At 38.6% G+C, this 72089-nt stretch overlaps 3 protein-coding genes across 3 annotated transcripts in view; all 3 read left to right on the plus strand.

Moving 5' to 3' along the window:
* Positions 1–20036: 20036 nt before the first annotated feature.
* Positions 20037–21796, plus strand: foxd3 (forkhead box D3). The gene has a single exon (XM_077584450.1). It carries the CDS (start codon positions 20294–20296, stop codon positions 21458–21460), a length of 1167 nt encoding a protein of 388 aa, XP_077440576.1. The 5' UTR covers positions 20037–20293; the 3' UTR covers positions 21461–21796.
* Positions 21797–30127: 8331 nt separating this feature from the next.
* alg6 (ALG6 alpha-1,3-glucosyltransferase) lies at positions 30128–47782 on the plus strand. Its single transcript, XM_077585101.1, has 14 exons — positions 30128–30297; positions 30526–30610; positions 31020–31109; positions 31254–31342; positions 31524–31606; positions 32606–32670; positions 32909–33094; positions 33647–33782; positions 35595–35680; positions 37328–37412; positions 37627–37697; positions 38468–38536; positions 40736–40928; positions 46659–47782. Exons 1-14 carry the CDS (start codon positions 30216–30218, stop codon positions 46854–46856), a joined length of 1518 nt encoding a protein of 505 aa, XP_077441227.1. The 5' UTR covers positions 30128–30215; the 3' UTR covers positions 46857–47782.
* Positions 47783–65966: 18184 nt separating this feature from the next.
* efcab7 (EF-hand calcium binding domain 7) overlaps positions 65967–72089 on the plus strand; it is a 15531-nt gene continuing 9408 nt past the window's right edge. Inside the window, exons 1-5 of the mRNA XM_077584689.1 lie at positions 65967–66299; positions 66512–66723; positions 66901–66987; positions 67977–68172; positions 69809–69897. Of these exons, the coding sequence (XP_077440815.1) occupies positions 66170–66299; positions 66512–66723; positions 66901–66987; positions 67977–68172; positions 69809–69897 (714 nt within the window). The 5' untranslated portion in view covers positions 65967–66169. The remainder of the gene's footprint in view (positions 66300–66511; positions 66724–66900; positions 66988–67976; positions 68173–69808; positions 69898–72089) is intronic.

Here is a 72089-nt window from a genome sequence, read left to right on the forward strand (position 1 = left end):
GTCTAGCATACAGACTACCCTTACGCAGGCACTGTTATGCCTTCGCTATCACTCTGACGCCACCTGCAAAGGTGGAATATTCATCAATGCCTTCTTTGCAGCTGTCCTTTTGTATTTATGCACACATCAATATTGACTGGTAATTCCATAGAAAGAGAGCAAGACACACTGAGCTTTAAAGTACTGGAATATCAAATTAACAACTTTTTTTTTTATATACTACCTAATTTATTGTCTATCTGATCATGTCATGTTATTGCAAAACTTGTGCAAAACTTGTGAGTTACATGTTGTCATGCTATGATCAAACCATATAGATCAATGGTCAACCTGCATGGCTGACGCAACTATCATCATCATTTTAATTACCAAAGACAACTCCACTTTACTGACTGAGGCCTTCCAAAATCCTGCCAGCATAATGCAACAATCGTTATTTTACTCAATTGCCATTGCAATTTTACCCAATTGAAAACAAGGTAAGAGTTGCAGCCATTTTTTAATCAAGACAAATAGCAACCACGGATAAAGATTTTATATATAGTGTTTTACTCTGATGAGGTGTTCAGCCACACACCTTACTTGTATTTAAGTACATGTCACTGAGTCATTAACATACAAATGACCTGCAGTTATCCTGTGACCGGAGCCTCCTAAATGCCACCAAATGCTAAGGAACAACCATTTACAGATAAGTAACGCAGCGAGCTCGGGTAAGAAATTCCTCACTGTGCCATTTTGTCTAAAATCAAAGAATGTAATTGGCTATTAAAAGTAGACAATTACAGTTAGTGGTAGGCTAATGGCAGAGTGAAAGATGAGGGTGAGGAAAGAGTCGGCACACATATCGCAATAGTGCTTAAGACAAAACAGAGCTCACTCTGTTGTAAATGGTATGATGAGTCATGAACAGATGATTAACCTCGCCATCACTGTCACATGTTTCTGACTGTTTGACGAAAAGGAAACATCATGCTGCACACGTTTGTTGTTTTCATTGGTATTAACGTTTCCCGCAAATACGTTAGAATATATTTAAATACGTTTAAGTTTGTTTGCAAATACGTTTCAACGTATTTTCAATTACGTTAAACATATTTGCAAGTACGTTTAAAGCTGCTCTCTGTAACAATTTGGTCAAAAATATCATTACAATAAGCCTTTTTATTTGACTGTTTTTGACTGAAACATCTTCTAAGTAGTAGATAGTAGACGAACAGTAAATTGAAACTTCCTCGTGTTTACTAGTTGTATTTGGAATGTTATAATTTTATTGTTGCTGGAGATGTGTTCTGTTTGGGGAAAAAATTACAAGAATAAAGTCTGTTAAGAATAAATGGTATTTCTCATTTGTGTGTTATTATCTTTTTCTTTTCTTGAGTACGATCAAACCAAATATTGAATTAAATTGTATGAAAGATATATATAACGGTGCATACACCAGAAACAATATTTTACATGTTTTGTTAAAAAAAAAAAATGCAGACCTAAGGTAAGCAGGACTCACCTACCCTTACTCTTAGTATGGGCATATTTCTAAGACAATGCATGCTATATTTTTGTCCATGTATGGTGTATGTTACATTTTATCTAAGATTTTAAATTGAAGTTGCACATTAATGTGCTGCATCAATTGTGCAAGTGTCCCTGAGCGGTATAGTTAATTGGTGTCACGGTTCATAATGCAGAGCGACTAACCAGCTGTGAAATGATATACAGACAAGCTGCTGTTGATACGAAATCAGGGTTTCGAGAAATATCACAAATCATATTTTGCCTTTTGTTTATTATCTCCTATGATATTTATAGGAGACATGCTTCACCAAAGCACAGCTGGATCAATTTAAATTTGGTGAACTAACCCCTCTAATTGCTCTGGAGTATTACATCTCTGCCGAGTAGTGCCCCCTAAATTTGAGTGCAGCAAAGACTTTTACGAACTCCTCGACTAAAATTAAAAATCAACTACAAGTCATTTCACTCTCTGCCCCATTTTGATGACACCATCCTTACAATCAGGTTATTTGGGTGATTTGTTATTTCATAAACAATATTGTACTTGATGTTTATCGCCAAAGGATGCAACTTCAACTGTGTATCTGACAAAATACTGGACTATGAAATTATCTCTCAAAATGTGAATAATTAGAAACACACTGCTAAAAAAATATATAGGAACACTTTTTTACTGGGCCTGGCACAAGATCAATTAAAGTTATCTGATAGCAGAGGTCATTGTTAATCACTTTTAGCTGTATTGGTGTTGATGAAATTAACAAGTGCACTAGAGTGGCAACAATGAGAAAACCCCTAAAACAAGACTGGTTTTACATGTGGAGGTCATTCCAAGTTTCTCCCTCTTAATCTTTTTTTGTCTGGCTTTCCACTAGTACTGGTTTTGACTTGAATCATTATCACTACTGGCAGTATGAGGCAATCGCCTCAGAAGTTGCACAGGTTGTCCAACTCTTCTAGGATGGCACAGCCACATGTGCTGTAGCAAGAAGATTTAATGTGTCTCCCAGAACAATCTCCAGAGCATGGAGATTTCAGGAGACTGGCAGTTATTCTAGGAGAGCTGGACAGGTCTGTAGAAGGTCCTCAACCCATCAGCAGGACCATTACCTGCTCTTTGTGCTCGGCGGAACAGGTTGAGCACTGCTCAAGCTGTCCAGAATGACCTCCAGCGGGCCACTGGTATGAATGTCTCTGCCCAAACAATCAGAAACAGACTTCATGAAGGTGGCCTGAGGGCCCGACGTGCTGTAGTGGGCCCTGTGTTCACTGCCCAGCACCATGGAGCTCGACTGACATTTTCTAGAGAACACCAGATTTGGCAAGTCCACCACTGGCACCTGTACTCTACACAGACGAGAGCAGGCTCACCCTGAGCACCTGTGATAGACGTGCAAGAGTCTGGATAAGACAAGGAAACTCACAGACCTCTACTGGCTAGAAAATGGTAGTCTGACTGCCATTAGGTATCGAGATGAAAACCTTGAACCCATTGTCAGACCCTACGCTGGTGCAGTAAGTCCTGGTTTCCTCCTATTCCTAATGCACAATAATGCCCAATTGAATGGCTTTCATGATCCCCAGACTTAAAACCAATAGAAAACCTTTAGGACATTATGTTTTGGTCCATTAGGCACCACCAGGTTGCTCCTCAGACTTTACAGGAGCTCAGGGATGCCCTTACACAGATTTGGTAGGACATGCCACAAGACACCATCCATCGTCTCATTAAGAACATGCCGCATGTACACAAGCCCGTAAGGGCCACACAAAAATATCTCCCGTTTGCAAAAAACTGCTAATTACTTGACAAGACACAGGGGAAGGGAAGAAACACAGGTGGACGTGGTTACACATAACGAGACCAGGGGAAAGACCAGGAATACAAAACAAAACACTGAACACACCGAAAAATAGGAACATAAACCCCCAAAATTGGCTTGTGTTATTATATATTTTTTTTATTATTACGTAATTTTTGTAAGGAATGCCCCTGCGGACCATATTACACATTCACTCAAAAAATTGTTTTATATATATACATATATATATATATATATATATATATATATATATATATATATATATATATATATATATATATATATATATATATATATATATAGGAAAGGAAGGAATATATTATATTATATTATATAATTTCCTTAATATGTGTATATATATATATTATCTGACCTTTAACCCAACGCAGCGTGCTTGACAAAAGTGGGTAACGGTCAGCAGCAATTAGCAGCTAGCAGCAGAGCACAACAGAGCACTCACCCAGAGTGGGGGGTAGATTATTATTTTTTGTTTATTATAATTAAAACCCGTCTCTTTAATCTGCAAGGGAACATTGGCATTGGCGAAGAAAGGAAATCTGGAGCGGCACTTTAAAACTCTACACGGGAGCTACGACAAGGACGTGCCGGCAAAAAAATTATGCGCTGCAAAAGTGCGGGATTTGAAAACACAGCTTGCAGCACAGCAAGCAATTTTCACAAAACCGAAGAAGAAGTCTAAAGTTGCAACTATTGCTTCCTATCGAGTAAGTCACGTTTTTGCTAAACAAAAGAAGCCATTCAGAGACAGGAAAATTGTTAAGGAAGCCTTTCTCGAAGCAGCGGATAGCTTTTTTGATGACTCTGAGATTCTATAGGCCATTAACGAAGTGCAACTTTCCTGCAACACCACTACAAGGCAATGTGAAGGAATGACTGTGGATGTACAGAAGCAGCTGAGGAAGGATATTGACAGATGTGAGGGATGTTCCCTCCAATTTAACGAGTTGACTGACATGGTGGCTGTGGCACAATTATGTGTTTTCATCAGGATGGTTTTTGAAGACATGAGAATCAAGGAAGAGCTACTCATCTTTTTGCCATTAAAAGGACACACCAGAGGTGAAGATATTTTTAATACTTACATGGGATTTGTTGGTGAGACGAAGCTGCCTCTCTTCAAGCTGATCTCCATCGCAAATAACGAGGCACTTGACATTGCTGCCAAAGTGAAATCACTTTTTGACATGGAAATCTCTGCTCTTATGGATGAGGTTCTGACCTTGCAAAATGACATTGAGCTGAAAGCCAGATCAACATTTGCTCAACCTGGAGAGCATGTCATGTTCTGTAAACTGCTGGTGGAGGAGAAATATCCCTATCTTAGAAGATGTGCCTTGAACCTGACAGCTCTTTTTGGATCAACTAATCTGTGCGAGTCTGCATTCTCACATGTGAAAAACGTCAAGTCCAAGTACAGATCACTAATGACTGATACCCACCTTGTTGTCTGCCTACGCCTTGCAACCAGCACCTATACTCTTGATTATGAGAAGCTAGCTGCCTCCTCCCAGTGTCAGGTCTCCTAAGGTAGGAAGGGATTTCCTTTAAAAAACAAGACAAAAAACTCAGCGATATACTTGTCTTATATCTGTTTTTTTCCCTCCAGTTTCTTTGATTTTAAGGTCAGTTGTGGTTATTATTAATCATGGAGTTTGCCAAGTGTGTGTTGCATGTGTGAGATGAGAAGAGCGAGATCTGATGTCTAGTGGTTTGTGAAACAACACGAAAGGGTGTTGTAAGGTTACTTACAGCAGGCTGGAAAAGATGTGTGAGAGTTTGCGATGTTGACGCTGAAGTGGTAGATCTTGGGAGCTTGGCGACTTAAAAAGTAGATCTTGGGTCAAAAAAGGTTGGGAACCCCTGGTGTAATCAATGAGACATGGAATATTTACTTTCTATTTTTATTCTGTATGACATGCCCACACAAGAAAAGAGGAGAATGTGTGCAGTGTTCTATAATGTGTGATACATGTATTTTTATTATTTTATTTTTTTTAACACAGTTTCAGAGAGTCTAAAATATTGATCATTTGACTCCTTTAATAAAATTTCCAATTGACTCAATACAGTTCTCATGTCCTTGACATTTCAACATTCAGGCAGGTATTTCTGTAGACCTACTGCTCAGCTTTCCCTTCTGTCATCCAAATTGAGACCGCATCACAAAGAGGTAGTCAAGAGACAGTCAACTGTGGAAACAGTACAAATAATATTTCCCTCAAAGATCATCTATCCATCAGAAAAAAGGACATAAACAAGAAAAAAAATCTCACCCTGCCCTCCAATCTTTCATTCTCAGTGTACTCATACATCTCGGGTGAACCTCTTAATATGGTCCTGCCACCGGGTGGACAACAGAGACATTCGGTCATTAGTAACAAATGATCAGGACAAGAGAGGACAACAACTCACGGCCAGTAGTGTGATATTGCTCCACCTTTGGATTTTGTGGTTTATCACTAAAAATGGCCTCAAAAAAATAATGGCTTTGTTTAGTTAAATAATTCTGCAGATATAATGTCAGTGTGGTGAACTATTAGTGAGTAAGCTAATATGAATAAAGCTGATGAGAGACTGACAAACAAATTAAGTCTAGCCTAATTTGTGGTTGAGTTCCGGGTTGCCACAAGGTGACATTTTGACTAAATTACATCATGCTAATTTTGCAATGAAGCAGAACCCGATTCTGCTCAGGTGAAGTCTGAGGAAGATGGAAGGAATAAAATACAAATATTCAGTTATACACATGTTATACAGATGATGATAAACAACAGCACTTATTAAACCTGGAGTTCACTCGGAACACTGTTACAGATATTTGGCCTATGTAGTAATGAAAAAGGCTCCTTCAAATGCAGTCTCCCCTTTTCTGTTCTGGGGTGGTTTAGAGGTGCTGAGCTCCTGGCCACAGTTCAGTCACAGCAAAAGAGGATTGGACTGTATTTACAACACAAATGCAGTGTCGCCCTACTAATATCTGGGGGAAGACAACTCATTTTGAAACAGCGACACCTCTATATACACCTTATGGGCCCTATTGTTGTGCCCAGCGCAAGTCTAGCTCAAAGTGCGGTCTAACTTTGCATGGGTGGAGATTTTTTTCTTTTTATACTGTGTATTGCTTGACTAGCAAAGATAGAATGGGCGTTTTGCTCCATTGTGCGCTGTTGTGGGATAGAACACAGCCAACTCTCAGATAATCAAAGCCTCATTTCCATTCAAATCCACCACACACATGACCACGGAGCGCCAAATCTGTCTGCCTGCACCTTGATGAAATCCACCAAAATTGCATTACACCACCTGCGCCACAAGTTAGACCTGGTTTTACTGAGTTTAAAATCTAGTCTATTACTCGTCTACTGTCACCTGAGGGGTTAAAATCAGGGGATGTTGATTATATTTGCCGATCGTGAGCCTGTGAAGCCCTTTGAGTCGCCTTTGTGATTAAGGGCTACATAAATAAATTTGACTTGACTTTACCAAATTATCCAGTGAAGCGTAGCAATCTACCAAATTCACCAACACGCTAAACTAGACTTGCCTCGGCACGAAAATGAAGATGCGACCGTTTTATGCCAAGAGCACGAACACCTGTCTACCAAAATAGAGCCCATAATGTCTGTTTTTGTGCAGTGCATGCATATTTTTTCATTTCAAAATGTTGGTAACTTATTTGGTATACAGACGCTCCCCAACTTACGAACGAGTTACGTTCCGAGCGATCGTTCGTATGGTGAATTTGTTCGTAAGTTGCTTCAGTGCTATATTTTGTATTATAATTTATGTTTAAAGAGAATACGTACAGTACTGTACTACGTATGTTAGAGAGAGAGAGCGAGAGACACACACAGTATGTACATGTGCGTAATAAGATAAATAAAATGAAGTTTAACTTACTTTTGGAAGATGTACTCGATGCTTAAGGAGAGGAGGAGGAGGAAGAGGAGGATTTTATATCATGAGAGGTTCTTCGTCGTCGCTGGAATGGGCTTCAAAAGTTACTTCCTCCTCCGTAACTTCAATGTAGGAAGAAGTTGAGGGTCGCGGAGAAGAAGATGAGGGTTGATGAGTATCTTCCTTGGAGGATTTACTAGAAACTGGCCGAAAGAAGCGATCTAACTACGATTGCACAGTTTTCTTCTTTTTTCATCATAAATGATGCGGTAGCACTGTATGGCATCATTCATTGCCAATTCAATTCAATTGATTTGCAACCTTTGTGCAACGTTCAATATTTGGGTCTTGCTGCTCGAAGAGTGCGATGGCTTTATCTATGAGCGACAGGCGTTTCTTCTTCTTCCTCCTCCTCGACACGTTGCTGAGCCTCCAATGCTGGGTGAGCTCTCACAGCGCCAAGCGTCGGTATTAGCGGCGGAAAGAAGCACTACAGTACTCGGAAAAAGGTGCGCATTAAAAAATCTAACTTACAGCATCTCTTTCCGAACATTTTTTGACATGCGCGCATGCGCGCAGACATGTTCGTATGTACCGTTGTTCGTAACTCGAATGTTCGTAAGTAGGGGAGCGTCTGTACATAGAAATGTACTGATTAGTCATTACGAGACACTACAGTGCAGTGATTTGTAAGCATATTAGCCAACAACGAGGTACAGGTTTTTGGCCCAACGCATTTTTAAGACTTGTCAGTGCATGCCAGGTCAATGTTCAGTGTACCTTTAAAGTCGTTTTTCTTCCCCTTTAATGAAATGCCAGCATCAACTACAGACTGTCTTTTGATCAAAAAACAAAGCACTATGAATAATTATAGGAATTTAGTTTTGAGCTTCCATCCATTGAATTCTGTTTATTCGGGTTCGAGTTGCAGGGCCAGCAGCTTTAGCAGAGAAGCCCAGACTTCCCTCTCCCCAGCAACTTCGTACAGCTTTTCGGGAGAGATGGCGAGGCAGCTGGGAAATAGTTGCTGGGACGTGCCTGGATCACCTGCAGGGAGGCGTTCAGGAGCTAAAGTTGTTGTTGGTTAACTGTTGTTGGAAGTTAAGGTTGAGCTTAACTTCTGTTTGAACTGCAGTAACTGTCTTGTGGAATTTTTGTCAGATGACTTTGGTTTGAGACAAATACATTTACAGATCACTAAAAGCGTCTTTGAAATAAACCTAATGTTTACAGAGAGTTTAATGTGATATGTTTGGAGGAATCACCACTAACACCAGGTCAGGGATGCTCATTGCACCCAAGAGACAATTTTTTGCAGTTATTTGCAAAGCTCCGAAAGCATTATTATAATTAGGTGTGTAAAAAAAAAAAAAAAAAAAACGATTTGAATCAGATTTTTTTTAAGATGCAATTGCATTGATTTAAAGTTCAACCGAATCAAATTGTTCCACTTTAAAATATATCGCAATATGCATCAAATTGTCATTTATTGGAGAGATCATCTTTGAAGGAAATGCCACATTTACAGTAAAATGACAAGAAATTCACTGCATCATACCAAATCGTAATTCCACTGTATCGAACCAAATCAAACCCTTCCACTTTAAAACAACTGTCATTGAATCATACATAGGCCAACTATGTACTACAGCCTGGAAGCGTGTACAACTAATATACCAATATGTAGGGCTGCACCTATCGAGTATTTTAGTATTTGAATACTCTACTGAAAATTTGAGTATAAAATATTTTTGCTGGAATATATAGATTTTTAAATAATACATTATACGGGAGGGTGGTGATTGTGCATTTATGAAATGGAATGAGCTGACCAGTAATAAGGCAAATAAGGCATTTAATAAAAGCCTACATTGTTTAAATATTTGCAATTATTAACGGTTAATGGCTAATGCATTGATGGACTTTTATTCTGTATGAGTTTGAAATGTCCGGCTGCATTTGAATGCACCTCGCAGCTCTCCGAACGCTGTCAATGTTTATGCTCTCGTTAGTGGCTAGTTGCTAATGCTGGAAATTTGTGCTGTATCATACAATGACAGACTAATTAACTAGCGGTTTCTTAGCATCCTTAATTAGCAATTAAATATTTTTTTGGGATGGTTGGAAGTCAACAGTCGCGTGAGGACGAGTCAAGCTAGTCGCCTTGAGCTGCGTCGCCTACCACGTGCTGCGTGAGTCAATTTCAAAATACAACAAGGCAATTGCATCGACATCAAAGTATTAGTTGGAAGGCTTTTATTTTTAAGTTGGCCTCCGGGACACGGAACTATGTACAACCCAAACCAAGCTGTTGCGCCACTCATATAAACATGTACTTGTGCCCGTGCGACCAGATTAATTTTTTACTAGCTTTTTCGGGTCGCACAATTATGTTATTTAAAATTACTGTACAAAGCATTTTGATGTAAATATTGACTTTCACGGTGAAATCCGACATAAATCACGGAACTCAGCCGTGACTCGCCCTGTACTCGAGGAAGGAAAAGCCCTGGAGGATTTTTCGTACTCGAGCTACTCGATTTACTTGAGTACTTGTTTCACCCCTACTAATATGCTATTTGATTTTGGCTTTGTAAATAAAGTGCACAAATAACTTGAGATTTCTTCAACAAAAGTCAAATAACTACCTATGGTCCGTCTTCGCGCCATTGGCTAATTTAGGATGCAGATTATAGGCCATAACAGGGAGTAAATAAAACTGAGTTAACTGAGTTCATTTTTATACACTTAAATAAAGAATTAAAATGAATCTTCAGAGTTGATTGACTCACATCTTTCAGCCTATTTTCTGATTAAAATTTTTTTTTTGTTGCACTCCTAATAATTTTCGAGTCACTTTTAATAGAAATTAACAATATAGGGAAAACAGTGTGGGATCCAAAACACCAGCTGACATTTTGAAGACATCGCAGAGCTTTGATGTTTGATACATTGCTAATCAAATCAAAACTATCAAATCTTGTTATAAAATATTTTCATTTCAAAGCTGATCTCATTTGATGTTTCATATAAATTGTTTTTGCATGGCTAACAAAAAAGATTTATTTGGGAATGGAGCAAGAGCATGTATCACTACATAAACCATTGACATGGTTATGATGACAAGACAAAGCATGACTGCAAACACAGAGATGAAGATGCAGATATGCTAGCAGACACATCGGACGATTGATGTGAACTGACAAGTGGCAAACATCAACCCCAATACAGAACCAACGAATTATCCGCAGGACCTCTGGTTGGGTTCGATCTGATTTTGCTGTTTTATTATTCACTGTGAATTGTCTGCTGTGGATACAGTGCTCTTGTAGTCACCCCCTCTTTACTATTCACTTGACATTCCTGATGGGGAAATCCAGAATTCCTAATGGCGCTCAAAACATTACATATCCGGGGAGAAATGTTGGATCACTTACAATCACCGTCTGTAGGAATCTGAATGGACAAATCTAATGCCAAAGAGCACAAAAGGTGGTGGGGGTGGGGTGGGTGGCTGGGGGGGAATGACATATGCTACAAAACTTGTATGTACGTAACATCCTCAATATTTTCCTTTGACAGCCTTGCTTTGTTTCAAATGTGTTTCCAAACCAAGTACACAGATGAAATCCCAGCAAAAGAATTCCCGCCGCAGCTCAATGAAATGGCTCATGCAAGGCAAATTGAATATGGGACTTTGCCAGACAATGCCAGGGTTTGAGCAGATCCGCTATACCCTGGAGCTAGCTGATGAAGAAGAGCAACACAGAAGAGAATGGGGTCTTTGTCAGTCTCCAAAAGTTTGAAGGCCCCTCGCAGGATGCAGCAAAACCTGACCCAGGAGGACACGTCCCTCCAGGGGAAATAAGAAGACAAATTATTGCATGAATAATAACCGAGCAACGGAAGATAATGTTTGCAACAATGATACAGCACCATAAGCCACCATGGAGAAAACTCCTCACTGATGAGGAAACAGAAAAGCCAGCAGATTCCTTGATTAGATTTTCTCAAATTAAGCTCCTTCGTAAACATTTGATGATGTTCAAAGAAGGCGTAAGATTTTAGTAAATGACATTAAGCCTGATAACACGAGTCATCTGACAATTTATAGTATAGATTGTTTTCCAGCTGAATTCTATCATGATAATTGAATTTGTTGTTCTGAGCTTTTTTCTCAAGTCAATAGTCACATGTTCGTTTTACCCATTTGGTTCTTGTGACATTAAAGGCCAAACACAAACCAGAAAAAAAGAGGATTTACAGCTTGCTGAAATTGTACAATTGACCTCATTCTCGGTGAGTTCGTTCTTTGGCTGATGCAGATTTTTGTTGTTTTTTCAACGTTTCTGTGCAGAGGATCTGATAAATTCCTAGTGTCAGCCCTTACAGTGATCTCACACAATTGAAGCAGAGGTATGACGAGATTTTCCAATCTTTCAGTTCTTTTCATTTTTCAATTAAGAGAAGCACATTAGCATTCCAAGTTTATAGGCGCTTTAACTGCCTTCTTCATTTTCTTCTCGGATTGTTTTGATGGTCAACACTAGTTCCAAACACACATTACCGCAATATACAGTGCAAGCTAGTGATCAATATCAGAAGGCGGCCATTTTGCCACTTGCTGTCTAGTGAAAATGATATTACAGTTGCTCAGGTCTCAACCAATCACAGCTCAGCTTCAGTAAACAGGTGAGCTGTGATTGGTCGTTGCCTGAGCCCTGAGCAACATTGATGTCATCTTCAGTTGACAGAAAGTGGCAAAATGGCCGCCCTCTCAGGTGGAGAAAATTGGCTGGATTTTTCTGCATAACTCATATTCCACAAATGTAATATTAATCAGAATGTCATGTTTAGACTAGTGAGGTCACATGTAACATATTATCGTCAATAAATATTTAAGGTCAGAGAGTACATTTTGCTGGGTTGTCCTCTTTCTTTCTTCGTGTTTCAAAAGGGGTCCCTCAGGGATCTGTTCTAGGTACACTGTTGTTTTCTATTTATATCAATGATCTTTGTCAAAATTTGTCAAATTTTTATTTGTATGCAGTTGAGAGTCATTTTTTTCTCTCCTGCAATTGAACAAGCTTTTAACTTTTTACAGACTGTCTGATGTTTCACAGTATAATTTAGCTTAATTAAAGTTAGTTTTTAATGCTAGCAAATACAAATTAATAGTTTTTTTCAAATGGAAAACAGTTACCCTCAATTCTCCTCAAGATTGAAACTGCTAAGGGAGCAGAAAGTGTAAGTCAACCTTAAACATTTTTTGACAATAATATTTTATATGTGACCTCACTAGTCTAAGTGTGACATTCTGATTAAGATTACATTTGTGGAATATGAGTTATGCGGCAAAATCCAGCCATTTTTATCCATCTCAGGAGACGGCCATTTTGCCACTTGCTGTCGACTGACGATGACATCAATGTTGCTCAGGTCTCAGGTAACAACCAATCGCAGCTAAGCTTCAGAAAACAGGTGAGTTGTGATTGGTCGTTGCCTGAGCAACTGTGATGTAATCTTCAGTCGACAGTGAGTGGCAAAATGGCCGCCCAATATAATGGATAAAAACGGCTGGATTTTGCTGCATAACTCCTATTCCACTAACACAATTTCAACCTGAATACCATATTTAGACTAGTGGGACTGCATAGAACATATTATTGTGAAAAAATATATTTTGGGGGTTGACTTCCCCTTTAAGTCACATATTGAGGGCCTTGTTTGAAAACTGAAGTTTTAATTGGGATGGTTTTGTTTATTTTACCATTGCACTCTGCGTTTTATGATTGGTTGTGGGAATCAAGTTCACCATTGTATATTTTGTACTGTTGCTAAGTATCCATCCATCTCTATATGTCCGCAGATTCTCACACTAATTCATTGTTGTTTATAAATGTATTACTGGGCCTCTCCCATCTTACCTTTGTGCATACTGGGTAATGCAATGGTCAACTTCAGTCACTTTTGGTTTTCGGTACGCAATGAACCTTTTCTTTGGACTAGTAGTTTTCATTGAATCTTTTTCACCACAAAGTATTGCACTCCATTTTGCCTCCATTTCTTCAAGACATGATTAATCCACAATCAATTCCACTCCACAGTTCATACTAAACAATGAAGTTCTGCAATTGCTCTGCGATGATGTTGAGTTGAGCAAGTGACCAGCAGAATGAAATTAAGTGTAAACTTTTTTATCATGTGTCATCACTTTTTGTCCTTTTCCTGCAGAGCAAACCATTCATGTGCTTCAATGAGCGCTCCAACCAGCTAATCACATTGTCATTTTTATATGCTTAGCCCAAAGCAAAAACTCTCATGGGACCATAGATCGTGAGGGATGACATGAATATACAGCACACAGAAATAGAGTGGAACATGATACGTAAGTGTGTCCTTGGTAGAAACCTCCAATTGAGATGCAGACTAAAACACCATTGTTGAGACAAATATTTAATTTAATATGTTCATAGTTGGGGGAAAAAGGCCTTCAATTACCAGTTTGCAACACACAATATTTCACAGTTGTGTATGCACAGTGCTAATAGACATTGTGACACTGATAAAGAACATCTTCCAACTCTGTGAACATTGCGTCCACTGTGTAACGTATTAAAACCGCCTCCCACGCAATTTTTTTCTAACAATCAGCTTCGCCTTATTTTCCGAGCAATCTCAGTGCGTTGCGATAGTGACCCCCAACCCCCAAACTCCTCTTTTGTCGCGCTGGGGAGGGGACCATGTGTCTCCTCGTCAAATGGTAACCCTGGTCGACCCTGCTAGCTCCAGAGCTTCTCATTATTTCATGCGAGGGGGGACTTGTGATCTTTTTAAGTATTCCGCACTTCATTTCGATCTCACCATTCAAAATGCAACATGAAAATTGATTGCCACATAGATCCATCTTTATAATCTCCCCTCAGACGATAAATTATCCAACTTTAGGCCAAGGTGGTCGGGCGATGCAAGCAGGAGCAGATCTCTCGTCCAGCAGAGCAGAGCTGCATCGCTGCAGTGTGACGGGATCCAACACTGAATGGGGCTGCTCTTTCTCACTGACTGAAAAGAGAGGGAAAAATTTACACTTGTTATCTTGTGAACCCTCCAACATGCAAGATCGGAATCTCTTGAATGTCAGCCACCGAAATGGAATTAACAAGAGATCTTTTTATTGTCACGGAGGGTCATTAGACTGCCAATCGGGGTAATTATGGAAATGATCTCCATGGCTCTTTGGAATGTTTTTCTGCTTCCATAAGGACTTGAAAGTGTTCAATCAGCCTCTCTCATGGGAAAGTTCAGTCATAACTGCAAGTGTACCAGCAAAATCAAATTAAGCAAAGACATTTCATTAGTATTTATGGCCCTGAGGCATTTGTAAAAGTGTGAAGCGGTGGAGTAATGGGGGAGTGTGGACAGGAGAATTATTGCTTAATGACAAAGACCATACCTAGAAGACATACACATGATAATGAATAAAAGCCATTGATTGCATCTTTAAACGGGAATCTTGGAGGGAATGTAAATTATTGATGCTTGTGTGCCTGACTTTGGACTTCCAGCACAGGTGCAAGGGGAGTCAACTTTATTTCAATTTCATCGTAGCAGACACATGCAAATGCAAATACCTGCAAAATCGAACCAAACTGAAAGCAATGGTGACATGTCAGTTTATTGGTTAACTACATATAATCGTCATTGACTGTATCAGAAAATTACCGTTGATCATTTGAGACCAAATATACAATGCTTGAAAAATGTATTAGACTAGCACCCAATATAAGTTTTATGCCACGGCTGCCCCATATTAACAGCAGTGGTAATAACCTAAATGATTTCATGTTTCTTTAATGGCTAGCATGTAGAAGCTCCTTAACCAAATGGATAGTTTTAATGCTAACATATAATCATTATTGTTATCTGTGATTGTTCTTATTTGCTGTTTTACAACAAAATCAAACATAGTAAAGCACATTAATACATATTGATTTGTATGTTAATGTGTATCATTTTAGTGGTTGAATATTAGGCTTAATTAATTTCTGACTGTGAATCATAGTAACAGATATAAAAAGGTGACTTTCGTTTGATTCCTATGTAAAATGCTTAATAATTCAAGAGGTCTCTCAAATAAGTTTTTGAAAGATTTCTGAAGATTTTGTTCTCATTTTTATGACAGGTGGTCCAATACTTTTCTCAAACGCTATCCCTTTTTTTCTTTGTTCAATCAGTGTTCAGCAGGGAGAACTTGAGGATATCAGAACTATGTGCGGTAAATTATAACACCTGAATGGGATTAACTAGTCCATCTAACCTCTATTTAATTGACAATTAAAAGGTACAATACTTAATTTCAACAGGCAGCATCATGATTTTGATTAGTGTGTGGGATGTGCACTTTCCTGCTGTGATAACACAAGGGCTCAGTTCAGAAAACCAATAAGTGAAACAGTGACAACCAAAATAAGAGATTTTATTTATTTTATTTTTTAAAGATGAACAGTCATGAAATCTGCATAATGTTTGAACATAAAAATGCCTTTTTGCACAGATTTGAGATGTAAGAAAGCAATAACTGTAATTGTAACTTAAATGTGCTTAATGCTCGTTACTGACAGTTCTGTCAATTCAAATCAAAACGTCATGATCATTTTTTTTATATTCTTTCTTTAATTGACTGGGTTCAAAAATAGGTAAAGAATCCCAGTGAAGCAGTGCGTAGATTTTGTGCATAACTTTTATTATTGGCAAAATGGGTTGTGTAAATTGTAATTTAGTGTGATGTTACACATCTGCATCAATAGGCAAGAGGATATTGAGTGCAGGGGTCATGGTGAATGTGGGTTTAGTGCACGTGAACTGAAGGGAATTATGCAAAATTGGTGAGCAACATAACTATTTACATATTGAACCATTTTGAACCAAAACGTGCAGGTCATTTAGTTATTTTTGCATACATGTATGAGAAATAAATTTAATAATAATAATGCTATTTTGCTATTGATATGTGTCCTATTTCTCATCTTATTAAAGCAAATGCTCCCGAGTTGACTGTAAATCGTGAGGCTTCTTGCTTGAGTTTGGGCATCCTGGCAGAATTAGCACGCTGCTACTATCGCTTTTATTCACTCGTTGATTCCATGTTAAACCGGCCTGCATGTGTTTTGACACCGTGCTTAAATAGAAAGCTAATTTGCACTGTTTACAGCCGGAATCACATCCACAGCACGCTGCGTGTCAGCTTTATCTGAATGACAAAAAGCCTACAAACTGGGTGACATTGCAAGTACTTAACAAGTGCGCATTGGCATGCTAATCTGCTGCATTTAGTGGAAGGTGTCATTTTCCCACCAACGCCTGAGAGTTTAATGCATCTTCCAGATTATTCCTTCCTTTGTTCGGGCAACGATGGAGCTGTTGTTTTTGTTAAGAGTTCATATTTTGGATATATTTAACGTTTTTTGTTTTTTGTTTTGTTTTTCTTCCCTTCGTAATTAAGTCAGACTTTTTTTTTTTATTGCATAATGTGTGATGATCAAATCCGGGCTCTCTAAATTTTAATTAATAGCTACATTGCTTAATGCACATTTTCACATTTCATATTCGGACAAATCGGAGAAGATGTCAGAGTCGTCTAAAGGCCTACATTATTCAAGGCCGATGAATGCATCCAGCGCTACCTGCTGACATCTATTGGACAAAAGCGACCTCGTCGGTGAAAATGTGTGTGCAAAATTCACGAAGTCTTCTCTGATTGTTGATTTATTAGTATGATGATTCACTGTAAACTATGGCCGTATATAAACGCCCGCTCGCCCACAACACACATACCGCGCGCGCACACAGAGATTTTTTTTCTAATGGCCTCCGTCATTTATTTGACAGAAACATATGATGTAGGTTGATAGAGTAAGTGTAAAGCAATAATTATTTACCATCAAAATAATATTCGATATATTTTATTGTGTGTGTGAGGGGGGGGTTATTGTTCAAAATGAGGGTATTTACGTTACAATACCTAAAATATAATTTATAGATATAAATATGTGTTGTAAAAATTAGCAAATGGAGCAAAATGTAGCTAGGAAGTTTCATGCGTCAAATTATGTAAAATCCCAATTTAAAACAAGATGCAGGGGAAAACGCATTTTGTTTGCATGGGGGTTATTCCAAACAACAATAAAACATTGTAATAATAACAATACATTAACATGAAAAGGTACAAAAGTGTCAGAGTGCTGCTTTGCAAACCGCTGTTGTGTTTTATTGAACACAGGGATTTATTTGTGCACCTCACAGAACTCAAGGACTTGACTGAAACATCACCAATGTCAAGGCAAGGGAATTCTACGGAAAATAATTACGCAATATTGTTATATTAGAACTTTATTGAAAATTGTGAAAACACGGAGGTAAGTTGATCTATTAAATGTATTTAATGTGCGTCTCACTGCATATAGGCTACTCCTTTTCGAAAGTGACCCTGACCTTTGATCTGAGAGAGAGAGAGAGAGAGAGAGAGAGAGAGAGAGAGAGAGAGAGAGAGAGAGAGAGAGAGAGAGAGAGAGAGAGAGAGAGAGAGAGAGAGAGAGAGAGGAGAACTCCCCTGGCAGAAATCAACAGAGCATCGCGTTATTATGATCACAATTATTAGTTCGGTGACCTTGCCGTATAGTTTGCAGTGATCACGTGACGTTTCCTCTCCATCACCTGTCCTCCAGCAGCAGCAGCAGCCCAAGCACCCACGCGCTCGCACACACACCTAAACCCACACACGCGCGTTGTCTTATTATACTAAAAGGTTCGGTCGCGCTAAGTATGTGCTTAAACGTAAAGGCCTACATTTCATTAACAAACCGCGGCGGTATAAAGAGCGGATTTATGAGGCTTCAAAAGATCCCAGGAAGGACGCCTGTGCTGCAAATATCAGAAACTTTTCACACTATATGCAACTGAGTTTTATTTATTTGTTTTATTTTTTATAGTATTTTATAATTATTATTACATAGAAGTCCACCTGCATCTGTCTGAAGAGCAGCAATAAAGAGCGCTTTTGAGTGAATCTTATCCCAAATTAAAGTAAAGTTAAAATATGGAAACCAAGATTCGTCATGCGCAGTGCTTCCAATAATAAAAATAAATCGTCAAATAATAAAGCATAAAGGTGACTGAGATGTTTTCTTCAAATGAATCCTAGCTGCATGCTCAAGAGTTGACTTATTCCCGCTAAGTAGTTCGTATTGACGGCCTCTTAGATCACACAGGTCGGCCAAGGATTAACACCAAGGTCTCATTGAAAGACACAGGTTTCTCTCCTCTGACCCCAGCAAGCATTATTAATGATAGCGTTTCATTCATTCATTAATCCCACTTTTATCCTCAGAAAGCGGTGTCATGAGACGGCATAGGTAAATTAAGAATCAAGTTCAGAGGGAAAAAGAGTTAATAAACATAGCGAATCGTATAAAAAAATACAATTGCATATTGTCATAATTGCTTGAAGTCACAATGATAATAATAATTAATAAAATAATAAAATATTATTTTAATAATAATAATAATAATAATAAAGCGAGCATAGTTTTATCTTAATATATTATTTTTTCGAGAAAAAATTGCCGTGCAATAATTTTCGTGTCTTCCAGTTTTAAAATGCGTGCTTTTGTTAATTGACTTATGTTGATTATTGATATTTTCATTAACCCACAAAACGGTTTCCAATACAAATCTATCAAGCGCTTTAAGCGCATTTGTATGGCGAGTCAAACACAATAATTCAGTGCATTAAATGATAAATATTAGTCGCTTTGAAGCTTTGCAGTAAAGCTCAAGTCCGTTTTTTTGCCTCCATGTTCTCACGCAGCTCACCTTCATGCGTCTGAATGATGTCTCTTTGCATTCTCCCGCTGGTGCATTTCCTACTTTTTTTTTCAAATGTAAAAACATGCAATGAACGGAGACGTTAACACCTCTAGGAAATTCCTTATTCTCTCCATTCATTGCTGCTGCTGCTTCTGCTGCTCAATATTCTTCTCACCCTCGGTTAATCCTGCAGGAATAAATAGATCTGAATTGAGGTTTTGCATTTACGGCTCGGCTGCAAAAAAAAAAGAAGAAGACAAAGAAAAATTCACCATGATGCAACTACGAATATACTTAGTTGCCGATGTTAAATTATGATACACTCAATTACGCATGCATCAATAATAATAATAATAATAATAATAATAATAATAATAATAATAATAATAATAATAATAATAATAATAATAATAATAATAATAATAATAATACAACCTTAACTGTGGTCGATTGCATGCTGCAGTTTTCGTCACACTTGCTAAAGTTTATCGCAAAGTATGTGTTCATTCGCGTCAGATCGTTCAATCATACAGACCAATTTTCTGTCTCTCTCATCCTCCTCTTTCCTCTCCTCCACCCGCGTGCGCGCCGTTAAATGGCCTATGACGGGCGAACACGGAAACCAGCGGAAAGCGGCACTGCTGATGTCCCTTTGTTGACAAATCCATGAAACAACTCCAGTTTGCATGGTTTAACAGCAGGCTGCAGGGAGGAAGAGAGAGGGGGCGTAATGTCGTCACCGAACCACGTGGCCAGCTCCTCATCATATACTGGGCTTGGTGGAGGTGGAGGTTGTGGTGGTGCTGGGGGTAATCTATCAGAGAGTCCCTTTTAAAAGCTGCGACCTTTAAAAGCATGTGACATCTCGACTTTGTGCTCCAAGTGTGGCTCCATACGGGACGTAAGTGAGCGACGAGGGACACAAGTCGGCCCATCTCCACGCAACTTGCACACCCAGAGTGGAAGAAGTTTCTCTGCAGCGCCTGCCTCTTGAAAGTCTTTGGAGAGACATCCGATCTCTTGACAGGGGCCAGCACAAAGTCAACAGACGCTCGATGTGTGTGCGCGCGCTGCCCTGACTATAACCATCACACCACCGCTTGTTTTGGCTCCGAGACTTTCTTTTTTTTCTTTTTCTTTTTTAAAGAAAATAACTGTAAGTAAGCCGTGACATGACCCTGTCTGGAGGCAGCGAAAGAGCCAGCGACATGTCCGGCCAGACGGTGCTCACAGCCGAGGACGTGGACATCGACGTGGTGGGCGAGGGGGACGATGAGTGCATGGAGCGGGACAGCGACTGCGACAGTCCCGGGGGAGGCATCCTGCACGACCTCCGGGATGATGACGACATTGAGGTGGACAAAGAGGAGATGAGGTCCGGCGGCGGGAGTCCGTGCTGCGAGAGCTCCGGGGAAGGCGAGACCGGCACGGGAAAGGGAGACGAGCAGAGCGCCACGCCGGGAGGTCCACTCCAGAAGCCCAAAAGTAGTCTGGTGAAGCCGCCGTATTCTTACATCGCGCTCATCACCATGGCCATCCTCCAGAGCCCGCAGAAGAAGCTCACCCTCAGCGGCATCTGCGAGTTCATCAGCAGCCGCTTCCCCTACTACCGAGAGAAGTTCCCGGCGTGGCAAAACTCCATCCGCCACAACTTGTCGCTCAATGACTGCTTCGTCAAGATCCCACGGGAGCCCGGCAACCCCGGGAAGGGGAACTACTGGACCCTGGACCCGGCTTCGGAGGACATGTTTGACAACGGCAGCTTCCTCAGGAGGAGGAAAAGGTTCAAAAGAGTTCAGCCGGACATGCTCAGGGACCAGACTGCTCTCATGATGCAAAGTTTCGGGGCGTACGGGCTCGGTGGCCCCTATGGGCGGCACTACGGCATCCACCCGGCCGCGTATTCCCACCCGGCGGCTTTGCAATACCCCTACATCCCTCCCGTGGGGCACATGCTACCCCCGGGTGTCCCTTTACTGCCCTCGGCCGAGTTGAACCGCAAAGCGTTCAACTCCCAGCTCAGCCCGGGCCTGCAACTGCAGCTCAGCAGTCTGAGCACGGCGTCCATGATCAAGTCCGAACCGTCCAGCAGACCCTCGTTCAGCATAGAGAACATTATCGGGGTGTCCAGCTCGTCGTCGTCCACCGCGGGATCAGCGCAGGCCTTCCTGCGGCCTCCAGTGACCGTTCAGTCGGCCCTGCTGAGCGCTCAGTCCCTCTCCCTGACCCGGACCTCCGCCGCCATCGCCCCCATCCTCAGTGTACCTTCCAGTATTCTTTCTGGACATGTTTTACCAGCAGGCACGGCGGCCACGATGTCCAAATGGCCTTCACAATGACTTTTACCTTGACTGCAAAACATATTTTTATATTGAGACACTATCACAGAGGACGTGTAATTGGCAGCACTGGACTGTGTGTAACTATATCTAAAGACTGTTCACAGAGAAAAAAAGAAAAAGGAAATATTTCTGTACAGGTAATATTTGTAAATATTTTTTTTATGAATAATTTGAATTTTTCTGTCTTTCTTTGTTTGGTTACCATTAGAGATCTGTGATATTAGTTTACATTTTTTTGTACTGGATGAAGGATGTGGACAATTTTGACTTTTTCGTATGAGACACAAAAAGCTCTGAAATATTCTGTTTATTATGAAGAAAATAACCATGTGTAATTCAATTTAGCTATATTGTGGTGTACACTGGCTTTATTTGTAAATAAATCAGATAAATAATTCGAAAACATATTTATTATTTATTTATTACATATTTTCATTATTATCTTTCCATATTCACAGACGAAATTCCTATAATGAAAATATACGGTTGTGGTGGACTTCCTTACTACTACCACACGGTCATGTTAAAAATAATTTAATGACATTTTATTTAGACTTTTAACGTAATAATTATTATTGTTGGTGATATAAAACCTTTTCCAATATGATGACGACAACATTTGAAATCAATACAAAACGCATGTTTAAATCTTTTTATTTTTTTCCGTTTTGCTCTTTAAATCTGCCAAGCAATTAAGAAACAAGTGCAAAAGAGAAAAAATTATAAAACTACAAATAACGGGAACTGAATAAATATAGGCCTATATGAGCAGTACAATTCAAACCTTCACAAATGTGTTATTAAATTGAAAACCCTGCGACATAATGACAGTTTACAAGCAACTAACCGCAAATACGTTCTGTAAGGACGACACTCATGGTACATTCTTTAAGTCGATCTATTACAATTTTTTAGACATTAGAAAAATCACGTAGCACTCGACTGAAGTTATTGAAGTTATTTTATCCGGACTGAGCTGCGACTGCATAGAGACCTTTTAATATGACATCACTGCTGGTGTCCTTTTACAATTCGGTGGCTCGACTTCCTCACAGATCACAGTTTCGACAGTTTCGCAGTTGTGTCTGGCTAATCACTTTTACACAAACAGCAAATGGTGTGTGTGTGTTCGTATGTTTGTGTGTGCGGCGCCGGCTCGCGCTTGTGTGCACTCTATATTTATCCGATCCCCATGGGAAAGAGAAAGGAGCCTCTCGCTGCTTCAGTTCGCAGACAGACACCGAAGAAGGTGACGATGATGCAAAACCCTTCTCCAATGTCCCAATGGTATTTCTAATAATTAATACGAAATAGAAAAATAAACAATACGGTAATAATAATAAAAAATAGACCATGAAAATACTAATATAGAAAAAATCGTAACTTAATCGTTTAGAACATTACTGCGAAAACATATGCTTTACACCGAGATCTTGGTTTATGGGTTTTAAAAAAAAGTTATCGTTTGCGGGACCAATGACACAAACCCTTTCATTAAAATTTTGGGGGATTTTAAAAAACGAGCCAAGAAGTATTTGTTCAAAACACCACCGTGGTTATCAAGTTTGGTCTGTCTATAAAATTCGCCTATAAAATTCGCGGTTCAGAAGTGTGAGATCCATGATTTGTCTTCGGGAGGATCAAAATCCACTTCCGGGACTGCAATTACAGTTGTTGCCTTCAAACTCATGCACCTATATGAAAATGAAACAACACTCGCGTTACTGGGGGACTTCACCTACGTTACCGTACCTTCTTATGCAGGAGGGGCTGTGGGAGGGAGACCAATATTTACCAAAATAATTCAACACACACACACACACACACACACACACACACTCATCATATGAATCTATTTCAAAGATTTCTACCAATATTTCTGCCCATGCAGAATACAAATTGCTGACTATATTAACGTGCTCATTTGAAAAGCAAACAGACTATATTGAGCTATGCACTACAGCTGCACTTTAGTGTGCACAGGTGAAGAAAAGCCTTGAGTGTCATTCCCATAGTTCTGGCTGCCTACAGGCCTTGTTCTTCTTTTAACAACAAATGGCAAAATTAATTGAATACCATGGGAAGCAAAGGGATGGAATAATTCACAGTAAAAACACACTTTAACTGCCAAATTTCCATTAACTCAGTTAAACTGCTGTATATACAGTATGCCTCTGGGCATGGTAGATTTAGATTTGTTTTTAGATTTATTTATTTATTTAAAAAGAAGAAAGGGGGCAGAAAGAAGTCAAACTTATAACATCTACATGTCCCTATATCACAAAATGAATGACAGCTATGTAATGCAGAACCTGTTCAATACATAAGAAAAAGTTCATGTAACCTTTTCACAGTTGCTACTACTCAGCAATCTACATCACAGTATTTACACATTGCTGTCAATTAGTGTCTGACAACTTTCAATAGAAGCGCCCATGCATCCCTTAAAAGGGAGAACATTAATACAATTTATTATCTATTATAACAACTTCTGCAGTATATCTTGTAAAATTGTGCTGATGAGATGGCAGATTAATTCCCTTTTTTCGTTATCAACATACCTGTTGTTCTCATAAATAACTTGTGTGTTGCACTTTCATAACCTCTGGATTTGTGAAGCTGCACCCATTCCGGGTTTATAATGTTGGCACTGTAATGTAAAATAAACACTTTCATTGTTGTTGAATATGCAGTCAGGGTTGAGTTTAAACCAACTCAGATTTTAATGAATGCTGGAAGAATTAAAATGTGCTAAGTTTTAGTGAGGCTTTCATCACAAAGTCGAATTATATCACTGGCGTTAGGCCAAAACCAGTTTGCACAATCAGGCAAATTTCATATTCATAAATAACAAATATTTTATTTATTTATTACAAATTATTATCCAATCCAAACTGTTGAAAATGTCTTGTGCTCTTTGATGATGGAATGTTAATGGTTGGTTGGACAATCATGCCGTTTTTGAGATTCTCCTGAAAAGTGATGATTTGGGAATTCCGCCTAGCGCCGGTGATGATAACACAGAATCAAACAAACAAAAAGGGTTCCACATTAATTGCAAACAAATGGAGCCAAGCCATTGTCCAATGAAATGGACACATACAAAATATATTTCTAATAAATAATTAATAGCTCAATCTATAAATTTATCTGGGGAAAAAACACTGAAGCAAAGACTGCAGGTTAAAAACAATCATGCAAAATACAAAAATATGTTGCCATCCATCCATCGTGGCCTCATTTTAGGGTAATAAGGTAGCTGGAGACTATCCCAGCTGGCTTTGGGCAAGAAGTAAGGTACACCTTGGATTGGTCGCCAGCCAATCAGAGGGCATATATAAACACTCACGTTCACACCTATAAATAAATTAGTCATTAAAGAGGAAGTCAACCCAACTTTTTTCTTTACAATAATGGGGTGGTCATTTTGCCACTTGCTGTCGAGTAAAAAGGACATCACAGTTGCTCAGGCCTTCAGAAAACAGGTGAGCCATGATTGGTTGTTGCCTGAGTTCTGAGCAAGTATGATGTCATTTTCAGTGAACAGCAAGTGGCAAAAAGGCCGCCCTTTGAGATGGATCAAAACAGGTGGATTTGGCTGATTTTGCTCATATTTCACAAACACAATATCAAAGACTGGAGAGGTTCGCAGCCGAGTGTGAAGCGGTTGGGATGAAGATCAGCAACGAGTGAAGGCAGGAGGGAGCGGGAGATCGACAGGCGGATCGGTGCACCGTCTGCAGTGATGCGGACTCTGTATCGGTCCGTTGTGATAGAGAAGGAGCTGAGGCCAAAGGCAAAGCTCTCGATTTACCGGTCGATCTACGTTCCTACCCTCACCTATGGTCAAGAGCTGCGGGTTGTGACCGAAAGAACAAGATCCCGGATACAAGTGGCCGAAATGAGTTTCCTCCGCAGGGTGTCCGGGCTCTCCCATAGAGATAGGGTGAGAAGCTCGGTCATCCGGGAGGGACTCAGGGTCGAGCTGCTACTGAGGTGGCTCGGGCATCTGGTTCGGCTGCCTCCTGGATGCCTCTCTGGAGAGGTGTCCCGGGCATGTCCCACCGGGGACGACCCAGGACACACTGGAGAGACTATGTGTCTCGGCTGGCCCGGGAACGCCTTGGGATCCCGCTGTTGGAGCTGGTTGAAGTGGCTGGGGAGAGTGAAGTCTGGGCATCCCTCCTAAGGCTGAAGCCCCCACGATCCGACTTCGGATAAGCAGTAGAAGATGTATGGACAATATCAAAGCTACTGAATGCAAAAAATTCAATTTTGAATCGCTACTGCCATGATGAAAAATGAAACTGCATACACCCTTCTTCACGTACATGATGCGCACATGACATCACATCAACATACAGAGGGCAATAAATTTGAACCCAAATTAACTATTGGGGTGAGTACAGATGGTCCCTCTAACTCCATGTATTTTTGCAAGGCTTCGCGTCATAAAGCATTCGCCAATATGCGGAAGCACTCGCAGAAAGGTGGGCGTCGTCAATGATGCGAAGTGAATGTGTGAATTGTCTTCCTGTGAAACAATCACTGAAAATGATTAAAAATAAATGTTAAATGTGTGAGTAGAGAAACACAGACAAGCAGACACTAACATGACATTTGTTTAATCAATCTGAAAAATCTTGATATCATTCAAAATCAAAAGTTGTCTTGTTTAGTGGCCTTAAATCTCCGCACTTCACAAACCAAAACACAAATTTGGATATTATCGCGAATGTGAGAATGAACGGTTGTTTGTCTTCATGCGTCAGTTTTAGGATTGAATGGTGATCAGTCCATGCATTAACCCGAATCACTTGACTTAGATAGACTGCAGCTTTCCCTGAACCTCACCACGATAAGTGGTATGGAAAATGAATTAATAGTAGCAAGGAGTCAAGGAATAAACACTCTTTATACTTTTAACTCATTAATTCCCAGCCATTTTCACTGATGCAAAACCCTTCGCTCCCGACTGTTTTACTGGATTTTGACTGATTTTACAAGGCCCACAGAATATTGTGTTCTATTGCTATAAAAACATAGAACCTACCAAAAGGAAGATTAGAGTATTTTCTTTCATCAGGAAAAAAAATCTATCTGTTCACGTTTGGCAGCAATTGGCATTAGACTATAGCTAAGTTTTATCATTATTCAAAAATCTGTTTAAAACAGTGGGGATACAGCTTTTTGCAACATGGCCCTGGTTGATCTCTTATACTCTGCTGCCACCTGCTGGCTGTTTTTGTAATAACTACAATTGCTTCAAGCATTCTCTTCAGTTCAGAGGCTGCATCAAAGCCTTCTGTATGCTCCAGCATAAAGAAAACATTAAAAAAAAAACTTAGAAATACATCTTTGGGAGCATGGTAATATTAAAAATAGAACGTATTTATACATTTTTGGGAGCAAATTAGTTAATCTATAATCTACATTCAGTCTTTTTTGTGGTCTCAGATAACATTTTAGCTCAGTACACTTCTTGTTTTGAAACAAAACCAAACTAGACTGATCTCGGAATGAAATTGGCAACATACCTTTCAACATCAACCATTGTGGGATACTAAAACAAAAATACAATAAAAAATCTACTGCCGTGCTGATTTGACACAAAATCAAACCATATGTGAGCTGGCAAGCAACATCATATGGTGGATCATGCAAGTGTGCCAGACTAATTTTTGTCACTTTGTAGTTACGGTTTCCATCAAATATCCGTTCTGATGATGAAAAAAATAAATGTTTAATCGTCTTATAGTATTATTACACATATACAACAAATTGATGGATTGTTTTAAAATCAGAAGTCAAGGATAAGAGTTTGTAAAATTATTGTTGAAGCTACTGTAAAATGGGTAGCAAAAATATTTTTGAAAAAACATTTGGTACTGATATTAGCAAAGATCGGGGGAGTTGACGCAAATGATTTGCTTTTGTGGGCCACATATGATGCGGCGGGCCGGATCAAGCCCCCGGGCCTTGAGTTTGACACCTGTGATATTAATTTTAATTTTAATATTAATAATTTGGTTCAGTTCAGGAGTCATAAGTGGTGTATCATTCCGATGCAAAAACAAACATTGGATCATTCCGACATTTTAATTGAACATTCGGTTCACATTTAAATGGGTGACAAAGCAGACATCAAAAGTAACATCAAATTACATTAAAGAATATCTGTAACAGGTGGCTGGATTGTTTGTAGTCAAATGAATAATTTCTCCCAACAGCAGCATGTTTTATACCTCGACACAATGCCACTGGAAAACTTCTCCACAATATCTAGGACAGGTCATCTTCCACACCACAACAGCAATAGCTTTCTCCAGGGAGGAGGCCACAGACAGTAAATGTAGGTACAGCAGTTACTGAATATTTAAAAAGGCATCAAGATGAAGCAATAAATGACAAAGTAAAGCTGATGTGGCCAGGCATTAATAACTAATGGCTATCAGTGAGTTATTGGCTGCTCGCTTTGTAATGAAAGTGTCATTGCAAATCAGCAGTTGTCCAAGGTTATTATTATTTATACATAATTGATGCCAGAACCACAAGGAACACGTCTACCCAACACCTTGGGAACAAAGACGTTGGTGTCAACAGAGGAAAAGGTCACAGAGGAGATCATGCCCGTCGGCTGAGATTTACACTGAGAGGGGAGGGTAAAAGCGGGGCCTTAATAATTCCACATCTGTATACAGTGCAGATAAGCATGATATTGCCAGTACTGCACACCTAATTTTATGTTGAGCAGACAGTATTCTTACTTTTTTTTTTTAATTCCAACGTTTGTAGTTAAAATGTTTTACTTCTATTTTGGTTCTACAGTATGAACGCGTCATATACAGTTCAGTCTTAAGCAGAGCCAGGGTTTGTCATTAACACTGAACCGGTGGTCCAGAGCAATTGCAGCTGTATCAAGCCAGTACAAATTCAACATTCAATATTTTGAGTTGTGTCCACTCAAAGCTTCTGGAGGCAGAAAATTTAATTTTGAATCACTACTGCCACATGTGGCTGAAAAATGAAAAAAAAAAAAGTACCCCAACGGACTACAATGTGACGTCACTCTACATTGGCGACCACTTTAAAAACACAGACCGTGAATGGTAAAACACAATTTACTTGAGTACTAAACTAGATAGCTTCCTTCATTCATAAATATTCAACATAACTCCATGTAACAATGTACATGACTGTATGCCGATATTTCCCTGCATGAAATTATACGTGAATTACTGAACTGTATGGAATGCTTCTGAAATAAGATAAGTGAAGTAATGAAGGAAAATTGTGAGAAGGCAAGTTTGCTGGAGGTTTAAAATGAGTTTTGAGGACCAATATATATATATATATATCATTATCTTCCATTTTTGTTTGCTTTCTCCTTGAAGGCTTTCAGGTCGGAACTGGAAAAAAAACAACTTGGATAAATGTGACTTCCGACCATCCTTGAATACGGCATTTGACCCCATCGTGAGTCAACACTGAATTAGTAGCAGCCATATTGGATGTGGCTAAGTGAAATGATGATGAAGATTCCGTGTCCATTTGCTGCTCAACAATTTTCCACTTCTTGCATTAAGACTAAACTGTTACTGTTGATGTTATTAGGCAGTTCAAATCTCATTTCACAAACATATTTGCCAATTTTGTGGCTTATACTATGGTCACATCCAATATAACGGATGCGTTGACATATCGCACGGAACCGGTCACCCCTTCTCAAGACAGTGTCTGCTACAAAAATAACTAAAAAAAGAAAAGAAAAACTTTATTTTAGGGGCCCTAATTTTGTGCCCAGTGCGCGTTGATCAAATCCATCAAAATGTATAGCACCATTTGCGCCACAAATTAGACCTGCTTTCTTTCAGCTGGTCTACTTTCTGTCATCAAATTGTCAGGCGGCGGTGGGGGCTGGGGGTGAGCACAAACATCTCGGTGGATGCCTACAGCCCCCAATGGCCCGCTCATGTCGATGGCTGTGCAAATAGCACTGTAGTAAATGATATTATGCATCATAATCAAGGAAAACAGCTTTATTCCACCATTCATTTGTATTTTTTTTACTTTTAAATTAACATCATTCACATGAGATACAACATTAATTAACAGTAAAAAAATAAATAAATAAAAAACTGATTCTCTAAAAGCACTTGTCCATAAACATTTTCTTGAAAATGAATAAGTACACCTCAACTAATGACCAGCCATTAAAAGGAACAACCAACCATTTTATGCCTATATGGTCAATTAACAATTTTCAATTAACCTAGAAAAATTTTAATTTTTATTTCATTTTTTGCAATTTGTAAAGGAAGCTCGAGTACCTGGAGAAAACCAATCAACCATCGGGAGAACACACAAACTCCACAAAGAAGTACAGATTCGGATTCCACAAAGTCTAGTCCACCATGCCATTCTCCATATGGAATTTGAAAAGTTTACAAGTATACAAACATTTTTAAGCAATGCAACTCGTAACACTGGACGAATAATTATTATAGAGTATGTTAGATAAATAATATCTGTCATCGTTCAAATGGCTGAAAGTTAAAACTCCGATATTCTTACGGTACTTGAACGTCTCATAATTTGACGTCAGCGTCTGCAAACATTGACCAATAAGAGCGTGTAACGACCCCGACATTGATGACGTTTCAGGAAACGCATGCAGAGTGAAAACAGTCTCATTGAATAGATTCGTGACAGTTTATAATTACACAAAAGCTTACTTTGTTTCTTGGGAGTTATGCAGACTTGGCCTCTCGTTTCAATATGTGTATTACTCGGCGTTGTCGTGAGATGGGGAGTGTCCTTAAATTCTTATTCCGGTAGGAAGCTTATTATTTTCAGCGCTATTTACTGCCTTCAATCATTTTGCCAATTACAAACTCATCACGATTCTTTGGTCTGCTCGGGCGTCCATAAAGCATTGAAATAAAAGTCGACGCCTTTAAAATGTTGTTTGTAATAATACCTCGTGTTGGAACTGAAGCAGTGTGTTTACTTTTTTCTACCTGCCTGTTTCCCAAACATAAACTTGAACGTTTTGTCTCCAGGTTCGGGAAAAGCACCGATGTTTGGTGACTATGAAGCACAGAGGCACTGGCAAGAAATAACCTACAATCTTCCAGTGCATCAATGGTCAGTATTTGACGCATACTTTGTGGACACTTAACACAATTTTGAGCACAATTGTATACTTTACTGTACATTGTTGAACATGGTTGTAATTAATTGAAGAGATGGAATACCTTATGGCTTGCAGGTGTCACAGCTACTGTTGTTTTACTTGTCTTTCTATTCATGTTGTGTTATGTTAACATAATTTTCACATCACCATCAACACATTTAGTGATTGCATAAAATTTGTTTACAGGCAATTGACAATAAGAGACGTAAGCCCCAGTTTTTGCCATGGTTACTTATTTTTACAGTTGCTACCATGTGAGGGTTATCACATCGGAGACTATGCATTTCAAAATATCTAATGCGATATGAGTATTGCAGTTGTAACATTACTACGGGAGATTTTTTTCTCGCTCTCCTTCAGGTACTTCAATACCACAGACAATGACTTGAATTACTGGGGTCTTGATTATCCTCCTCTGACTGCCTATCACAGCCTGATTTGTGCGCAAATGTAAGTAGTTCGACTTTGTGATGAAAGCCTCACTAAAACTTAGCACATTTTAATTCTTCCAGCATTCATTAAAATCTGAGTTGGTTTTAACTCAACCCTGACTGCATATTCAACAACAATGAAAGTGTTTATTTTACATTACAGTGCCAACATTATAAACCCGGAATGGGTGCAGCTTCACAAATCCAGAGGTTATGAAAGTGCAACACACAAGTTATTTATGAGAACAACAGGTATGTTGATAACGAAAAAAGGGAATTAATCTACCATCTCATCAGCACAATTTTACAAGATATACTGCAGAAGTTGTTATAATAGATAATAAATTGTATTAATGTTCTCCCTTTTAAGGGATGCATGGGCGCTTGTATTGAAAGTTGTGTATGCTTTGTTTTGTTTCTTTTTTTGTTGCAGTGCTTGTTGCAGATTTCCTCATATACATTCCTGCTGTTGTATTATATTGTTTGTGGCTGAATTACGGAACTATTAAGAGAAAGGTGAGACACGATTTTGGCATTTAGCATTTACTGAAATATCATATCTACCTTAAGATAAAATACAATATTTTTAGTGCACTGGTCATCCAAATTGGCCCTTAATGCAAACTGATAGTTTAGGTAATATTTTAGACCAAGTGCTCTGGGTTTGAGTTTCCCCTGACCAATGTAAGTACTCACACCCAAGATGCTCTGGAACAAGGGTGCTCAAGTTCGTTCCTTGAGAGCCCCTATCCAGCCTGCTTTCCATGTTTCTCTCCACTAACACACCTGATTCATGATCAGGATCGTTATCAGTCTTAGCTGATCATTAGATTCAGCCGTGCTGCAGGAGGGAAACATGGAAAACAGGCTAGATAGGCGCTCTCGAGGACCGAACTTGAGCACCCCTGCTCTTGAACAAGGCAGAAGTCAAATTGTGCGCAATGCATGTAGACGGTCTTAGTCCTGCACTCCGGTCTTTGTCCTGCACTAATGTTATTAGATAAGTTGCTATATGTTACACATAACAGTTGGATAATTTGTTGGTAGGAATGGCTTGACACAACAGTGAATGTTCAAATAAATTTATGTTATTCATCTGGTATACTTATACAGCTAATGCAGGTATGATACTCAGAAAAGTTACGTCACAGTGTTTGGGCTTCCTCATCCATCATCTCTCTCTCTCTCTCTCTCTCTCTCTCTCTCTCTCTCTCTCTCTCTCTCTCTCTCTCTCTCTCTCTATATATATATATATATATATATATATATATATATATATGTATATGTATATATATATATATATATATATATATATATATATATATATATATGTATATATATATATATGTATATATATATATATATATATATGTATATATATATATATATATATATATATATATATATATATGTATATATATATATATATATATGTATATATATATCAGAATGTGAGTTGAATTTCATTTAGGGATTAGCAGTATAATTAAAACTACTATTTGTTTTTCTATCCAGACTTGCACTCTGCTCTGCTTTCTGATCTATCCCGGGCTACTTCTTATTGACTATGGCCATTTCCAGTATCCTTTGTTTGTGTACTGTTAGTGTTACTTTATTGACCTAATGACAAAGCTACCAAATATTTGGATTGCTCTCTCACCTACAACCTTAAACAGCAACATTCTTTCAAATTCAAATTCTTCATTGTAACTAACTTACAACAAATGTTATTTTAAAATAGGAAAAGTTTTCTCTGCAGCACATTTATGAGATGTGCACATCTACAAGTGTTTACAATACTGATCTTAACAATACAAGGTACAATGCAGTGAGTCTGGGCTTTGCGCTGTGGGCTGTTGTGGCTCTGGGATTGGGCTGGGATGGACTGGGCTCGATGGCCTTCTCCCTGGCCCTCAACTACAAACAGATGGAGCTCTACCATGCTCTTCCCTTCTTCTGCTACCTCCTGGGAAAGTGTGTCAAAAAGGGCCTAATGCGGCAAGGGTGAGTGTACCCAATGTTCTGACAGATGGATATGTAACCCTCATTACACATCATCACCCAACCTACAGTTTAGTCAACGCTAATTTTACCATCATATTGTTTTGACCTTCTGTCGCTTGGAAAGAAGGCACAGTTCACTGGAGCGTGACAGAATGACTGAGGTAAATTAGCTAGGATGCTGTTACTTGTGTCTATTTATCTAGTAACAATGTTCCAAGGGCATTTAAAGCAAATGGAGAGGCGGATTAGAAGGGTTGGTGGGAAGATATGTCCAGATGACACTCAAACTCTTCAGCTATGCCCGTGTGTGCAGCAGCTTCCCCGCTACAGCTGACAAAATCACTGCAGGGTTTGACCTACGCTCAAGACTCTCAGCTGATGCATTGCTTTCACTGCATTCCAAAAAAGAAAGGTCATATCTCTTAACCGAGGACATGACGAATAAACATTTTGATTTGTGGAAATCACTAGAACTGTGAAAAGGTCATTCATTGTTCATGTGTTGACAAACACTACTTTTAAATTAATGTTTTTGTGATCCTCTTAATGTAGGTTGTTGATGTTGCTGAAAGTCGCAGCAACAGTGTTGGTGACCTTTGCTCTCTGCTGGTTTCCCTTCCTGTCTGACCGTGCTCAGACCCTACAGGTGCTCAGGAGAGTCTTTCCCGTGGCCCGAGGCCTGTTTGAGGTACAATACAACAGAATTAAAAGTGAGAAAGAAAATGTGAGGGATCTAATCTTCATCTCGAGAAAACATTTGTACTCTTGTCTAGGAATTGTGGCTTGCAACTCAAATATGTTATTCAAAGAAATAATTGGGAGAGGATAATTGATCCAATAAATTAGCTCAGGGATTAGTCACAATGAGACATTTTCCAGGGAAAGAGGTCTTATTACCAAGGAATTTAAGTCCTAATTTCATGCCTTTGGCAACAAATATATACAAAGATGTGTTTTTCATTAAGGTCAAGGAAGACCTCCTCGTGCCTTTCAAGCGGTTCCATCCTCAAACCATGGCAAACATTGTTAAGTCCTTCAATGCCAATCAGAAAGAGATAAGAAGAATAAAATCTTGGAAAGGTCAGGAGATCTGTTACACTCTTGTCTCTGGGAAACTTAAAAATAAAAAGTGAAGGAAGGTGAATGATTCACACGTAATGGTCTTACTGTGTGAGAAGTAACCAAAAAAGGGTGGCTCTGTAACTATTTTTGTTCAATAAAAGCACGAGGTGTCGGGGCCTGTGATGACAACATGACAGGTTGCTGGGGCACACTGCCTTCAACTAGTTGTGAAACTTTGAGCATAAGCATGTGCTTTGGGTAAAGAAACAGGGTGAGAAGGGGAGGAGCGTTGGCCGGTGCTAGTTGCAACTACTGGGTGGGAGCAGTTGTAAGTTTACCCACTGAACTACATTCTGTCGTCTCACGTTGCCCCCTGCTCACAAAAAATGGCACCAAATGCGTCTCCCTGTGAAATTCTAACAGCTTATAGGTGACGGTGTCCCATTTGAAATGGACCCCCACCCCGCCGTTCATGTGTTTCCTTTAGGTGGCATTCAAGAACATTCCTATGGTGGTTATTTGGAGTGAGACGACAGGGAAAACAGAGAGGGCTGCAGTTGAGACAGCATAACATTGGACAGCCCAAATGCTGACAGGGCTAACGCGAGGGTCCGCACAGCTGCGCCGTGGGCAGCTGTAGCATGGAGGAGAGACAGAAATAGGCAAGAAATGGGATTTCTAGTCGTGGCCTGAGACCAGAAAAGTGATGACGCTGATCTAATCATACAGTATGGTCTCTGTTGTGTGACAGTTTTGTGCACAGTGGCGCTGTAAGCATAACCTGAACCCGACACAATTGACTCACTTGCTACCCAATTGTGATAATAAGTCAATAATCACACAACAATCAAACAGAAGCTTGTAAGTTATTCACAAAATCATATGAAAGTGGTAAAAATACAATAATAATAAAGATTTTATTAATTAAAGAAAATATATAATTTACTCGTTTGTTCTTCTGTTCCCTTTATTTATTTGGACATTTAATCATCTAATTTATGAATACAAAGAGTGTTAATTCATCAATTTAATACATATGATGATTAAAATATTTCTTGCTGCAAATCGTTCCAAATTTGAGCACAGTCTTAAGTTGAGTTGTGTCCTGTGATTGGTCTAGATCTGCTGGTTTCGCAGAAACTATTATAGTCTGACCTTCGACTTTGTATCTCTGAGTTTACAAATAAGTCCCATGATGACAGGGGCTACTTGCCACACCTCAGAGCTGTCCTGTGAAACTGTCTCCTAGGAATGCCTTAAGGAACATTTGAAGGGAGATTACTCAACTTTTTTGCTTTATCTGTAAAATGGAATTCAGAATTATGACTGTGCTTGCACAAACATAACGGCATGCGTCAAAACAGTATAGCACGATGAGTGACTGACTACGATCAGTTGTGTCATCACCTCTCATTTCACCAAGTGTGTATTTGGACAGGATAAGGTGGCCAACACATGGTGCAGCTTGAACATCCTGATAAAACTCAGATCCACTCTGTCCACTGACTTCCAACTCTACCTCAGGTAATCTCCCCATCTTTCTGTTGTTGTTTTTTTTTTGTCCTGGAAATGTTCTGCTGTTGTTTTATCCCCCCCAAAATATGTCTGCTGTTTTTTTGTTTGTTTTGTTTGGTTCTTCCCTCATCGTGTCGTTTCGTATTTACGTCTTTCAGTGAAGCAGTGGGAAAGCAGAGCCTGCCAGCCCAAGGGTGTGAATCTAGTGGCGTAGAAAGATCTTGTGAGGACCTTCTGAACATGAAGTCAAAGCTGTTTTTAGAAATGTGGTGACAAGAGCTTTGGTTGCTCTTGGATATATTGAGGCCTGTGTTGTTTGTATACAGCAAAACGAAGGTTATGAGACTAAAAGTGCATCCTTCCTTTTTTTTTTTTTTATAAAGCAGCTCTATAATACATAGGAAGTTTTTTTTTATTATTAGCTATTTTGATCAAAAACCGAGATCCTGTAAATCACCGAGAGGAAACAGTTGATATAACAGTTGTGCCGTGGACGACTGTGCGTAAATAACCTATCACTCTAAATATAGGAGTCCTATGTTCGCTGCATGAGCATGTTTTTGCCAGGCTGCTAAGTCCTGGGATCAAGTTGGACCTCTTTGACTGTAGTGAATTTCAAACAAATGAAAAACACTTCTGTCTTTTGGCACTGGTGGGTTGCTAAATGCTTCTGCGTCGGTGTACTTTGTGCATAGATTCAATCAGCAGTGTAACAGTATCCATGTCCTTGTGGATTGTAAACCACCAGCCTTACACATAAGACATGCATACTTGTATATGGCGTGTATGTACTGAATTACCAGAGTTGTGCCTTGTCTGCCTTGCTATGTTGTTGTTTTACAAAACTCTCTATCAGGCACGCAATTTGTTGCGTAAACACAATGTTGCGCTGATGCCTTAAACCTGCTGACCGACCTCTCAACACATACTAACACCTAATCCCTTTCCTCTGCTGCTTCCCCCCCTCAGAAGGTGACAATTGAAGGGTTAAACTAATGTCCCCCTGAGAGGGGGACAGTGTTTGGTTCTTGTACATAGCAAGAACCTTCATTATAGGTAAACTAGAGGATCGTAGTGTGATAACAGTTCAATGAATGCTTGGATTTGACACGTTCAAATCTCGATACAGGACTTCTTGTGCGGAGTTTGCATGTTTTCTCACGTTCCAAAACATGTCTGCAGTCTTACATTAATCAAAGGCTAAATTGTCCATAGGTGTAAATGTGAGCATGAATGGTTGTTTGTTGTCCTGTGATTGACTGGCGCTAGGATGACTAATTCTCTGATTTCCCTGTTGACATGAAGGCTTGTCAACAAAATATAATCTTCTACCTAACATCAAACTGAGGCGATGCGATTGTGTTTGCACATATGGACACAAAGTATTGTCCTAATCCTATTCACACTTGAATGTCTGCCAAATTATAGCCATATTGTATTATATGGGATAGAAGGGATGTGATCTGAAATGGTGCAGCCAATTTGACCTGAAATCTCATTTATTGTCTTCAGGCGCTTATATCAGAGAAGATTGGTTCTTGTGCTTGTGTAGGACATTAATTGGATTGAGATGTAACCTGCAATGGGAATTTTTCTTTTGAGAACCAGTCATAAGGAAGCTCACCAGAATGTTCTTTTGTGTGTGCTTTATTCCAGTTTGGCCTGCACTGTCCTGGCAGTACTGCCATCTTGTATTAGAGTGATGACAAAACCTACATTCTGGCAGTTTAAACTGGCCTTGGTGAGTGATTAACGTGATTAACGAAGTAATTAGCACAGTCTACAGAATATGAATCTTCCATTCTTTTACCTGTTTCTGTCATTGAATGAGCCTAATGTTAAGGGTGTAATCAGATTTACTAGTTTACATTTCTCCCAATGTCTTTACTACACATCTAAGTGCTGTTGAGATTCATTTAGGTAGAATAATCACACAAAATCTCTTTCCTTTTTAGGTCAACTCATCTTTGGGGTTCTTCCTCTTCTCTTATCAAGTCCACGAGAAGTCCATTCTATTGGCATCCTTGTAAGCAGAGCAAAAAATGTTTATAAAAATAGTTAGAGCTTCAAGGTAGTACTATTAGATTAAAGTTAGCTAAATAACATAATTTTGTTTCTGCCATCACACTCAATTTAACATTGTTATAAACACAAGTCAACTTTATTTCTCACCATCAAAGACACAGTGCTTGTAGACGTGTGTGCATTTCACAACCACTATATAAAGGTAGAGAGGCGAGGCCATGGGTATGTTTGAGAGCAGGGGATTTGGTTCCTAGATCTGAGATCATCTATTAATCTAGATTAGGGTAGATTGTTGCTTTATTAACTATTGAGTTATATCTACCACCTGTCCCCATAAATCAATCAGTAATGCATGTCCAGGGATTAGGAAAGAATGGATGGCAGCAGCTCGGACGTTGTTTGCGCAAGATCAATTATTGAAGTGTAACAGGATCGGCAAAGAGTACTGACTGTAATTATGGGATCAGGGGCCGGTGGAAAGTGCCCCCTTCAGAGCATATGAGGATACAAGTCACTTGTCAACACTGATCAAGCAGCCAGTCATTAATTTAACATTGTAAAGTCATGTCAAAATATTGTCGGCCCTGATGTAATGGAGGGAAACGGTTCCGTTACATTACAAGACCTACTGTTATGTTCAACTATTATGGTGAATCTGGTCCAAGGGTAACTGCTGTGTGAGGTTTGACCAATTCAAGTGCATCTTCTATCATCATCTTATATCTGTATTGTGTGTTTGACAGATAAACTACTTATCTGGATCTTTTCTAGGTCCGTTTGCCTCTTCCTGAATGACCTTCCACTCATGTCCATTTGGTTCCTGCAAGCGTCTACATTCAGGTAAGTCAAACTGTGGCTTTCTAAACATATTTTATGAATTGGAAGGTTGTCTTTTCTTGTTATTGATTAGTTGTCCTAAACTGTTTTTGGTAAGGACTTGAATAAGAATATAGTTGTGCTTTTTATGGTTTATGCGCAATTAAGAATTGTAATCTTTCAGAAATGGTATGTTATAATTCTGACTAACCAAAAAACACAATATGTCCTCTGAGTTTTAAAGACTCTAAGCATTAGTGGCACACTGGATAACAGGGCTACTATGTAGCACCTGTGGAGCAGTCCAGGCTTTCAGTACTTTACTCATGGGCAAAAAGGGGTGGTTGGTGTTGTGTGTATGTTCCTCATTGTGTTTTTGTCAGCGTGGTATTTCTCCTTCCAGCGCTATTCGGTAGGTGGTGTTCTTAACCCTTAGATCGGGGTTTACCAATTCCGATTCTCGTGAGTTCTGCAGGTTTTAGATGCTTCTGCCCACTAGCACACCTGATTAATATAATCAGCTCAGCAGCATGCTTGATGTGATAACTATCCTGATCTTTAGTATTAGGTGTGTTCATTGGCGGAAACTTCTAAAACCTGCAGGACTCCGGACCTCAAGGACCGGAATTGGTGAACCCTGCCTTAGATGCATAAGTGGAGATGTAACGATAGCCAAACTTCAAGATACAATAATTATTATGATATGGACTGCACCATACAATAATTATCACAATATTGTGGGAGGTTTGCAATATAAATAAAGCTCATGATACTTTATAAAAACTGATATTGTAAAAGAAAAACAGCACATATTGTCTTACATAAACAACCTAGAATCATTAATAACACTTAATATTAAGGCACTTGCTTATTAATGCACACGCACGTTGTGAACTGAGTCGATTTGTGGAAGATCTGAAACGTGTCGCGTTACCTTTCATCTAGCCATTAGCCTGGGTCTTCAATATAGGTGGCTAAAACCTGCCTAAACTGCAAAAATGCACAAACTGGAACTGCACAAAAGGAATACAGCCTCAACATTTTAACACATGTGCGTCTTATAATATCATGACGATGATGATTTTGTGGCAATTTGAATATTGTGATATCACTTTATTGCCGTTATTGTTACATCCATAGTTCTTAACCACTCGGCGCTCCCGTATTAGCAAAACTCTAAACCTTGAATCAAGGTCACTGATTGGCTGAAATGGAAATGTTTCCAGGAAGAACACATCATATAAATAATAAACTGACGTCATTAATTGCAAAAGTTGCCAAAGTTGTTGAATGACCTGGTACAAAGTCATCAGTCCATATAAATCTGTCAGTTCATTTTCACATATGGTTTAACTGTTATTCTGGCAGACTTTTATTGTCTATATAATCTGATAACTATCAAATGGCAAATGTCATAGTAATAGACTTTAAAATGTCAGTGAGTTGGTAGGGTTAAGGTGAGGACTGCTTTTGGAAAGACAAGTAGTGTTTCAGGTGCTTCCTCAACTTTCACCAGCTGTTGTTAAATTCTTCCGGCAGCTCTAATTGTTGTGTGTGTGGTTTAGGATAAGGATACATGGGGATTACCCTACATAGTCAGAATGCCTGCTGTCTAAGTGTGCATTGTATAGGGACAGAAGGTCATTCTCCAGTTTCTCAGTACAGTCTGACATGGACATAATGTGCATCCTCTTCAGGCTCTATTATCTAAAAAATACATCTTTTGTTTGCATAATTGGCTGAATGAATGCTCGAGTTGAACAGTTAGAGGACAGTGAGAGGACAGAATGTAACCAGTCAAAAGTTTAAATTAATTATCTGTTTCTAAAATGTTTAGCTGTTAAATGGGGCGTTTTTCTGTTTGCACAAAGAAAAAGAATGAGTGCCTGAGAATTGAGAGTTTTGTGTGTGTGTTTTTTTTTTTTTTTATAGTTGGGGTGTTGTGCGATTTAGTATGAGTCAACTGTTGTTCTTGTCCACGGTCATCCGCTAAATTTAAGATAAGCTTTAAGTTATCTCTCTCAGGTGCAAAATGCTGGTGCGAGACCTCTGAAATAAAAGTTGCGCTGCATTCAGCAAACATATTTGTGAACCAAATATTGTAATACATATTACAAGTACTAGTATCAAGGCTCAGATTGAAATAAATCATCCATAAAGATGTCCTTTAAAAAAACAAAAAACAAAAACATTTTTTCCATTGTTTTTTTTCCACCTGCACAGCATGCTGCCTCTGTTTCTGAAGGATGGTCTTCTGGCGCCGTATGTTGTGACTTCGCTAGCCTTCCTCTTCTTCAGCATCTACTTACTGTCAGCATTGGAGCACTGCTCAGAAGAAGAGCTTGCCCTGGGAGTTTACCACAAGATCTTGTTCTTCTTACCCAGAATGGACCTGGCTTGGATTGTGAGATTGAAGGTCAGTGTCACCTGCTGTTGCAATAACAGGAGAAGAATCCAGACACAATTACAGCTTGGTTAGAATGTATGGAGGTAGAGGGTAATATCTGATTTGTTTTGGGACCATAAAGCACACTTAAAATTCTTTAATTTTATCAAAGATTGACAATGAGCCTTGTAATCTGGAGCTCCTTATGATATGCATGTATGGATTACGGCCTTTCATTTTGTCGTCTTTAATCCAAACTCCCATCTATTATGTTGGCATTCTCATTCTCATATGCATCTATTTGCTAGCAGGCATCTATGTTTTCGCCTTACTGGAACTAGAACAGGCGGTACGGTGGATGACTGGTTAGCACGTCCGCCTCCCAATGCAGAGGATGTGAGATCGAGTCCGGGCTTCGGCCTTTCTGGGTGGAGTTTGCATGTTCTCTCCGTGCTTGCGTGGGTTTTCTCCGGGTACTCCGGTTTCCTCCCAATTCCTCCCAAATTGTCCATAGGTGTGATTGTGAGTGTGGATGGTTGTTCATCTCTGTGTGCCCTGCGATTGGCTGGCAACCAGTTCAGGATGTACCCCGCCTACTGCCTGAAGCCAGCTGAGATAGGCTCCAGCGACCCTTGTGAGGACAAGCGGTTAAGAAAATGAATGGATGGATGGAACTAGAACATCTATCTGTTTTCATGTCAAATGAATCAAGGATCATGAGAAATGTAGTCCTATTAGTTTAAGACCTAAACTCAACTGACCAGACCGGACCAGCATGAGGTAAACGGCACAGCCATCTTAAAATAGCTGCCGGGACCAAGCATAAAAGGTTGGATAATGGTGAGTGCATTGGCTTGTTTAAAGCTGTTGAACTGTCAACCAAGATAGCATTTAGCATTAGCCAAAGTAATAACGCAACCACTGGTCAGCATATTGACTAGAAATGTTCAAACTTTTTGTTTTTTGTCCCCTCTTATTCTCAAAGCAACCCCGTGTAGTTGCACGTTGAACAAAAGCAAGCGAGACAGCGCTACCCAATATAACCTAGCATAATAGTGCTAAATCTATCACATAACAACACGGTACAATTAGAATAAACTATTTAACATAGGATGCTTCACAAAAATAATGCGTCCCGGAGTGCCTTTTGTATGAATAAATATATTTTTAAATGTTGATTCATTGATATTCCACCTAAGAATACGGTGCGCTCAGTGGTCCAAAAAATATGGTTATCCACTTGGGGCATGAATAGACTGTAAAGCGGCATTTAGCTTAAATAAGCTAGTGCTAGTCTTTCTAGCATAGATAGATGAACAAAGACACATTATTTGTTATAAATAATGTTTTGACCAATAAAGTGAAATTTTATAATTTCCTGCAGTACATCTTAAGAGCTCTCACGGCACATTGGTTGAGAATGTCTGCACTTAGCGCCCGGTACAGTTCACTTAGTAACGGTATGGCTTAGAATACTAAATCTAAACCATGGCGGCATGGAGGCAGTGTGCGACATAAATACAGAGACATGGTACCAGCATGATAGCGTAACTCACCAATGAGAAGAGGACTTGTTTACACTTTTGTGAATTAGATTTGAAATAAATTAGTCTGTTACTTTCATTCATGGAAAAAATTAAAAACAAATGTGTTTTGTTGACTGCACAGTATACACGTCCTTCTAAAATTGGTGTAGACTGAAAACATTTATGGGAAACAAGAGACCACCATTTCAGGTTGGATCCCTACATAGTTACGCATGAATCTGATATACACAGCATTATTTGGACAATGTTAATTATTAATCTTTATCTCATCGGTACATTCTTTACAGATCTTACAATGTCAATTCCAAAAACATGCAGAGCAGGTTGATTGAACACTCTAAATTGTCCCTAGGTGTGATTGTGAGTGTGGGTGGTTGTTTGTCCTCTGTGTGCCCTGCGATTGACTGGCAACCAGTTCAAGCCAGCTGGGATAGGCTCCAGCGCCTCTCGCGACCCTTGTGAGGACAAGCGATTAAGAAAATGGATGGCTGGATGGACAATGTCAATTGCTGTTTTCCTTGTTCTACCTGTTGAAGGAAATCTGGAACTGAGTATAGATATTCAATGCTACTTATTGCGCCATTGTTTTTTTTCCCAATATATGGATGTAGACTAGGTAACAAAAATACAAGAAACAGAAACTAGGGCTGCACGATATTAGAAAAACATGTGATCTGTGATATAGTTGTTGATTATAGTGATATTTATATCATTGTAATATTTAAAGACACAGTGTGTAGTCCCTAGCGCCATCTAGTGGTCAAAGAATAGCATTAGAAGCACGCAGGAGCACACAGACTACGGTGGCTCAGAGAGACCATATTTCGCAAGCCTACCACCAATTCTTATTTTGCTTGAGCAAACCAGCATCTTGGTGAGCCCGGTGAGCGACGCCGAAAGACCGCGCGAGACGGAATTAGCCAGAGCAGCTAACAAGAGTGGCTAGTGAGAGTTAGTCGGAGCCATAGGCAGGAGTGGCTAATAAGAGCGGCTAGCGAGAGGAGGTAGTAAAAAAAAAAAAAAACTAGTAAAAGCTTACGAGAGCAAAGCAGAAAGTGACAAGCGACGGGCCCGAATCACGGGAGTTAGTGACGACCACCTGCAGGTCCCAACTATGGAAGGTAAGCTGCGGTCGACCCATTGGGTCCAACACGCGATGCAAGCACCAAGTTGTAGCTAGAAGATGGCGGCGAAACATGGCAGCTCTAGTAAGGTCAGACTACACCCATGTAATATAATTAGTGATTACTAGATCTACAATTATAATAAAATATATATACATTTATGCGATACATGTTTTTTTTTGTACACTGACACAAGCAGTCGGTTTTTAAAATGAATGCCACTAGATGGCGCTAGGATCACTGAATGTCCCTTTAACGTGTACCTAAAGAAATTACATTTTTATTATCTTATAAAAGAATTTAAAAAAAATTGAATGCGGCAAAATAAGCTATCTTAATGTATTCTTTGTTAATTAATTGCAATTACCCTAGACAATATTTAACTATTGGATGACGATGCACATTTAAATTTGCGTCTGACTGGTCAAATTCAAATAAAAGCATACAATTCTATATGAAAATGAATGCATGTCTTTGCGATATGCCTATTGCATGGGCTAATATCGCAAATTGATATTTTTTCAATATGTTGTGCAGCCCTAATACCAACTGTGAATTATAAACAGTGTTTTACATAATGAATCTCAGCACTGCAGGGGTGAGGATGCACAGCTAATACATTTACTAATTGCATCAGAATGAGACGATATGCTGATAAAGAAAGATTACGTGCTACTGTAAAATGTGCTTTTCAAGGAATGAATCTACCCCTCCAAGAATTAGCAGTCGGTTATTTAAATTTCCGCCATGACTGTAGTCACTGCCGGGTCAGGCCCATAGCAAAAGCGGCACTGGTAGAGTGTCAGAGATTAGGAGAAGGTGTCTTTTTATAGCGTGTGTCATTAACACACGTTTGCCTAGATATATTTATTTACACAAGCAGCATAAATAGCGAGCACCAGTGACGACGATAGGGTTTCATGGGTTTGGGTGGGCGCGGGCACGAGGTGTTTCCTCGATCGTACTCGATTTATCTTCAGGTCATAAAGCTTAAATAGACATCGAAGTGAGCTCACTCTCACCATCAGCTGTTTGCATCTCTGGTGGTAAATTCAATTACTGCTTGGTTTGATAAATCATAGTCACATTACAACAGTTAGTTTTTAGCCTGAGGTGCCAGGCCTTTTTGGGGGGGAGGGGCGGGGGGATAGAAAATACTTTCTTCATGGGAACATCACACGTGTGTGGTGATTAAATGCCATTACCTTCTGAAGGAAGACAAATCGGACAGGGATGTCCACCAATATTCGTTAGCAAATCAAAGCTATAATCTGTCAGAGACTAAATAAGAAATGGTTCTTTACTTGGAAAACTTAAGACCATGGTGTGTCAAACTCGTATTAGCTTAGGATGGAGGAAAATATATTACCAAATGGGCCGGACCGGTAAAATCATGGTATATAATTTAAAAACATTTGGCGTCAATTCTTCGCAGATTTTTGCTGTTTGCAAGCCAGCCCTGAATAGCAGGGCTCATCTGTAAAAAACAAACAAACAAAAAAACACAAATGCAAAAGGAACACCGGAACACTTTGCCTGTATGAGTTCCGGTCGTGTTATACTGTATCTACCTATTTTGCATATAAAACGCCTTGTGTGGCGCGGTTAACGAAGTTATAAGGACGTCACTCCTTGTCACAGTGCTGAACTTTCCTCATTTTTTGACAATCTGACAATTGCAGGTATTCTATTTTATTATTTGATATAGGGCACGTCAGCTTTAAGCAGCTCCAATCTCGTCATATTGAGGTGAATCTCGGTTGACTGACAATCCTCTGGGCAGCTCTTGCAGAAGTCCTTAGCCTCAGGGTTGAACTACTTTTTCCACCCTGCACTGTGTGAATCTTAACATAGTGTGTCCAATTAAAACAGGAAAACGTTTGCGTGGTATTACTTTAGGCAGACTGTTTCTGTATGTGACTTAAATAAAGATCAGACCACATTTCATGACCAATTACGTAGAGATTCAAGCAATTACAAACATACTTTTTCTTGCAATATCTAAAAGTAGTTGCTGACATGAGATCAAAAACATTTTCTTTAGAGCTTGAAGGTAGGATTGCAACAGGGCACAGACATTTCTCTCTCTTTGACATTATATTTCCAAGAGTGAAGTGGCCTTTATAATTAATAGAATTGGTAGGAACACTCTTCCTGGAGCTCGCTGCTGACTGAAAACCCTGGAGGCATTCTGGCAGACTTCCAGAGATCCTTTGACGATTATGGGGTAAAATTCTAGATTAGTACCAAGTTGTCCCAAACATCAGTTTGGTCATTTAGAAATGATAGCAATCTCCCTTCAACAGGATTTTAATTATTTTTTGTATTAGAAATGATAGCAATCTCCCTTCAGCAGGACTTTAATTATTTTTTTGTAGCCTTGTCACACAGTCTTTGAGATGGCAATTCCTTAAAAAAAAAAAACATTGCTTGTTTTTCGCGTTAATTTGCATCGTCACCTGTTGGACCTCAGGTGGATCAATTTACTATTTGTAAATTCCTTAATCCTCGATTGGGTTTAGATTTGAGCTCTTCCCACCTAAAAGTACAGTAGGGAGTTCAGGAAGACACTCAAGGAGTGAGGAGAATGAAATGTTTGGAGCCCGTTCCAATGTCTGATAGCGTAGTGCAGTGTTGGGAAAGTTAATTTTCTATGCAAACTAGTTCAAAGTTCAGCTCACAAATTTCAAAGTTCATAGTTGACCATTTTTGAACTAAGTTCATCGATCCAAAAATGAACTAGCTCATACTTCTTTCATACATTACTGCCGAGAATTGAACGACTACTGCAAAGGATGCACTTCTGGATCCTTGATTCATTTAAGACAATTTAAAGTGCCTCTTTTAAAGGCAGTATGGCTTCAAATAGGTTAAATTTAAATTGGGACTCCGATGTACTGTAATTGGAACAAACATTCCAAAGATGGTCCAGAAAAAAATTTGATTTTAATACTCGGTTCTCACTTTGTTTTTCATTTTTAAATAGCTAATTAGCCTTGTCCTTACAAATGCAGATATCTGAGCAATACATTAATTAAGTGTTGTTGTCCCATCTGTCACTAATAACAACCCCTCTTTTTGCCTTCCAGTTCTACATCAGTGTCTCGGCCATGGCCTGTCTGAGCATCGCAAGTGCTGCTCTCCCCCCTCCGTCTCATTTGCCTGACTTGTTTCCGGTGCTAGTGTCTACTTTTTCTTTTGTTCATTTCTTGGGGACATTTTTCTACTTCAACATTGTCCAATTCAGTGCATTGCCAAACAAAAAAAGCCTGAAGAAGATCAAATAATTACAGCGCACACAAACGTATGGAGTTAATAGTGACTCAGGAAAGCCAGTGTTGTACAAAGGTGTGTATTTGTTTTCACTATGCATGAGATATTTTGCTCATTGCCAGTGTATACCAAATGGAAATGAGCTGTATGATAATACTTTATTCTTGTGGTGTAACTCAAATCGGCTATCAACGTATTAGAAAAGTCTACAATTGAGAAAGAAAGAAAAAAAAGCATTTTTTTATTTATTTAAATACAGGTCTTGTACAAGCTTAATTGACAAGTCTACCTAACGATGTGGCCGTTATGCTGTACTTTGCTGTATATCATGAACATATTGGGAAAACATCACTCACAGGTTTTACACATACTGTGCAACATAGCAGTTAAAATGCAATGCATTCTGGGTAGTCTACCTCTGATTTGTTCATTAAAGGCAATTTTTAAGTAGCATTTTAACATTCTGATCTGTCATGAACTGTTCATATTAAAGAAGAAATGTGTATTTTTTCCCCCCACAATTTCATGCAGGTGTCATATTAACATGTCTGTGACCATGCTTTTAGTCAAAATATTCCAAGGATTAAGAATTATAGACCGTTATTTTTTTTTTAAAGCTTTCTTGCCATTGTGTAATTGGCTTGTTTTAGGGGCAGATATGTCCCGTGCAGTGCTGCAGCCCTCAAACTGCTGGGTCAACGGCCATTGAACAAAAACTTGATTGATGTGGAGGTTCTTATGTTAATTAGCCAGGACAGGACACTGTGAGTTTTGGTGAAACTATTAAGCGGTTCAGATAATGTCTGGATAATTATTATTCTTTGAGCTTAACAATCATCTAAATGGACTCATTATATGGTGCTGAGCCCTTTTTTCTATTTTCCACTGCATACTTTTACATACCATGCAAGTTATAAATAAAATAAAACGTTGCCAACAACCCAAAGTGTACGGTAGCTTTATTACCAAATTAAATGATACTGCTCCAAGCAGTCATAACAAATTCCTTTTGCTATAACACTACTGCCAATTGGGAAGCGATGGAGCCAGTAATTAGACCAAAACGCCATCTCCAAAGGTTTTTACTCAACAATATTTAACATTTAATTCAAGTCCTCAAAACGACAATGGATCACTACAAAAGTCGTGTACATTTTTGTAGAAAACCAGCTGCAAGACAGGCCCTTAAAGACATGATGGAAGGTGACATATCCCAGCATAATGCTATAAACTTGAAATACCACAGAAAAACGCTACATGCAATTTCACTCTCCAATCTTTCTCTGAGTTAATGACATGGGCATAAAAAAAACCATTACAACTATAAATGTTAGCAGGTCAGCGAGAGGTGCTGGAGCATCAGAAGCTCTGAGGCCCACTGGCCAATAACGTACCCACATGGCAGCCCAATCTCTGACTTTTGTTTTTGTCTTTTTTTGCTTGCTTTGAAGTGATGAGGACAAAATTGGAACCATTTAAATAACTTGTGTACTTGCTTGCTCAGATTGACTTTATGTGGTTGACATGAAATAAAATTACTAGTTTTGCTTTTCCTCATATAATGAGCTCAAGAAAAAATATGTTTAAATGACTCTTTTTTGATTGCCATGGGTTATTCCTTAATGTGTCATCTTTGTGAAGGCATAAGTTTACTGCTACTATGATGAGTGTCATTTGATTTAGCTGATCTAGACTACCTGAGCTCTTAAATGAGGAAAGTCTATCCACTCAGTATTTTATCTTGAGAGAAAAGGATTTCTAGTTTTATGTCTGCTCATTATTTTTTAGTGTGCCACATGATTTTTGTTGACACATTGTGCCGACATGCGAACACAAACGTGTCCAAACATCATCTTGCACCTTCGAATGATGTGAGAACAACTCGTGTTGCCACCCACTAGCAATGTGCCTGTCTTGTCACACCTGAGATTGATTGGAGACCCCCCGTGGTGGTGTCCCCACCTCTTCACTCCGTGTCAGCTGCTATTGGCTACAGGCCACCGCCACACACACACACACACACACACACACACACACGACCCTCCACAGACAGAAATGGAAGCTGCGTTGATATTGTTTCTCTGCAGGGAACCCTTTCGAGCTACCCCCGAACACCAAAAAAGAAAGTGACCTGTTAGTGCTGAGGTGAGAAAAGTGTGCAAGGGCCACGCATAGTTCTAAAAATGGACAGATGGACCAATAAATAATAATGCTGTCTGTCTCTCTGTCTATCCGTCTGTCTCTGTCTCTCTCTCTCTCTCATCGTAGAAATTGTAATCCCTCAAAGTAATCCCTATTTTTAATAGATGTACTTGTAATCTGATTACATGTTTTTTCCTGTAACTAACGGAATACAGTTACATTTTTTTTGTAACCTCATTACTTAACGGCGCTACATGTATTCCGTTACTCCCCAAGCCTGATCACGATATTGAGGGGGTTTGTGATATAAAAAAAGGTCACAATATTGTATACAAAATTAGCTCATACGAAAAAGAACACAATATTGTGCTTTTGTACATAACAGTAATGCGTATAGACAACCTACAATCTGTAATAACGCTTAATATTGAGGCACTTACTTTTGCTAATGCACGCACTCATTTAGTTCCTCCACATATTGACTTGGTTCCCAAGCATATTGCATTCCCCTTCACCTCACCATTAGCGTGGTTTTTAAACACAGAAGACAAAACATGCCTTGTGAAAATTAAACTGCACTAAAAAACTAGCCACTAGAGGGTGCTAGAGCTGCACAAATGGAAATCAACCTGACTTTTTTAACAGATGTGCTGCTTTTAAAACGATATTGTGGCAGTTTTAATATTGCGATATCACGATATTGCCGTTATTGTTACATTCCTAGTAATTAGCTAAATTAAATAAATGTGAAAACTGCTAAATAATGTAAATAGTTTGTGGGCTAGATAATAGAACAGAGCAGGTCGTATGTGCCTCATTGGCCATACTTTGCCTTCCTCTGTTTTAGTGGCGTAAAACAAGCACATAGGATGTACACTTTCCGAACAATATATATTTATTGCATTAGCATGCATTATACTGAAAGGTGTTCCTAGTAACGTATTTGAGAAATGTTTAAAATGATTTGAATATCTCCTGTTATTGATTGCATAAACAAAACAAAGTTTTGCTTCAAACTTTGAGAGAACTGAAAACAAAGCAATAGAATGAAAAGTGAGGCCTGAGATTCCATTCAGGAGCAGCAACAGTGAGGCTTTTTATGTATACTGTACTTCCTGCAAGCAGCAAATCATCTTGTGACTCGCATTCAACATTTAGTCCTCGATTAAGTAACAAAAGTAAATATTTGTTACCAAAGTAACAAATAAGGTCAAGCACTACTCACAATGCTGTATTGCAAATATTTCGGATTAGAAGCTGCTACATTGAGTACTTCCTGTATCCTTGCAACTGAAATTTAGCACTGACATGAGATCAAGGAGGCGTTCATCAGGAACTCGGGCCGCTAACCCACATCAGGACTGACACTCTCGCTGGCAATTTGCAAGTCTGACGGAAATCTGTACGACACTCCCAAGGGGCCTGAACGAAAACATTAGTTATGTTTACGGTTGTGCTAGCTTTGTCCTTCACGTGGCCTCTAAGGGCGATAAAGTGAGAGTTACACGATCCACCTTAGGCAGAAATAGGAAATGCTGCTGTGAACAGCAGCTGTCGCTTGGGTCGACTCGTGCAGCGAGAGGCCTCGGCCTTCCCAGGCACCGCCAAATAAAGAGACTACTGTGTCCTAAGACCGCCGATCCCCCCTCCCGACGCACACACTTTTACTTTCCCAAGGTGTTAAACTGCAGAGGTGGGCATGACTGCTGCATCTTGAGCCACAAATGAGACGACAGTTGCTGATGGAAAGAACATTATTTGCACAAAGTTGCTGGATTGGGCTTCTTGTGTGCAATCAAAATGTGTCAGGTGCCTGGCAGAGGATAGACGTGGCAAACATGACGGATGATCCGCCGCTATACATTGCAGACGCACCTTGGGCAAACCGATGCCGGCATCCGAGACATGTCTGCCTCGCGACTGACAGCGCACATTCGACATCCGTCACCGATTTTACCTCTGCGGGTTGATACGCGCACCGCTTCAAAGGAGTTGAAGAGCAATTCCGATAGCTGTCAGCGGCCGAGATGACTCGCAAAACAAAATCTTGGGGAATATGGGAGAAAAAAACATGTTCGTAACCCCTCTGGCATCCTGCAGTAATATTGCACACTCCACACTAACTGTCAAGATGGAATGTTTGTATAGTATAACGCCAACATGAGGACCATTTTCAATATGCCACAGAAACGTCACTCATGTAGTAAGCTCAAGTGATTGTAATTATATCACAGTATCTTAATGTATAAACGATACAGCCTTCAACAACAAAGTTCAAAGAATGTGATGCCCCCCCCCCCCCATCCCCCATTGCAAAGGGCTCTCTTGCATAAAAATTACCATTCAAGGACGGCACAAAACTACTAAAAAACAACTTTCACTAAAATCAACTCACTAAATGTTTTATTATTATTCAGGTACAGTGGAACCTGGAGTTTGAACTTCTAGGAACTCGTACAATTCAGACTTCAGACTTATTTACATTTTGACAATTTACATTTTGACAATTTCAGTCCATATATTTTGTTATTTAAATGACATCTTTAATATTTTCTTTCCAATGTTTTGACGTCAACCTGATTTTTTTTCTTCAAATAACTTAATTGAACAATCCTGTAGCATGACGCCATCGGTAAGCGACCCCGATACAATCTGGCAGCCCGATCACATCTGGTACCGACACCGGCCCTCTCCTGTTTAGAAAGTTAGACCATTGTACTTGGCTTTGTATTATACATATATGTTTATAACGAAATTACCTAACAAACATAATTGTTATTTATTTGAATATTATTATTCTTGATAAAATACAATTTTATAAATTATTAGTTATAAAGAAGACCAATTATGAGCCTGCATAGTGCTCAACAGCGCCATCTGGTGGGACCCGTTCCCAAATGCAGACGGCAATGTACACTATGCTAAGTTAATTACGAACGAAATTCTCCATAGGCGTGCATGATCGGTGGGGATCTATTCGACTTTATCCACCTCCTAATACCATCTCCATCAATACATTACTGATTCTGAAGGCCCTAGGCAGATTAGTCTGTGGTTGATACAGTCGTGATTAAAAGTTTACATATACTTGTAAAGAACATAACAAACAACTTAAATAATGCCTATAATTCCTTCATGACCACACTCATAAATTCATATGATAAATATTGTAAAAGGATTACAATTCCTGCACACACAAAAGCTGATGACAAATGGGTTAAAAAAATGCTTGTAAGAAGAAAAAAATTCTATATAGAATGTTTCTCAAACAAAGAACAAAAGATACAGAGTCTAGGTATAAAAAATATAAAAAATAAACTTGTATCCATCCTTAGAAGTCAAAAAATAGATGACTTCACCAAATTACTAGAGAAAAGTAAAAGAAGTACAAAAAATACCTGGGATATAAAAAACAAAGTCTTGAATAAAGACAAAACCAAGACCAAGACCAAGACAAAACCAATCTCTCCAAACTATTTTATTAAGGACCTCTTGGTAATTTATGATAAAGAAGAAATTGCAAACCAATTCAATGATCACTTTGTCAATATTGGCCCAAAGTTATCACACAATATCCCTGACGAAAATATCAATTATGGAATCATACCAAAAAAACGTAAACAGAATTTTTCTTGAAGCCGTACAAGCTAGTGAAATTTTGAACATAGCTCGAAATTTTGAACATAGTTCAAAATTTTGCTAGTAAAAAAGCTAACGACTATATAGATATGAATATGTCGCTGATAAAACTAATCATAGACCTGATCATAGAGCCTTTAATGTATATCTGTAATTTATTATTTATAACAGGAATTTTCCCAGAACAAATGAAAATAGCAAAAGTAGTCCCACTCTTCAAAAAAGGAAATAAGAATGATCACAAATACCACAAGAATTCATCTTGCAGCGCATGATTAAATTCATGTTACTGTATGTATATTTTTGACCCAGGAGATTTGGTCACTTTTTCTGTTAGAGGTGCATTGTGATGTTTAAAAAGTTAAAATTAAAGCTTTTTCTACATGCATGCTCCACCAATGCCCAGATGAGTATAAAGAGCCCTAACTGTTTTACTCTGACTGCATCTATCAGCTTTTATCTTACCTTTATAGTAGAGTGTGTGGACCCTCACACTCCACAGTTTCCTTGGGGAGAGGCGGAGTTTTTCGTACCTCATTTGAAGTCATGTCTTCGTTTGTCAACTGTGGCTGTCGCTTTATGGTCGTGCACGTACTTGCACACGCACTATGAACGAGCCTGACACAGATGCTGCAGTCACGCTTTGAGCCAGAGGTGGCAGTCGTGAGTAAAAAGAAAAAGTGACAAACTGCACAAAAGACCCTTTAACCAATAATGAAGTCATAAAAGAACCAAACTTTATGGATGTTTTTTGTGACAAAGAAGTATCTGTTCCAATCACTCTTTCAGAGAAAAAACAGCATTGTAGAAATAACTGGTAACTCAGGAGAGTCATGACTTTATTTAATTTACAAGTGTATATAAACTTTTGATCACAACTGTATATGATTAGACAAAAAAATCTAACATCCATTCAGCTATATTTCACTTTTAAATTTAATACATTTTAATGTAATCTTTAAGATTTTTTTTATTTTTAACCATTAATTGAGCTATGGTTTTTATTTAACATTTTTGCAATACTACATTTAAATTGAATCGCTAAGTACTTCTTTTTAAAATATATTTTCCAATATTTAAGCTGTGTTAATGTTCAAACTGTGGCTTACAATAATATTGAATATGCTTTTTAGTTGGGATGGGTGAGTACTGATACCAGGTTTCAGGCCTTATTTTTGTGACGCGACAGCGGCCAATGCTTTCAGCAACGATAGAATTTAGAAGAATAGAAAATTGCCATTAATTTCATGCAAATTTAAGGAACATGTTATATTGGTATACATAAGTCTTTCTTTAAAATTATCTGTCATATTTTTGGGGGGCAAATTTTATACAGTATATCAGAATTACTAATGGTATCGATCCTTGGTATTGGTGACTACACAAGAGTTGAATACTCGTACTGGTATCCATCTGAAAAAAAATGAACATCCTGAATTTTTAAGTAATAAAAATTGATTTTGACGAACACTTAGGCCTGCAATATTTGAATGTTAATCATGATGGTGGTGGTACTTGGAGAGCTTGTTAATTTTTTAGGTGGTACTTTTATGTAAAAAGTTTGAGAAACACTGCAGTCGACAGTATTAATCAAAACTGAGCTCAATCAGATTTTGTACAATTAGCTACCATAACATGATGGTGTGTCTAATATTGTGGCCAAAGGGTGTATTTTGCACCTTTGGTTGAAACAAAATGCTGTTCACTAAATCAGAAATCCCGCCTGAAAAGATTGCACACTATGCAATCCAGAGCGGCGATCGAAGTTGGTTGTATATTGGACCAAAACAGCCCAATATACAACTCCCTCTTTAATTACAGCCGCGTGTTCAATCAGAAAGCATAAAACTCCCGGTGGACAGGTGGCATGTGTCCATGAGGCCTCCAAGGATTGATGCGCCCGCGTCCCCACGCTTCCTGGGCTGGCGGCCCACGACAAGGCAAAAAGTGATGGGCTTTTATGACATCTTAAGGAGTCTTCTTTTTAATACAGCCCATTACTGCTATCATACAAATCTTTCAAACTGTGGCCCCATCTACAGCCTGATCAATTTTTACGCTGCTGAGCCGTCCCCTTTTGCCCCATTTTGTCATACTCAAATTTCATATTTTACAGGACTTTTTTTCTATTATAGGGAAAAATGTCAATAAACATACATTAGGATCCTGCTCTTATTTAGTGTTTAATTGTAACCAACCGCTTCAAGAACATTTCATTTGTTTCTGTAGTAAGCAGAACACTTTGAATGTTATTTACTTTCATGTGCCAACGAAAATATATTGTGAAGCGCTGCATTGATTTAGAACATAACCATGTCTCCATACGGACAGGAGGAGCTGAATTTATGAATCCTTTGCACAACTCCTTTAATTGAATTTTCCAAATCTCACACCACACACAAATAATCAATAGCTGCTGCTGTGTGGAACTTGCCTCAGAATTATTAGGACTCCGCTTTTTCAATTTTGTAGTTATCAGCAGATACAGGCATGCTGGGTATTTGTAATGCAGGAACAATACCCAAAGGATTTATGCCTGCTCAAACCCTTATTGTTCACTGTAAGTGACTTTTTCAGATTGCTTGCTGAGACTTCTGTTAACATCAAAGAAAGGCTGTAAGCACTTCTAACAGTGCATCCCGCTGGATTTGTCTAAAGAGATATAAATATTTTCATGACTTTACTGGGCTGCCGCGGCAGAGTGCATTGCATTTCATGAAAATAAAGCATGAAGTTGAACACTTTTTCTTTTTCACAATCAAACCGGCAATGGTGCCACAGTTATATTGAAAAGGTAACTCATTTACTTTACTAATTACTTTAAAAGTAACTTAGCTACTTTACTTATTACTTGCTTTAAAAAGTAACTAATTTAGATTACATTCACATATTTAACAACTATTTTTTGCATTTGATGAGGCTTTCGTCTGTTAATTTACCTGATAGTCAGATAATATTGCACAGCAATGAACCTCAGGTTAACGTTGAGTTTTTCAACTCCTATTCTTCTATTTCAACCCACTGAGCCATTCTAAATGACAATTTTCCACTGGAGCAGCTTTTGTTTTGTGATACCATCACTATCATCTGCTCGGTTTTAAGGATATGTCAGAAAGAGGCCAGAACTCTACAGCAACTTTGAATTATAGTTTGTTTGCTTAAAATGTGTTTGAAAACACAGACACCCAATTCCAGTCCGCTGCCATCTCCCTTAACTTTATGACGTCTGTTGTTTTAAGGAGGTTCATGCAAAACAGATAAATTTCAAAGATCCACCATGTGACAAAAATGTGACATTCCTGAGGTGTGGATTCACAATGCATCACGTATGTTCATCCCTCTTACTGGAACAAATCGCCATAATTATCTAACAACCTTGTCGGAAAACAAGCTTGCCATCTGACAATCAGCCCTATTCACTTTCCGCCATTCACCATTGTGAGATTGGATCACAAGAATTGCTTTGCTGCAGGCATAATATGTGCCTAAAATAATCTAATTAATTCTTTCCTCAGGAAATCTACTCACTGACGTGTTGGTGTAGCCATAGAAAAATGTTGTTTTTCTCCAAAGGTCGTAGAAAACTTGATTGTCTTACTCAAACAAGCGTCCATTGATGTTACTAATGGTAAATGCCAAAGAATATGCAGCGAGAAGCAAATCAAATTGACAAGTAGTAGAAAGGGGAAATCCTTGGGAAATCTAATAGCCTTGTGACTCCATTTGTGTTCATGCTGATCCTGAAAGCAAGTGAGTACGTGCAACAAAATGTTTGGCCTGAGATCTGGTTTAAAGACGATGGTCAGTCGGCTAGTGGTTAGCACGTTTGGCTCACAGGTCTGAGGCTCAGCGTTCAAATCTCATCTCAGGTCTTCCTGTGTGGCGTTTGTATGTTCTCCGTGTGCATACCAGTTTTCACCCACATTTTAAACACATGCATGTTAGGTTCTTTTAACACTAAATCAGGGGTCACTAACCTTTTTGAAACTGAGAGCTTCTTTGTTACTGGTTAATGTGAAGGGCTGCCAGTTTAATACACACTTCAAATGCACACCTCTTATGTACCTACGAATGGATCCATGGAGTAGAAGTCAAGAAATTCCTTGTCTAGACAGGCTAGCTCCAGTGTTTTTTTAGCCGACACATTCAGGTAAAACCTTAACATGCCCTATGGCAACAATTAGCCTACTAACAGGTCAAAGTAGACCTAGGACGGTTGGTCAACTGTAATGCATGCACTCCACGAGAGGATTAGCTCGCTGTTAGAGCCAGCAGCATAAAAGTAAACAACAATGAACATAACACTGCGTTACAATCTACACAAACACATTGTACAGTTCTTCCAAATTTGTTTTACTGAAGGTTTTTTTTTTTATCTGGTTAGTTTTAGCTTAAACCCATTTCATATTTTGTTCTTATTTTGATTAGGTAAAAAATAAATCAATCTATAACAATATCGACTGATATTAAATACTTGTTGTACTCGTGAAACACATCTCAGCCATATTGCCCTGCCCCATATATTATTAACACCTTTCCTCCCAAAAACGGTTAAAAACATTCTATTTTAAATATTGCCATGGTCCACAAAAATATTTACACAGGTTTTTTTTGTAAACGTTTTTTTTTTTATGCTAGGTGGCAGCAGAGTGTAAGAGATCAACCAGGGCCATGTTGAAAAAGACTCTTTCCCCCAGTGTTTTAAACAGATTTGTGAACAATGATAAAACTTAGCTATATTCTAATGTTAATTGCTGCAAACCGGAAACATAAACAAACAAACGTACTTTTTTTTCCTGATTAAAGAAGAGACTCTAATCTTTCTTTTGGTAGGTTCCATGTTTTTATAGCCATCGAAAACAATATTCTGTGGGCCTTGCAAAATCATTCAAAATCCAGTAAAACAGCCAGGAGCGAAGGGGGTTGCTTCAGTGAAAATGGCTGGGAGTGAATGAGTTAAAGGGATACTTGACTCATTGAGCCATTTCCAGCAGTAAAAAGTTAATAATTTGTCCAGAATAAATTTGATAACTTCATTATTATATTATTATTATATTTTCGACTGAAGATGATATCACCTGTGCTGAGGAAGTAGGTAACGACCAATCACGGCTCAGTTTGCTGACCAAAACCAGAAAACAGGCGAGCCATGAATGGTCGTTACCTATTTCCTCAGCACAGGTGATGTCATCTTCAATTGACAGCATGTGTAAAAAATTGTTTTTAAAGGTATTAATTGTAAAGGAAAAATAATGCAGTTATCAAATTCATTCTGGACAAATTACTAACTTTTTACTGCTGAAAATGGCTCAATGAGTCAAGCATCCCTTTAATAATAAATTATATTCATCCAAACGAAAACACTGATCAAATGAATTTCTCACAATTAACAATGATTTAATAGGGTGGGAAACCAATATATATCATTTATGTTTAAGGATGGGCGAGTACTGATTCCAGGCATCTGTATCGAGCAATACCCAGCCTTATTTCAAGGTATCGGTACTCATGACAGTGGCCGATATCTGTATTGGTTGCTCTCTTGTGGCTGTTTCATGATCAGGAACTGTCATTAATTTCATGTGATTGTGAGTGGGGGATTACGTATAAAAAGTACTAGTAGTATCGGTACTTGGTATTGACATGGTGACAACTCAAATGTGGAGTACAGTACTCAATAATGGTATCAGTCTCAAGAAAGTGGTATTGAACATCCCTAGTTATATTAAATATTCCCATAAATGTATGCCACATTGTCAAACAATCACTCGTGCAACATTACGAGGAAATCACAATGTTCCATCACTAATAAGATATTTTTAGAACTGATCTATAGGCTACTCACGGACAGTACGTTGGAGACTCCTCCTGTAAAATTGTACATAGGTGTGAATGGTTGCCTTTATGTGGCTTCAATTAGCTGACAACCAGTCCATTTTGTAACCTGCCGCTCGCTTAAGGTCAGCTGGCATCAGCTCCAGCTCACCGGCAAGCCTAATAAGGGTATGTTAGGGTTAAGATACTCTGGGAAAAGCAAGCTGATGCTCAGACTAATCTAAACATGTTGATAAGATCAGCCCCAAACTCATCAAGGGTTTTTATTTAATTAAGGCTCTACTAGTACTACGGACGCATATAAACACACGCACATACACACACTAAAACACTGCCAATTCATGACCATTATTAAATGGCAATATTAGAACATCACAAACACATCCTCTGTGCTTGGCGCACCCATGGAAAGTCATATGGCTGTTTCTTAGTTGGATTGACTGACCTTTGCTCTGCTAACGTGCTTTTACTTTTTTAATTTTACAGTTTCATTTCTCATGTAAATTTGTTTTTTGTTTTTATCTGTTAATTTTTCCTTTCGGACAAATCATTGTGACAATTTCAACATAACAGTTTACGACATATATTCGTTATATCCGAAAAGAAAAAGGTCTGACGGGAAGAACCCGAAGCTTATTAATTCCCGTCCTCAGAATACATTTAAGACGCAGTTATCAAAATAGGTCAGGTAAGGCAGGATTAATGAACAGTAAATCATTTGAAGCGCCTTGTGATTTAACACCTTTTAGGCTCTGAAAACTAAACTAAATTAAACATAGCTTGTGTTTTAAAAATGTCAGATCAATAACATGGGACACACGTTCTTTAGAAAATTCAAACTTCTCTCATGTCCCAGTTCTGTGTTCAGTTTTTTCCCCTCTTGGCACAGCAGACCTGACTGATCCCACAGTCCCAGCTGGTATCTGCTTGCAGTCAAACACAAGGCAATTCAGGGAAATGTCAGCTCTTAAGAGGTCATGAAGTTTGTGTTTGAATAATTCAAATCAAACGCCGCATACAAACGTTTCAAGGATGATTCATAATTATTGATACAGTGAATTTAACACAGGATATGATGTTTACTTCTAAAGAAAATAATGCAATAACAACTGTTGACACATTTACAATCAAAGATGATGGCAATTTATTATTGCCATCAATAAATCACCCTTAGGTCATCCGAGTTGCAGGGGCTGCTGTCCAAGCAGGGAGCCTCTGGCTTGCCTCTCTCCAGCCACCTCGTCCAGCTTTAAGTTGTGCTTGAAAGTTGGGGTATGTAGACTTATGAGCACAACGCTGAATGTACAAAAGCTAAAAGTCGCTTAATGACACGAAAATGCAATGAATTGTCACCAAAATTGACATGCACATCTCAAATAATGTCAACTTCTGAAAATATCAAATAAATTGCCACAGTATTTTGGGTTTAAAGCACCAAGCCTGTTTCTCACCATACAGTGCGTGCATAAGTTTACATACTCCAAGGGTATTTAAACTTTCAACCACAACTGTATATTCACAATCTTGTACTTTCCATCAATACCCTAAAATAATGTTACAAGGTTTTTCTGCTCCTAAAATTTGGAGGCACTCACTCACCCCTTTCAAACTCAGGGCCATCTGGGCCCCCGAGAAGCCTTGGCATCATTTAAAGTAAACCATTTTCTAACCAGTGTCATTTTTAATTGCAACTGCGGAATTAAACAGAGCCAACTGAACAGCGCTCTCTCACAAACAAAGTTGCTCTTAAAACTGTTGAAGAAGAAATGTGAAATGTGAAGAGCTGCTTTTTTTTGCAGATGTGGAGAGGCTGTTGAGTATACAATTTTGAATTGTATATCATATGACAAAATTGTCAGAATGTATATGATCCAAAACAAAAGTTCATGTTTGTATAAGAATATTATAATTTGCATATACAACTGAATTGTTTGAGTTTTCTGAGGCAAAGACACCCCTTCGCAACAGACTCAAAGTGAGTCACTTGCACATTTGCTACAAATCAGTGGGACAGACCAGGAGGCATTGGACTACACAAAAACATTTGACAAAATGAAAAACAGGATGCAGAAATATTCTCCCTGTGGCTAAGATTTTAACAGAGCCACACTTCACATAAATTTCACTTTTGTTATCACTTATCATAACTTCTGGAGTAATACACACTTTGATAAAATTGCACCACCAAAATGACCCTTCAAAAGCTGATTATCCCCAATTTGCTGGTACCCATGCACAAAAGTTGAACTATTATTTGCATAGTCATTTAATAGATTGTGATTTCTTATGTTGAGACACATATTTTTGTCTGAATAGAAATCCTCTTTACCTTGATAACAGTTTCAACTGTCAACACTGAACCCACAGATAAGAATACTGGTAGGTACGTAAATACAACATACCCCTTTTGAGCTGCGTGCCTACAGCGATGCTAAGCTTGGAGGTCTAAGTCATTAGTGTATTTCATGGATGTGGGTAGCACGCACTTTGGCATTGACAATGTTGCAATTGATGGAAACGTTGACCTCGACAAGATGGCCGCAACATAGGCATGTCGTTAGCCTGCTGCTACAGTGTAAACATATGAACTGTAGTATTTTGTCATATCGATGATCAACAAGAAGAGGGAAAAAAGACCCAGATATGTGCCAATGTGTCGCCAAAGGCGAACAAGCACAAACTTGCAGCTGATGTGATACAAGAAGAGTTTATAGCTGGTGCTAATTAATTCACAACTCCAGTTCATAATGCTTAAGGAACAGCCAAAATGATATTAATTTTGAGCTGAAGAAGATACAGCATGCAAATGTCTGATTATATCAGATGTTGATGCTTTGATTGTTTTGAAATGCAGTGTGGGAAAAGGACGGGCTGGCCCACAAAAAGCGAAAATCTGTGTATAGCTGGGGCCCATTGAAATTAATTAAACACCTCAAATTCTCGAAAGAATGCTGCTAAACATTCAATTGTACTGGAGAAATTGAGGTATGGGGGTGAAAGGGGGAAAAAAATGACAATCTGCCAAAAATAAAGAAAACAAACCTGAAAATAAAATACCCGCAAATATTTAAAACTGCTGATGCCGAAGCACGAGTATGTGGGGGTTCAGTGTACTTGGATAACTGGAGCAATTAGGAAGATAACATGTAATTTGCAGGAACTTCCTGTTAATTACATCAAACAGCAAGTATACTTTGAAGATTTGGATGCTGTTAATAGCTAGCAGTGGGTTTAGGATGACGAAGTACATGCCCGTCATATATTATGTTTATCGAAGTGGGGGAGTGGGGATGGCAGTAAACATCCATAGCGATTACTGTTCGTCGTTTATTAATGGGGGATGTTAGTTCAAGTTCACAAGTTCAAATTTATTATTTGGGGGCAAAGCTTAACCTGGTGGGGGGCAATGAAAGCCTGGTGGACCACCGGGCTAATCAAATGCTTGAATGTTGATCTTGATTCAATTCTGACTTCTCATTAAAAATCCAGTTGCTTTATGTACATACAGAGGAGGTCTTGGTGCCTCTTAAGCTCATCTTTCATGTGTGTGGATGCAGATTGCAAATGTTCCTGTTCATTACCGCCCTCTGTTGGCCACAAAATATAAGAAAATTTGAAAATTAGGAAAATGTACCGAGTTGAATCTATAACATCCTACACACACACGCAAAGCCCTTCAAACAAGCCATTGTGAAAGGCAAAGCCATGTCAGAATTGAGTATTTATTGTGTAATAAAGCCATCATCCCTCCATCTAAAGAGCCAATGATTTATAAAGGCCCTCCTAATGAGATGAGACGTTTCCGCCAATTCGAAAGATTTAAGAGCAAAGAAAGATTTTGTCTTATGAATATTTCCTCTAGCTCTTTCCTGGCCTTGATGAATGCTACCAGCTATTGCTCCAATTTAGACCACAAAGTCCAATCTGGTCTAAGCAAAAAAAGGAAAAGGTGGTATGACAATATGACATCATCTGATTGCGCCTTGTTCAATACAATTGGCTCCAAGTATAAAACTGGAAAGAAGCTTAACAGTTCCACAAAAAAACACAATTTGTTATTCTTCGCATTAAATAAATTACAGTTTTTATGCCTACGGCAAGGAACAAATGTTGACGTTGAGGTGCTTGTTTTGTTGTGGAATGTAGTTTAACTGTTATGGGTGGAAATACCAGTCCATTCAAGAATTTGTAGATTTATACAGTAAATTATTGAGTTGTAAATATTGAGCAGACATTTTTCCCATTCATCAATAATACTTGTCCTCATTACGGTTACAGGTGAGCTGGAACCTATCCCAGGTGAATTTTGGGTGAGACATGGGGTGGACCTTGGGATGGTCCCCAGCCAATCACTGGGCACACATATGAGGTGTGTCACCAAAGTTCCAAGACTGGTGTCACAAAACAGCCGAATCTCAAACTAGAGCCTCGTGAAAAAAATCTACGTACTATTTTAGACTTAATAAACAACCCCTCTAGTAGCAGCCAAGTATAGTATATCCCATTTGGCCTAATTGCTTCAAAACCTGATTAGTCAACAATCCCACACAATAAAATAAATGCAGTGATTCATTTGACAGTTCTGCCCATCACTCGTGTCCTTCTACATTTACATTTGCCTAAAATAAAACACTGCTGTGCTTCTTCGGACCCGAGTATGACAAGCAAGTGGGCACTATGAATCTACTGTAAACTTAGCTCATGAAATGTATTCTTGACTTCACGATGAATTAAAAACTAATGCTTATCTTGATTGATAGGCCAGACACCAAATGTCTGCCTTAGCTAAGGAAATGGTTCTTGTGTTAAGTAGTTCTAATACAACTATTTTTAGTGCTATGTAAATCATTCATAATTTGGCAAGGGATGAATCCCTACCATTTCTTGTCTCCTGACATTAAATTCTGATATGTCATTATGTTACTGTACATCAGGAGAATGTGGCAAGTGAAATATAGCAACTCATAAAACGAAGCTCTTTAAAGTCTTTAAATCAGTGCTCATCAGTTAACATAAAAATACTCACTTACATGTATTCTATTTCATTGATATGCTGTTTGAGTTTTGGCTAAACTAACTTGAAATGTTAAAGCTCGAGTTCACATTATTTTCCAACTCTGTTAGTGGTGCAGCCTTGACTGTTAAATATACCGATTTTAAACAGAGCAAGCAAATTAATTTAGTGTAGATGTGTATGACTACAAATGGGTCACTGGTGTTGAATGAAAAATCAATGTAAGTATAAATTAGTGCTGGTCCTTGAGGGTGGAGATGCAATAAGTTATATGTACACATAGATGAATCTATTTTGACCACATTTGAAGCAGTTTGGTGCCAATTTCCATACGCTATATAGGATGCTTCAGTTTCTTCCTGGGAACTTTTATTATGAGTCAAGAAAAAGTGTTGTTTGTTTTCACAGGCACTGGTAGTAACTTGCAACAGGTCTTGACTGTGTTGTTTTGTACAAAACAACCCAAATAAGTGGGTTGTAAATAGTTTTGTTACAAAACAGCATCAAATTAACCCAAGTAGCGGGTTGGTACTTTTTTTTTTTTAAACAAAATTGGGTTATTTTTGATCCAGAAGTTTTAAGGGTGAAGTGAAGCTACAGCTACATTCAAAGCTGATTTGAAACTTCAAATGCACCCTTTAACCACACGGTAATCAAACAAAGGACTGTGAAAAAGTATTAAAAAAAAAAAACCTTTAGTAAAAAAAAACACTAAATGTTACACTCATAAATTCGGATTGTGCAAACAAAAACAGGATGCAATGATTTGCAAAACATTTTCAACTTATATTTAATTGAATACACTACAATAACAAGATACTTAATGATCAAACTAATGAACGTTAGTCCCTCATTTGAAATGTCATGCCTGCAACACAATAAATAAAAAAGCATGGACAGGGTCAACAAAAGAGTAGGTTGAGGAATGCAAAAAAAAAAAACACCTGTTTCGAACATCCCACAGGTGAATAGGTTAATTGGAAAGAGGCGCATCCCCAAAAGGCTCAGTCGTTTACAAGCAAAGCTCGCCCCTTTGGAAACAATTGCGTGAGCAAATAGTCCAAAGTTTGTTAACATACATTTGAAAGGAATTTAGGGACGTCATGCTCTTCGGTCTATAATATCGTCAAAATATTCATAGAATCTGGAAAAAATATCTGCACTTAAGGTTAAGGCCAAAAACCAACATTTAATGACCGTGATCTTTGATTCCTCAGGTGGCACTGCATAAAAAAAGTGGAATCCTTGTAAAGGATATTGCCACATGGGTTTAGGAACACTTCAGAAAACCCATGTCAGTTAATACACTTCATTGCTACATCTACAAACGCAAGTCAAAACTCTACCTTGCAAAGCCAAAGCCAAGTGGAAAATTTTGCATTAAGGTACATACAGGTTTTGGAGCAACATATGCTACTATGATATACAAACAACATCTTTTACAGGGACGTCCCTGGTTATTTCAGCAAGTCAATGTCAAACCACATTCTGCACGTGTTCCAACAACGTGGCTTCATAAAGAGGGCAAGTATTAGACTGACCTGTCTTCTGTTGAAAATTTGTGCTGATTGTGCCATTTTGTTGCAGCTTTTTGAGATCTTATGGCTGACTTCATTTTGTCAGACAAGTTCTAAGCGATTTCTTGACAGGTCTAGGGTTAATCAGGCTTTGTTTTGGTTAGTGAACATCGGCTTCCTAAAAATGTGATAAGCTGTAGTTAATTGATGATTTAACACAATTTTTCATTGCAATGATTCTAATTAAAACAATACAAACTCAATGTATGTAATAACAATTTAGTTTTTCAATGAAATCATTCAAGTTAAGTGATTCAAATTCAAATATAAATGTTTCTGGTGGCCATATCCCTTGTGCATTTTTCAGCCGATAGCACAGCCCAAGTTATGGAATCAATATGCAGCTACAGTACATACATAGATACATAGATACATACATACATACATACATACATACATACATACATACAGACATACATACATACATACATACAGACACAAAGACAGACAGACCTTAAAATAACATTAGATCTAGTTCCTTTAAAGGCTGGGGGGCTGGGCCAATATAGCGTTCCTAAATTAATTCATTTGACAGTATTTACGGTATTTTCCGCGCAGAAGAGTTATCGCTTGCATGTTCGTTGATTTGTGGTTGTTTGTTTCCAAATTGGAATCCTTGTTTTTGGTAAATTAGCACCATCTATAGCTCCGGAATGTGCATTGCAAATCCAGGCAAGGAGCCATAGCTAGGCACCGAGAGCCCGAGCCCGAGGGAAAACTAAACTTTTTAATCGTTCATGTTACAACAATGATTAAAAAACAGACTATGTACATTTAACGTCACATACCACGTGTTTAAGTTTGATTTCATTTTATTTTTGGGGATGCAAAAGAGGACAATCTAGCGTGTACAGTGTAGTTCCGTACATTGACGTTTGTTTCTTCCGTGTGGTTTAGAGGTGAACACCAAACTCGTCGTTGTTGACTTAGCAACAGGCAGACAGTCAACGGTGTTATTTTCTAGGTTGCTACATAACCTAATTTAATATTAACGAGTCCACTTGTTGATGAATATATACATCTACAAACAATGTAGTTTGAATGCGTCGTTCTGGGACAGAGGGGGCGAATATTAACCACTTGCTAAATATCAAGATCATCTTATGAACATATTCTGAAGATGTCTTACCTGGTCTCACCGGAGGCTCCCGATGAGGAGGAGACTTTCTACATGCAGTGCAGAGCCGCCTTCCTCAGTGTGTTCAGATCTAGTCTGACAAATATCTCCTCGAAGCAGGAGTTATGTCGAGGTAAGGCTTTTCAAAATATTCGCAACCCTTTTCAATAACATAGCCTTTTCTCAAAATCAGGATCACACCATGCAGGGACTAATTGTCTACTTCCTATATTTTCAATTTCCAAGTCTTAATTTAAGATGTTTAAGTGACTAGTTCCTCAAACTTGATGTCTACTTATGTTGGAAAGGTTTCTTCATGCACTTTCATCATTTTTTCCCCCCTAGTTCTCCAGTTAGCTGGTAGAAATCCATCCCAAGCCACTCTTGATAAATACTGGAACCCAGGAACAACACACATGAACTTTGACGATTTCTGTGACATACTGAAAAGGGAGTGGAAAAGTGATAACAATGAGCTTATGGGAATTTTCCAAACGCTAGATGCAAATGGAGATGGCTACATCACTCACAGCAAAGTGCAACAACTCCTTACAACTGTGAGTTACTACATTTGCATTTTTTGTATTAGATATGCACATCTTTTGTGATAACAAAAAAATAAATAACTTGACTTTTAGACCAATTTTATACAGTATAAAATAATACTTCGGTGTTATAATGTTTTAATATTTAAAATGTGATGTTTTGACAGTTAAATATTTTAAACCTTACAGGACGGAGATAAAATGACACCTGAAGAGGTAAAAGCCATTTTCTCACTAGGCGACATCAACCAGGATGACAAATTTAACTATGCAGAGGTAAGTGCGCATATGTGGAAACTGGATACGTCTTTTCAATCTGCCTGTTTCCCAAGACATGTTCTGGCCTTTGTGTGTCCAAAGCTATAAAATTGTGATTTGTGCAGTTTATGAATCTGTCATATACAAGTATTTTGATTTGTGTGTTGTTGATAGCTGCCAATGACATCTACATAAAAGAAAAAAAACATCGAAGTGCATCCAATTTTGTTTCTCAGAAAAACATTAAAAGACATCAATAGGGATATAATTCAATAGTTTTATTGTATATTTTATATATTTACAAGAACATTTGTCATGCATCAAAAATATGGGTTCTTCTTTTGGTTCTGTAGGAAATAGAGTAAATGTTGACTAGCGCTGAGATGTTAATTAACTCTGTGAGATCCAACACTTACAGTGGTGCCTTGAGATATGAGTTTACTTTGCTATGTGACCACAGTCATAACTTAAAACACTTATATTGGAAATCATCTTTTCCCACTGAAAATAACAGAAATCCATTAATCTGTTCTAGCCATCCATAAAAAACAACTATTTTGTAATGTGTGTTTTATTGAGGAAAAATATTACTCCATAATATTGTACTTTATAAAACATACAGTAAATACATAATTGAATAGAATTAAATGAACAGTTTTTGTCACACTGCATCAATTGAATGGCCATTGTGCTCGTCCTTCTGGTGTAACTAGAGATGGTCCAAATGGGTTATATGCTGCACATTACATTGTCAACCAATGTAATGTGCGCATGCCGCGTGGTGTATAAAATACACACACACCAAAAATATATATATAATAATTCATGACTGATGATTTTAGTTCTTTGCTATCTGTGCTTCAACTTCAAGCACACAAAACATTTTAAAACATGACATTAAGTTGTCAACGTGCTGGTTAACACAGCAATCTAAAGGTAATTCAATTTCAAATTGTGTGCTTGCCATCCTCAACTTGTTAATGTGCTTGTCCTCCTATTTCTGTCAGTTTTGTAGACAGCTCGTGTCCACTACAGAGAAATGCCAGACGGCCTCTTTGGTGAAGCTCCAGTCTGATGCCAAGCTGAAGAGACAAAACTTTGGCAGCCATACAGACAGCCCTCCAAAACCCTCCATGACATCAGCAACTCCATCTCAGCCTCCAGAAACAACCTGGTCAGATCCAGACATCACACTTCGGAAAGGTAGTCGAATAACTTTTAATCTGTTTGTATCAAAGGCTCAAAATTTGTGGCCTTGTCGTCTGTTGATTTACTTTGCGTTTTAGATGCACACCCATTCACACCAACTGGCCCAATACACATCGCCGCCTTATTGTGAGAATTTAATAGCTCTCTTATCGATCAATTTTTCACTCCCCTTTGACAAATCACCTCATTAGGACAGTTCATTCATCAGGAGAGCCACACAATTAGAGCTGCTTGTTTGTAGGGAAGGAAGTGTGAAGCACTGTGATTTGGGTAATCATTTCTGCCATTAGCAGATTGACAAACGCTCATTTACACCCGAGAGAGCCACAGACTTTGGCTAAAAAGATGTGTTTTTACAGGTTTATTATGCAGCTACAAACTCAAGCCTAAGAGGTAAAACCATCAGTATTGTACAAAACAGGGTAGAAACCTAGACAGAGACCCTGCTAAAGTAATATGAAGATAGATGGGATTGATCTAAGTGGTCAGTCTATGTTCATGTTATTGATTCGGAGGATCCCACTACTATACACTGGGGAGAGGATGAGGGATTTGAAGGTGGTCAGGAGGAGGACCCAGACCAACCGCGACTGCAAAAATAAATGAGTTCCCGCACAGTAGTCAGGATTATCACATTATTGTGCCTCTCCCACATATTGATTGATCCCTGTTACATTTTAATAAGGAGCTGACACCAAATGCTTCTCTGTTGCACATGTGAATGAATGTGTTGTTCTTTCAGCTTGAAAACAGTTTGGGTTGCTCATTTGGAGCTACATTTGTCAGTGTGTTTAGGCTTTTTACTTAAAATTCTTAAAAATAGACTAGAGGGTTTGATCCATGTTAAATTGCTATCTAAATGCACACAAAAAATTGATTTGTTAAGTTAAATATTGTCCTCTATGGGGAAAACAATCTATAAAAAGTGAGGAATATTGATTACATTCAATTATCATAATATACAGCATCAAGTTGAACATGCTGTCATGCAAGCTTTTGGTTAACATTGAAAGCGTACTTACATTGATTGAAAAAATAAAACCTTTTCCATTTGATCTTAGTATCTCATTTTTTTGTTCTTTATTGTTTCTCCTCTGTTAAAATTGGATAGTTGTTTAACTCATTTACTCCCAGCCATTTTCACTGAAGCAACCCTCTTCGCTCCGCTGACTGTTTTACTGGATTTTGACTGATTTGGCAAGGCCCACAGAATATTGTGTTCTATTGCTATAAAAACATGGAACCTACCAAAACAAAGATTAGAGTCTCTTCTCTCATTAGGAAAAAAAGTGAATTTCTATCTGTTTCAGTTTTGCAGCAATTACATTAGAATGTAGCTAAGTTGTATCATTATTCATAAACCTGTTGAAAACACTGGGAAAAAGAGCTTGTTGCAACATGGCCTTGGTTTATCTCTTATACTCTGCTGCCACCTGCTGAACCGTTTTTTGTAATAACTACCATTGGTTTAAGCTTTCTCTACAGTTCAGAGGCTGTATCAAAGCCTTTTGTATTCTCTAGCATAAAAAAATGCATAAATGTGTTTTTGGTGATATGGTAATATTTAAAATAGAACATATTCATACGTTTTTGGGAGCAGATGAGTAAGAAGGTTTGTGTTTGTATTCAGACAGCCGACCATCTTCCCGTCCTTCATCTGCACTCAGTAGAAGATCTTCTCTGTCGAACTCAGTTGCTGCAACGTCCAGCATCAGCAAGGTCAGTAAAATACTAGTGCCTGTTTGTTAGCAGGTAACGTCATCAGCTGCTAACAATCCTTGGACTAAATAAGGCAACTGAAATAGTTGAAACCCTACTAGTATGATATCCTTAAAAAGTGGATCAATATTATTTTTCTAAAGGCACATTTTGTAATAATCTTCTTATGATAGCGGGTACAACATTTTTTTTTAGTTAGGTCTGACGCCTGTTTTTAACAAATTTTTGGCTGTGGAATCCAAAACTGATCTCAGGTTTTCTCTTGTCACATCAAGTTTTTGAACTGTAGATCTCCGTTTCTTAGAAAATCTGAAAATACTATACTTGACATAAAGACATGTACTATAAAAAAAAATTATATTGTTGACAAACAATGAAATATGAAAGAAACAGACATGACCGCAATGTTTAAGGATATGGCTACTACCATTGAATTCCTGATATGCTAGTAGGAGTAGCACTGACCTATTGGGAGCAGCCCTCACCTTTCACCTCACTCACCGTCTCAATTGTGACTGCCTGCACAAGTTGCCATGTAGCTGTAGATAAGTCCAGTCGTATAATCAGCTCTTCTTACATGGCATTTTGCCTATCTGGGGGGTAAAACAAAAAAAAATTTGACATGCTAGGAGAAAAAAATGACTGCAATTTTGGAATTAGCATTTTTAGTTTTAGTTTTCAACCAGCATAAAAATCTAACTCAACAACACTGCCTCCCCCAAAAAAATGTTCCTCGGTGTTGTGGATGGATGGATAAACTGTCCACTGCCCGCTAATGACAGATGCACTTAATAAGATGTGTTTATAATACCTGGTTATTTTTGCATGAAAATGTTTTAACAGCATGTACAGAATGCAACATGAAATTACACTAGTGGGGATAATGAAAGCTCAATTGTAAGTAAGGGTTGCTATCCTGCATGTTTGTTTTCACTCTTCTGGCTTTAGTTCAGCTGGTTTGTTTTGTGTCAAAGGGAAAATGTGTAATGGCCACATTGCTTCATCTGTCTCATGACAGTGTTGTGATTTGACATAATCATTTTTCTATGAATTTTGTCTCTCATGTGTAAAGTGTAGCTGGTATTAGTCTGAGGTTTGCCTTGTGTCATTGCCCTCCGTATTGTATATTGGCGACCATTCAACTTTAGTGACATTTCGTTTTCAGTTTTAGACCCTTGGGCACTTTAAACAATAAACAGTCTAATTTGGTAATATTTATGAATCCTTGTTTGTCTTTTGACATTTAGTTAATGTTTTCTCTGCGGAAGAAAAGTGATTTGTTTGAAATTCAACATGAATGCGCAGAAAGACAAATAAATTATACTGATGTGTGTGTCATTCTTTGTTTGGACAGTGAGCAGATGGTACAAAAAAAAACTGACATTGACTGTACACTGAACAAAGTAAGCTCACTTTTTAGAGCTCTAAAAATGTGTAACATGTCTGCCCTCCTCTGGATGAACATGAATATAACAATATAGGCTGCCAGCCTTACTTGTTGCAGTAGAACACGTTGAAGCACAATTATTAAGACAAACCTCTTTGTCAATGAAATAATTGTGATGCCTGTGTTCCCCCTCAATCTTAATTCTTCTTAATTTTGGAGCAATCATATGCTTCAAACTTTTTGGGAACAGTCTGGGAAAGTCCCTTTTGTCTACAGAAGAGCATTGTCAATGAAGGAATGCTTGAATAAATCAAACACCTTTGGGATGAACTAGAACAGAAAATATATGATCTCCATTTTGCCACAATGAGTTGCCTTAGACCTCACAGAGCCGCATCTTACTTGAAGAGTGGAAGCTGTTATATAGAGATATGAAAAATTATTCACATTCTTCTTCGTTATTTTTCCTCCCATGTTATTGTTTTAAGATCATCAAACAAATATTAATATCCCACAAAGATAACCCAAGCAAAGATACCATTTTTAAATGGTGATTTCATTTATTAAAGGAAATATTCTGTTCAAAGCTACCCTCCAGGTAGCAACTCTATATTTTCTTCCCCCTTTAGTTCTTGGTGGCGTACACACTCTGAGTGGCTCCCATTTTTTTTCCAAACCAAAAATGCTTCAAAAAGCAAACAACAACAACAAAAAAAAAGAAAAATCAACAAGTAATCAAATTTGCGGGGGCCAAACTGTGAATATGCATGAAGTGTAGTTTTAAGTTGTAATATTATCAATCACC

The sequence above is a fragment of the Vanacampus margaritifer genome, chromosome 13 (assembly GCF_051991255.1).
Source record: "Vanacampus margaritifer isolate UIUO_Vmar chromosome 13, RoL_Vmar_1.0, whole genome shotgun sequence".
In the NCBI taxonomy this organism is placed as follows: domain Eukaryota; kingdom Metazoa; phylum Chordata; class Actinopteri; order Syngnathiformes; family Syngnathidae; genus Vanacampus; species Vanacampus margaritifer.

Coding starts and splice junctions, on each gene's coding strand:
- foxd3 (XM_077584450.1), top strand. CDS start 20,294: ATGACCCTGTCTGGAGGCAGCGAAAGAGCCAGCGACATGTCCGGCCAG.
- alg6 (XM_077585101.1), top strand. CDS start 30,216: ATGCAGACTTGGCCTCTCGTTTCAATATGTGTATTACTCGGCGTTGTC. Junction 32,671..32,908: donor ATTGACTATGGCCATTTCCA/GTATCCTTTGTT, acceptor TAACAATACAAG/GTACAATGCAGTGAGTCTGG. Junction 35,681..37,327: donor GACTTCCAACTCTACCTCAG/GTAATCTCCCCA, acceptor GCTTTATTCCAG/TTTGGCCTGCACTGTCCTGG.